Source organism: Pholcus phalangioides, unplaced genomic scaffold (genome assembly GCF_987345545.1).
Source record: "Pholcus phalangioides strain wild (caught in Gottingen) unplaced genomic scaffold, Ppha-v1.0 ptg000008l_1, whole genome shotgun sequence".
Lineage (NCBI taxonomy): Eukaryota > Metazoa > Arthropoda > Arachnida > Araneae > Pholcidae > Pholcus > Pholcus phalangioides.
In genome coordinates, this window is record NW_028301601.1 from 51,040,741 (window position 1) to 51,112,829 (window position 72,089).

Consider the following 72,089-nt stretch of genomic DNA (forward strand, 5'->3'; position numbering starts at 1 on the left):
AAGGGGGCCACACACACAGAGAGAAGTGAAGAATTAGAGCTTTCAACTGAAACATGTACAGTATATACAGTATATATATGTAATGTAATAATACCATAAACAAACATGGGATACGATAATGCATACAAATTAACTTACTCAAAATGACGAGAGAAGACTTTCTCGTGTTGGACGATTTACAGACTCACTGTTGTTTACGTTTTTTTTTTTTTTTTTGTGTGATTTTAAAAAGAACGTATAACTTGCTTTTTGCGTGCTTTTTAGGATTTCTCGGAGATGGGAAATTGCATTGTCGTTGGACAGATTTATTGCTTGCTTTACTGTGCTTCTATTTCGTTGATACATTTCTAAAGAATTTTGCACGGATTCCCACATTTTACACATCTCTCTAATCGCATTTGAAAAATAAGGGACTTGTCACTTCTCTCCTCCTCAGAAAAAGATACCTTCAATAAGCTCTTACTGTTGCATGCAATGGAGGTCCATCAGTTCGTCTATGGTCAACTATACAATACAATTATATGGTACAATACAATACAAATACAACGCCACAACAGGCAAATTGCCCAACGAGGTGGCTGACTTAAGAATTAACATCATGGATCTCCGAGCCATTTTTTGGAGGCTTTACCTACTACTCCTACACCACACATATCAGTGGAATATGGTAGCCAGGTCGATAAGATATTCTCGAACTGTGCTACAAGATACTCAGAGATGTCATGTGTTCGATATCCTTTTTTGTCTTTGCCGGTGTTTTTTCTGATACAAGAGAACTATTACAAAAACAGCGCCATGATGATTAAATAGCACATTGCTATTGAGAAAAGTCTGCACACACCAAACGTTTGCCGTACGAACCTCTCGGTGATAAACATGGAAAAGCCGTTCGGAATTGGCTGTGTGTAATATGTATATATCTGTATAAGTAACGGTGTAATTAGTCCTATTGTACAGAAAATGAAGTTGGTTGGAAAAAAAATTATTAAATGAGCATGCTTTATGTTATTATGAAGCTATGTGTATAACTAAGATGACAAAAATGGAAAATAATTTGGGGGCTCTTGTTTCCCTCTGTGCGGTGTGGGACTCACTGTACCCCCCCCCCCACCCCCACGACTGCTGTAGTAAGATTTCACAGTGTACAAGTGACAACGCATGTCACAACAGTCCCAAAAATTACTGTTCAAAAGCGGCCATTATTTAAATTCCCAAATGAATTGCAGTTTAATCACGTTATCAACTTTTCTTACTGGAAAATTATGAATATTGTTTCATAATTTTCCAGCAAGAAAAGTAGGATTCATAAAATATTATATAAACCTGTGACCACTAAGCTACAGAGTGGTCAGAGCACTCGTCCGCAATCGAGGGACCCGGGTTCGACTCCCGGTAGAGGCAGAGATGAGTTTTTTCCTTCCTTAAAAAAAATTAACATCTCAAATAATAAATATCTTCACAGCATCCAGTCTTCTGTATATCTTGTAAAGCTTATTTAGTTTTACCATTTTCAATGTTTCATAATGAGTGAATACCTAATTAATGTTGTGTAACAACGTACTCCATGGTCTGTGACAACTTGCCCCGTGAATGGGGTGGGTTGTCACACTGTCAAGAAATTTTTAAAAATTTATATTTCATAGAAAGAGTAATTTTTTTTTTTGTACCCGCAAAAATCTCTAGTACATGCCAATTGTTCAAACTTGACGTAGATATATCCAACATTTGGATTGGTTTGAATTACATACCCGAAATTAACTGAAATGTAAAAGTGTGACAACCATCCTCGGTCTCTCTCCCTACTATAATTAAAAAAATTGTTTTTCCCTGAAAAAGTACAGCACTCATCAAAATTTTTTTCAGTGGAAAATGTTAAGTTCCATTTGTAGTTGCCACTCTAAAATTTTCATGCACCAACACCCACGAGTTTCCAAGATATAGCGGTTTTTCGGTTGTCCTTAAACTTTTTTCCAGCACTTTACAGGGAAATGACTCAGTGTTATCTGGAAAAGTAATTTTGAGGAGTAATTTCACTCCTCTTAAGGAGGATTAATCGGACGGCTTTTTACATGAAAGGAACCAAGCGCCATTTTTAAAATTTTTGAGATATACCTACATCTGAACTATTGAAAGCAGTGGGATTTATCACCTAAACAGAACCAAGTGACACATATAGGCTGTGATGCCGTCTCTGTGCTCTTGAACCAACTGCCAAACTGAAGCGATAACTGAATCGAATATAACTTTAAATAGCTTTTTCTCAGTTTTGATTTAATGGTGCTTGTGGTTCCTTTTGTATAAAAGCCGTCCAATTGAGAAGTAGTTTTTACTCCTCAACGAAATTTGGAGTAAAATTGAAAAATTTTGATTGGATGGACATTTGACGAACACTGGTATGACTGAAGCAGAATATCGTATAAATGAGGGAACGTATGAAAGGGTTTCTGTGTAGAAAATTATTTTATATTTCATGTGTGTGTGTGTGTGTGTGTGTGTGTGTGTGTGTGTGTGTGTGTGTGTGTGTGTGTGTAAGGGGTCAATCAAGTATTACGTCAGCATCGATGGGGGTGGATGGTGCTTACGTCATCAACTACCCTCTATAAAAATATGAAATATTCTTAATGACATCTTTACTCAGTGTGCCGAAAACGAGGAAAAACCTTTCCCTAGTTTGTGGGTGCCTGAACTAACATTCTCCCTATTGATAAGTCTTCTACGGAGCAACATTAGTGATCTCTAAATCTTCTGCGTAAGATATACCACGGATCATTCAAGTACTCTGGGAATGTGCCGCGGGTAACTTGAGAGATATAGAACTGCACTGCGTGCCGCTTAAGTGCTCTGAAACTGTGCCACATATCACTTAACGGATCTAAATGTGCCACGGACAGCTTAAGTGTTCTGGAACTGCAACTGCGTGCCGCTTAAGTGCTCTGAAACTGTGCCACATATCACTTAACGGATCTAAATGTGCCACGGACAGCTTAAGTGTTCTGGAACTGCACCGCGGGTCACTTAAATGGTCTGTGAATGTGTCATGGCCCTACTTGAGTGATCTGAAAATGTGACGCGGGCCGCTGAAATGCTCTGGAATTGCGCCACGGATCACTCAAGTAATCTGTAAATGCGCCGCTTGGTTCATTTTCACAAAATTAGGTTTGAGACAGCGGGCCTCATCAGATAACCTCGAGGGCAGTTTGTTTAGCATACATGGCTTGGGGGGAGGGGGTCGCAATGGATTTCTTAAAGATAAATTTTGAGTTCTTAGCCTTCAAATAACATTGAAATTTACAGAAATTGATTATAACAATAAACACAGAGGTATTTTCTTCTGATATTTTGCTTATTTATTTTTTACACATTAAAAAATAAATTTTTGTTCACCGGGGGACATAAAGGGCTCGTCCCCTCCCCTCCACCTGCGTACATATCTGAATCCCGATATGCGTAAGGAGATAGGGGGGAGGGTGGCAGAGCTGACGAAATTTTGCTGACAAGGGGGAATGGGATCAGAGTTTAGCTGACTTGCTGGTGTGGTGCGGGGGGGAAGGGGGGGGGTCAAAAATGACTAAAAAATCTGTTGATGTAATACTTGAACCACAAAATCACACGAGAATTCCGTGGAGAATTATTGATTCCTTCAGGGGTCTTTCAAACAAGCAAATTCAAAATAGCCTACACAAAGTAGGTATTATATCCGATATTGTTTGCAATACACGGAGAAAACAAAAAGGAATTTGTAGTTAAAATCAAATACGTATTACATGTGATTAGAGAGCGTAAATTACATCAACAATTTTCTTAATGAGTTGAAAAGAAAACAAAAGGCCGAAACTCTGATGAAGACCACCCAAGTTTCCGTCTAGCAATGATAGAAATCGTTTAAAGACCATAAAAAAAAACAATAATGACAAACAAAAACAAAGAGCGGGAAAAAAAAAGAGAAACCCTCATACGTGAAATTCCGATCCACCTAATCCCCGCCCACTTTATCTTGATTGGCGGACGAGATTGACGCGCTGCTCATGGGTGGGCGGGGTCAGTCAGCGATTGGAGGAATTTTCCCCCGTACTTTCTTTCTCTCTCTCTAAAAAAAAAAAATGAGAAGGAAGAAAATATCCTCTTAGGAAGTAGAAAGTTGTTCAAATTGCCGGTATTGATTCACTCCAAAGTCACTTTTTGCAGTGCGCGCAATGCCGTCCCTATAGCGAAACTAAAACTGATCTAGTTCCTCTTTTTTTTTTTTTCCTTTCTTCTCTCTACTCCCTTGAAACGTGGCCCCGGCGTCCTCCATGGCCCTCGGCGAAGAAAGCGTCGTAACCAAAACGGCCGATCTCGTGCAAACATGCCGCAGGGTCCCGCGGGAAAAACTCAATTTCTCCATAGACAAGATCCTACGGCCCGATTTCGGTGTGAGGGCCGCGACTACGACGACCACCACCGCTGAGTCCGCGAAACATGTACTACCACCGCCTCTGCCCGACGACTTGACGGCCGATTATGACCACGGTTCGTTCCCGCGAGTCGAAGACGAGAAAAAACGACGAGATGTCGTTATCAACTCGTTGTATGAGCCGGTCGCTCAATCAGACTACGCGTTGGATGATAATAGCCCGAAAACGACAACGACGTGGATCAAAGATGCGACTTTCCGGTTTGATAATTATTATTACTCCGGTTATGATGCCCGCAAAGGCTTGTGGCCGTGTTGTTGTAGTACTAGTAGTAGTAGGAGCGACGATGATGTCGTCAACACCAAGGGACTCGACCTCTCAGCTAAAGTCGACAAAATCGGAAAGGACGCTAGGCATTTCGACATTAAATGCCAATTTTGCAAAGTGTCAACCGATCGAAAGGACGACACGCGCGCGAATGAACAACAACCCGTCACGGAAAAGTGCTCTCATCTACTGTCGGCCAATCGATTGTCGTACGGAAAGAACTTTCTGGATGCCAAGAACTGCTTCACGACTTTCTGGAACTCCGCCGTCAACAACGACAGCGAGGAATACAGCTCTTACGAGGGTGGTAAGATTGACCCTTACAGATATAGAATGTTGAACACTGAGATCTATGGAGCTATGTTGTCTGGAACGGACAAGGATAACGTGAAAACGAGGCAGAACCCCCACAGGACTTCGGACAACAAGTTGGAAAAGTCATCGTCGACTGGTTGTTCTCCTTCATCGTCACCACAGCCGATTTCATGCGGATTTTTTCCTAAAAACGCCAAAGTCACCTCGACGAGATCGAAGCGTGTCCACGTGGATGCTGGTGCACCTATTAGTCAGTTCGGTAGCAAGAGAACAGCAGGTCATAGGGACAAGGACATATTCCAGAAGAAGGATCGGGGTTGTTCACCCGAGATGGCGGTACGCAACTGTCTGGTGAACGACAGTGAGTTGGCGAACCAAGATGTGATTTGGAGATGCGGTACGCGTTCATTGAACGAAAAAACGAGCACTAAGTCATCGTCATCCAGAAAGAGCGTGTTGCGACTTGCTGAACAGTTTTCTCACCAGCTTTGCGGTCCCTATGCGACGACTAACATCAGTGAAAAATATCTGAGTGAGTCTCGGATTGAGGGATCGGGTTACAACAGTCCGTCTGTGGGTGCTGTTGATCCGGACGTTCCTGGAACCCCGACGGCGACGACGAAACTCGTGGATGAGGATGACGAACGTCCGACCTCGTCACCTTTCGCCCATCTCGGGGACGGCAGCAACCAAAACAACGAGTCGTCCAATTTCGAAAACGACGACGACGACGAGGAATCGTTGTCGGGCGATCCGAAGAAATCGGAGTTGGTGGTGGTATCGAGCAACGAAAGCGGACAACAGCAGATGGACAGCATCGACACCAGTGACGACTTTACCGACGCCAACAAGTTGAAGTGGCCGATTTGGGTGTACTGCACGAGGTATTCGGCGAGGCCTTCTTCCGGTGAGTGTTCCAGATTCGGTACCATTTGTATATTTCACCATTTGTATAATTCTCATGCAGTCCTCCCACCCCTGACTCTCATCACGTGAACCCGGGTTCGAACCCATTAGTCCAATCATGTCTCTCCACTCAGTCCTCATGGAAGATTATTGCAAATTACCTTGAGAGGTATGAAACATGGTGGGAGATCCTAACAGAATCCGGGCAGAGCAAACCCCCCCCCCAACAGCCCCACCCCAATAGTACCCCCCACCGGTGGCACAGCGGTGGTCGCCTGAAATTAAGATCCGATCAACACGTTAAAAAGTCTCGCCACAGTGAGGAAACAGACCAACAACGGTACAAATATCCGATCGTCACACTTCACTTTCACTCATACTTTGATAAATAGATGGCAGCACTAGAATTCATGCACGGCACTAGATACGCCCTCAGAATGTTAGGTACAGAACAGAAAAGACCGACAGGCTCTGTTGCTTACGCGATTTTAGCTATATTGTGCAGATTTCAGTAATACTTACGACCATAGGCGTACGCAGAATTTTCTCAAGAGGGGTTTTACGTTTTTTCCTGCAAAATAACACTATAATCTTGGCTCGGCCCCCCCCCCCCTTTGCGTATGCTAATGCTTATGACAAAGTTGCCGTAACACTGCTCCCCTTGTTTGATGATGGGCAAATACAGTGCTTGCGACACAATAAAGGCTAAGACCCTTGTTTTAGGTGGAGAAACATAAGCATGGGCAAGGAGGCCCCCCCCCGTGCCCTCCTCCCAAGCCGATCAAAAGTTAAACATATTAGTTGATATTTTATGTAAGAAATCAAATTACTAAATTCAATGCCAATGTCGGCATCCCAACGGAGCCTGGAAAATCTGAGGGGGGGAGGGGGGAGTTCCTGGGCAAGTGTCCCCATTTGTCCATGCGAGAAACAAGCCCTGTTTACCAGGAGTTCGCCTATCCCATGGGGTTCAAACGCCCACACCGCATAACTTTAGGATACTGTGGTTATGGTAAGGGGACTGACTTCGACATGGGGAGGGGGGCCCAGCGAAGTAAGAACCAGCCCCCCCCCCCCTACAACCACGATCAAAGATGTTTTTTCAGTGAAAATATGGTGTTTCAAATTTTGAGTTCTCAAAACACTATATGGAATTCTCCCCCTTCTTGTGCCCATGCCGAAATCAGATCCCGATTCTCAACCTGCATTTTACGCAGCACCATCTACCGTTGAATGTCTTTCGGACAGGGCTGGAACAAGGTAGCTACTTTAAATTCCCACGGCACCGCAAAAGTGAAATATTTTCTACATACTTCAAACAATAATAGTAATTTTGATAGAATGGCACAAATTTATGGAGATAATTAAAAAATTACAAACAACTGCTTTTATTTTGAGGGAAAAATTATGTTAATAAATTTGAAGAAAAATTTGCATCGGTATTCCAGCCGTTCTTCTCAGTTTGTATTTTTACAACTGCTTCCGGGCAAGCAGGGTCTGCGCAAACACGACTTTTTGGGGGCACCTTTATACTTGGCATTCTTTGAGGCAGAGAGGTAGTGTGCCCCCCAAGACGATTGAAAATATTTGTCGATATTTTAAAGGAAAAAATTGAAATACGATGCTAATTTTGTGCACCCCAATGAACTCCCAAAAACTTGGGGGTCCATGTGCAAACAGACTGCTAACCAGGGGTCCACGGACCCCTTGGGATTAAAAATCATGCACCGCATAACTTTGGGATACTGTGGACAGGTTGAGGAGGACTGATTTCGGCATGAGCCCCCCACACCCCAGCAAAGTAGGAATCACCTCTACGACCATGATTAAAGATCTTTGCTTTTCTGTGAGGATGGTGTTTCAAAACTACAGGGCTGTGGTCAAATTCCCCTTTTGCCCATGCCGAAATCAAGCCCTGATTCTCACCTGCATTAGGATGTAAACATCGTGCGTCCGTATTTCAGATTCTGGAAACCCGCGTCGTCTCCGATTGGTTAAAACCACGAATTTCAAGTTAAAAAAAGTTGAAATTCGGCTTTTTAACCAATCGGAGATGACGCGGGTTTCCAGAATCTGAAATGCGGATGCACTGTGTTCACACCCTTACGCAGCACAGCCTACCGTAATGTCTTTCGGTTGGACAGGAACAGAAAAGCACAAACACACAGAAAACATTGGGGGAAGGGGGGGGGGCTAAAAATCGCTATTCGTCCCGTATACACGGGGTTCAACCCCGTACGCAGGTGCGTACGTACCCCGTACAATGATGCATTGCATTGTATGCGTTTAAATAATTGGGGGAGGAGGGCAAACAGCCTCAAGTTCAGCACCAATAGACAAGGGTCCCACGGTGCCGTCTCATTGGCTCAAAGGGTCCATGGAAGACAAAAGTTAAAGAACCCCCTGCTTTAAAGCATCCGCAGGGTGTGTACATTGTATTTCAGATCAGCAGATTTTCTATAGGCCCACAAAGTGACACCTACAATAGGGAAATTAGCTCCCACAAATGGCAAACTTAATGGTTGTCCTCACGCTCTTTGATGCCTTCACTGAGCACCGTGGTGATCGCTGGCAATAGGTTTAAGACAACCTTTAGGAGAGTGTGGGCCACTTCAATGATTCGGGACAGCTCCACATGGTACTTAAGTGAGTGTAAATGTCACATTATTGAGTGATCTGGAACTGTGCCGCCGGTCGTGATCTGGAAACGCAAATATGCCGCGGGTCACTCAAGTGATCTGGGAATGTGCCAGAATGATCTGTGAATATGCCGCGGGTCACCTAAATGATCTGTAAATGCGAGTCAATCAAGTGATCTGTAAATGCGAGTCAATCAAGTGATCTGTAAATGCGAGTCAATCAAGTGATCTGTAAATGCGAGTCAATCAAGTGATCTGTAGCGAGTCAATCAAGTGATCTGTAGATGTCCGCGGGTAGCTTGGGTGATCCTGGAACTATGCCGGGGGTCACAAGTGATCTGTAAATGTGCGTCGAGTCAGTTAATTGATCTGGAACTATGCCGCAAGCCGCTTGAATGATGTGGAACATGTGCCACTAGCGAGCCACCTGAGTGATCTTGTGCAGCGCGCCATTTAAATGCTCTTGCAAACTCCCTCGCATGGGTCGCTCAAATGACGTGGAACTGAACCGCGGGTCACTGGAATTTTGCCGCGCAGTTCATTTTTACAAAATTAGTCCTCAGGTCGCAGGCCACATCAGATGACTCCGAGGGCCACATTCGGACCGCAGGCCATGAGTTGTTACGCGTGTACATATGGGTTGAGCGCATGTTTCTGTGTTAAAGTCTATAATTATCAAATTTTTACGTTCGCAACATCCACTCCTCGGTAATGGGGATTAGAAGTTCGGACACTCTCTAGTACAGGGGTTCTTAACTTTTTGTGTGTTCTACAATCTACAATAATAATAATTGTGCCAATAAGATGGCGCCAATAAGACCAGGGACCCACCCGTGGCTTTCACCACCGCCTGGGCGGGTGATGAAAGCCACTGACCCCTGCACCAAAAAAATTCAGCATATGATAATGCAAGATGGGACGACAATAAATTGTTTTCTCATCTAACCTGACGGACCTCCCCCTCACCAAAAAAAACCCCCTCTTTATCGATCCGGAAAAGGTCCGTGCACCCTTCTTGGTCAAGCACTGCTCGAGTAGCGTTCTTGTGTGATCTCGAGAAACTTTAGCGACACCCTTAAAAAAGGGACATGAGTTATATAGAAGTCACTGCCTTAATTTGCACTTTCAATTAAGGCGGATACCAATTTCAAAATTTTTCTTGGCATCCTTGGCCGATCTCGAGACACAAGGGTGACTCTTGGGCCGTGCAACCACACGTGCCACTCTAGGAGGGGCACCAAATCCGAATAGAAAGGGGGAAAAAAACCTTTGGTGACCAGAAAAAAACGTGGTCGGGGAACCAAAAATAGGTCCCGCACTGGTAAAGATTTTTTTTTAGCTGCCCCTATTGGGACGCCCGGATCACCACCATGGAACCGGCTGAGGGCGGTATTCACCGACATGGTTTGAACCAGTGTTTCTTAACCTTTTTTTGGCCGTGGCCCCCTTTGAACCATATTTTTTTTCTCGTGGCTCCCCTGCTTTACCCAGAGTTTTCAACTCTCATCTAAACTGCAGAGCCAAAAAAACTGGTACAGACATGCGTATGCAAATAAAGAGATATGGAACCAATCAGAGTACGGTGCTGCGGTCGGCAACGCCTATATAACATAACAAGTGTCTGGCATAGTTGTTAGATCGGTTACTGCTGCTACAATGGCAGGTTATCGAGATTTAAGTGAGTTTGAACGTGGTGTTATAGTCGGCGCACGAGAGATGGGACATAGCATCTCCGAGGTAGCGATGAAATTTGGATTTTCACGTACGACCATTTCACGAGTGTACCGTGAATAGCGGGAATCCGGTAAAAAATTAAATCTACGACATCGCTGCGGCCGGAAAAAGATCATGCAAGACCGGGACCAACGACGAGAATCATTAAACGTGTCAGACGTGCAACCCTTCCGCAAATTGCTGCAGATTTCAATCCTGGGTCATCAACAAGTGTCAGCGTGCGAACCATTCAACGAAACATCATCGATATGGGCTTTCGGAGCCGAAGGCCCACTCGTGTGACTACCCTTGATGACTGCACGACACAAAGCTTTACGCCTCGCCTGGGCCCGACAACACCGACATTGGACTATTAAGGACTGGAAACACGTTGCCCGGTCTGACGAGTCTCGGTTCCAATTGCTTCGAGCTGATGGACGTGTACGGGTATGGAGACAACCTCATGAATCCATGGACCCTACATGTCAACAGGGGACTGTTCAAGCTGGTGGAGGCTCTGTGACGTTGGCGTGATATGGGACCCCTGATACGTTTAGATACGACTCTGACAGGTGACAGGTACGTAAGCATCCTGTCTGATCACCTGCACCCATTCATGTCCATTGTGCATTCCGACGGACTTGGACAATTTCAGCAGAACAATGCGACACCCCACACGTCCAGAATAGCTACAAAGTGGCTCCAGGAACACTCTTCTGACTTTAGACACTCCCGCTGGCCACCTAAATCCCCAGACATGAACATTATTGAACATATCTGGGAGGCCTTGCAACGTGCTGTTCAGAAGACGTGCTGTTCGTCGTGTTGCGGCACTTCTGAGAGCTCGCGGGGGCCCTACACGATATTAGGCAGCTGTACCAGTTTTTTTGGCTCTTCAGTGTAGAAGCAAGACACTTTATACGTATTGAAATGATTTTTTTCAGTGAATTTATACTGAACGAAAATTTTGCAAAGAAAATTGGCCTCCAGACCACTAGCCTAGAATTCATTGCTCTCCCCGCTAGTCCGAGTGCTATCAGGACCGTCTCAACATCATGCCCCCCCCTCCGAAGTGATGCTATGGTAGTCCCATACTTTAGCTGGAAATAAACAGCCTACATATTTCCTACTTATTTTCAAAATTAATTGTGCTATACAAAATATCACAAGGTGGGGTCACTTATGGGCATGAGACCCCTGGGCATGACCCTCACAAGACTGGGACTGACAGAGCTACAGCCCGGGGCCTAATATGGTTTTCATCATTTTTTTTGTTTTTCATACAATAAATTTCATATAGAGAAGGGGGGTTTGAAAAATTTAGCCGGGGACTTGAGAAAAACCCCATTTTAGGGAACTTGGTGCAAAATGTAGGCGGTGAGGCTTGGGTGGGTCCATGCCCTAAAGAAGGTCCTGGTTTTATGGGTGGTTTTGTTGGATTCTCTCTCTCACTGTAAGTGTTAGTCACTAATATAAAATTTTTATTTCTTCACACCTTAATTTTTTCTTCTCAGCTCTCCAAACCACCTGTCATGGCCCCTTTCTCCATTTTCTTCCATGGCCCCCTTGAAGTAGCCCAGTACCGGTTGAGAACCACTGGTTTAAACTATAGTCACAATTTTTTTTATAAGAGATCGACACGGATTGGTTAAATTCAGGATTTTAACCAATCTATGTTGATCTCTTATCCAAAAATTGTGACCATGTTAGTAAATACGGCCCGAAGAATCACAAGAAGTTTGTTTCGCTCTTGAATCAAATTCCGCTTAATGAATTAATTGTTACACCCCTGTAAATCCAAAAACGGGCATCTGGGCCACATTTCCGGTCTCGAGCCAGGACTTTTATCCAGTGCTGGTTTAACGTATGGGTCCACCCGGACATGGTCCAGGGAGCTCTCAGGTACACAGGAGGGCCTCATGATTATGAGATCTAGAATGGTGAGTTTTGAGAGCGACTATGTAAACTGGAAAGGTGTAATTTCAGCCAGATATTGGCTACTTTACTTGCACGGGCGCCAGCGATGCTCTTGAGAGGGCCCTGCTTCTACACAATGGATCCCGCTTCTAACATGTTTTAAAAAACCGTCATGAAAAAACGTTTAAAACAAGAAACCGCTTCAAAAATTTCAATGAGCAATAGACGAAAATAAGTCATCCTAAGCGGAAAAACATTCTAAGTGGGAACGTTATAAGCGGGATCCATTGTACACTGGATAAAAATTGAATTTGAATCAAATACATTGAAAAAAAAAGGAATTTGAATGATGCTTTTTCTGTGTAGAGGTCATTCAAGTATTACGTCAGCATAGGTGGGGTGTTTCCGATTCGCTGACTTTTGATGACGGGGGGGGGGGGGTTTGAATGATGCTTACGTCATCAACCACCCCCTTTAGGAAAATATGAAATATTCTTAATGACATCTTACTCGGTCATCGGTCAGCCAAAAAACGAGAAAAACTTTTCGATGTTTGTAGGTACCTGAACTAACATTCTCCCTATTGATAAGTCCCCCGCAGAGCCACTTTAGTGATCTCTAAATATTTCGCGGATCCAAGTGCTCTGGAACTGTCTCGCGCGTCACTCAAGCGATCCGTAACTATGCCGCGGATCACTTATCTGGGAATGGGCCGCGGGCAACTTGAGTGATGTAGAACCGCGCTGGGTGTCGCTTAAGTGCTCTAAAACAGTTCTACATGTCACTCAAGGGATCTCTACCACAGATCACTTAAGTATTCTGGAACTGGGTCACTTAAGGGATCTGTGAATGTGCCACGGGTCACAGGTTTAAGCGATCTGTACATATGCCTCTTAGTTCCTTTTCACAAAATTAGGTTTTGGGGCAGGCCACCCCCTGGGCTACATTTGGTCCGCGGGCCAAGGATAACCCCTTAGAGTAAATCCATAGAGGGTGAGTTGAAATGAACTTCTTAAAACAAAGAAAACTATAATATCATGTAAAGGTATTTTCTTCCGAAATTTTAATTTAAAGAAAAAAAAAAGATTTTTGCATTAAAAAAATAAATTTTTGATCGTCGGGGGGGGGGGGGGAGACACGAGCCCCCTATTTCCTCCTCCTCCTCCGCGTACGGTCAGTTTTTCCATCTGCCGCTCCCTTAGCCTTGTCATCGTTTATCCGCGGCTCAAGAGAATAGTACAGAAAAGAATCACTTCAAAGCACCATTAATCGAAACACACATCTATGAACCAGCGCCTCGTGACGGCCCTGGGAGAGCATACACTGAAAAAGGACAGCTATAGGGTATAGGGAATCGATTATTGGAAAAGTACATACAATTTGGCGTAGCTTCTCTTCCGGACAACAGATGGCAACACTAATGTAACATCATGTCATATACCAAGGGTGTTCAACGTTTTGGGGAATGCGGGGAAACTTCATTGGTTTTGAAATGTGTAGCAAAGCCACTTGAGTTATCTGGAAATGTGCCTTGATAATCAAATTCATCTGAGCGGCTGGAACTTAGATTATTTGAAAATGTGCCACGGGTCTATTAAGTCGTCTGGACATGTGACACGAGACACTAAAGTGATCTGGACGTGTGATGCGATCCGCTTGAGTGATCTGAAAACGTGTCGCAGGCAATTTAAGTGACCTGGAAATGTGGCAGAAAAATGAACTTTAATTGTTCTGCGAGCTACTCAAATGAACTGGAAACAAGCTAGCCTGCCCCTGCAAATGTACCACGTGCCACTTGAGTGAACTGGAGTCGTGTAGCAGGTCACTCAAGTTATTTCGGAAAGTGCTTAGGGTCACTTAAGTGATATCAATATGCGCCGTTGGCAGTTTAATTGGTCTTGAAATGCGCCACGAGAGACTTAAGTGATTTAATAATCTTTCTTGAGGCCACTTGAGTGGTTTTGCTATTTGTCCCGATTCGCATCAGGTTTGACTCCGCGGGCCACATTCGTCCGTCAAAATGGTTGTCATGCACTGAACCTCATACTCCAGAGGTCTTCAATGCTTTTCCACCCGCGAGCACTGCCTATACCCTTCATCAAAAGAAGAGCGCTTGCAGCAAGTTTGACATGCGAACGCATACAATTAGGATGATTTTAATCCTCGAAAGCAATTTGTCCAAAACATTTAATTGGAACGTTGATGAAATGCTCGCGAGCACGAAACCGGACACGAGCATCGAGCACTCTGTGTATTTCAGGGAGCACCGTGTTGAAGATACCTGTCATACACAGTAGGAGTCATAAAGAACTCGAATATTACAAATTTTCACATGTAACAAAGTTTTTTTCATCTCCCGTGTGAATTTCGTATTGTTTATAAAGTACGGAGTTCGCGTATAACGAATATTTTCGCTATTTTTCCAACTTTGCTATTAGCGGGTCCGTCTGTATAAGAAAGGTCTTTCAATTTATTATAAAAAAAATAAATAGGATTTTTCTTTCAATTTAAAATTTAATATTTTTTCAAATTTTGGCAATAAAATTTTTTTTATAACAGTTGTTTTAATTTTGAGAAAGTTATTATTATAAAATTTTTAAATTAGCTCATAAGCACCTCGTGTGCATCATTTGATATTTAGCTAACTATCTGTTAGGTCATAGTTTCCTTAACTTTTCGTTCCATATCGCCCCCCCCCCTTCTTCAGAAATTTTTTTCCCGCAACGGAACCCATAGGATCCTACGTTAAATCCGTAACTTCTATCGCCCCTTTGGCCCATTCCATCGCCCACCAGCGGGCGATATTGCCCACTTTGGGAAACACTGAGTTAGGTTATAAAAAACAATTCCAATTCATTACAATAGCATTTACGGTGAGATGGAATCCGTCATAAATGCCATGGCGATAAATTTTCAACACTTGGTAAAGTTAATGGATGCAGTCACACGTTCGAGTGGTTGAACGTTGCCGTGGGACATTCAAGTGATCTGTATATATGCCGAGGTGTTCTATAAATGCACTGCTGATCACCAAAGAGATCTAGAACTGTGGTGCGGGTACTTAACTTATCTGTAAATATGCGCGGGACACTTAAGTGATCCGTAAATGTACCGTGGGCCACTTAATTGATCCGGGAGTATGTCATTCAAGTGATGTGGAACTGGACCGCGGGTCATTTAAGTAATCTGGAAATGTGCCACTTAGTTCATTTTTACAAATATTAGGTTTGTGAGGTCACGGACCGCATCAAATGACTCCGAGGCCAACACATTTGACCATGTATGCCCTTGGAGCGGTGTTTCACAAAGTGGGAAATATCGCTCCATTGGGGGACCTGAAATTCGGTTTTTAACCAATCCTTGTCGAGTAGCAGGCTGCATCTCACCAGGTCCGCTGATGGGAAGGGCGATGTCTCCCCCCCCCCCCTCGAATTCCACGCTCGTTGCATTTTCATCGACGGCGAAAGCAAGGTTCATTAGCATTATTCTCAATTGGAATAAGCTGTCATCGGCAATTATTGCCGTGGTCATATTAAAAAAAAACCGGGACAAATCCTGAAATTATCAATTAAAAACCGGGACAAAACACGGAATCCATTAATAAAAACCAGGACAAAAAAAACCGGGACATTTCGGTATTGAATTGCAAACTTACAATGCATTATGAAAATATTATCACACTACTTCCACACAAAAGCGCCAAAATGGGTAAAACATAAGGATAGGGCTACGAATGTCGGACGTCCCGTATATACGGGATTGAAAGTCGTACAGCATCAAGAGGGGGGGGGGAATTTTTTTTTATTGCATCCAAAAACTTTTAATTAGTTGCAGAAACAAATCGTTTCTTGCCGCTATCATTTTTCCAATTTCAAGATATTTTATGGAGCTAATAAATTTGAATTTGAGATTTTTGACTTTTTCATTGAAAACGGTAGTGCCCTCTATACTGAGCTCTACAGAGAACAAAAATAAAATTAAATGTGTACGTACTAAAGACAGCTCAAACACTTCAAGCTCCTTCAAGCAGTATTCACCGGTAATTCCAGGTTTTTTTATGAATCTTAACTGGCAATATAAGTGTTATAATTTTCAAATCTTTTACCTCTCTAATGAAAATATTATGTAGGCTTACATAGTAGTTGATATACATTTACAGTTGTCATGTGAATCATACTATTCGATTAAGCGAGTAAAAGCTGATAACCTAAACTGTGTTCAAGTTTTTGCTCTACCTGTACTAAAATTATTTTTAAAATATTTTAATACAAACAACTGCTATGGCAGGCATAACACATGCTAATGTTTTTCTCTCATTGACATGCTTTTTTCCCCTCAAAACTAACTTTTTTGTAAGATAAGGAACATTTTTTCCAACACCATTCATTCAAATGCCTTGAAACTTTGTGTGTCCCTCAACACTGTGGTGTTACATACTTTAACACGACGAGTCTTTAGAGAGAGAGAGAGAGAGAGATTTCAATTGTTGGTTAATTTTTTCTTGAATCTTAACTACATGCAACTTTTTCGAAAATCATGAAAATTTACCTATATTTTTGGGGCATAAAAATTTTAAAATAATTTTAATAAAAAATATCTTAATGTTAAAGAATGTAACACCATAGTGTTAGACACATGAGTGGTGATCGAAAAAATGTTCTTTATCTAACAAAAATGTTAAATACTATGGAATTTTGAGAAAGCTTCGAGAAAAACGCATTTTAGTGAGACATTAGCATGTGTAATGCCTGCCAGCACACAGTTTATATTAAAATATTTCAAAAAATATTTCTAGCACGGGTAGAACAAAAACTCAAGCACAGTTAGACGCAAAAAATTTTATAGTATTTAAAAATTGAAAAATTCGAAAATATGTTTTTTTTGGAAAACTTGCGTGCACCAATCCCCTTAATCGGGAAACCTTAACATTGTCTTTACGGGAGGAAATTTTGGTTAGAGAAGGACGTAATCCGTTACCTAACTGAGGATTTGGCTGTATTTGAAAATGATTATATTGCATATTCGATCTTTGATTGCGCTAAGAAGAACCAGGACCGGGGGGGGGGGGTGTTAGCCCAGGTCGGTACTCACCTTAAGTACCAAAGGATGTTTAGAGGTGTCGCGAGTTCAATACCTGGTTCGTCCTTGTCAGAAAACTTTCCTGACACAGGGGTAGAACAAAAAACGGTGACATGACCACAGAAAAAATTGCTACCGCAGGGAGTCGATGAGTATAAAAAACTAGCCTGCCGTTCGGAATCGGAAATAAATTGTAGGTCCCGGTCTAATTAGCCCTCGTGTGCAGAAAATGACCGTGGTGCGACAAAAATGATCAATGATCAGGACCGGGACAGTGAATTTAATAGCGGAAAATCGAGACATCTAGCCACTCTTGTTAAGGCCCAATCCCACGATTACTTGGTACTGACGCAGGATAAGATAATTAAAGTAAAAGATTATAAAAAGTCTTTGTTGGACATAAACCGCAAAAAACCACAGCCGGCGTGAAGGAAATCCCGTACTTGTCCGGACGCCGGCTTTGGTTTTTGCGGTTTATGTCCAACAAAAGGGACATTTTATTATCTTTCAATTACCTTTTACCCTGCGTCGCGTACCAAGTAATCGTGGGACTGGGCTTTTATATATATAGCAGTGGTGTCGTTATAACGTATAACCAAATTTGACGGTATTCAAATCATTACAATATTCAGGAGAAGTCACGTAAAATGTCATTTCTCCACATTATTTGGTGACCAAAAAATATTAAAAATTATTCATTGGTGGGTTTTGAGAAGAAAAACGATTCCGGAGATAAGAAGTGATAATTCGGTCATGTGACTGATGATAATCACGATGTGATGGTCACCGCTCGCAGTTTTTACCAGAAAAAAAAAAGAAGAAGAAATTGCGGGCTTCTCGTTATTACCTCCGGGCCCATAAATCATCCAGTTAAGAGAAGACCATTAAGATGTTTTAAAGTAGCAATTCACTTTCCAGTTAATGTATGTTGTTAGTCATTATATATATATATAATAGGGCAGAAGGGAAGAAGAAGAAGGGCCAGTCTTGTCGTAGGCAATAAGGCCGGCCTTATCTCCGTTGTGATGGCTGACCTTTAAGACAGTGGTAAGGCTTTCTTTTATCTATGTGCTGTCGAACAGAAAATACAGGTAAAAATGTACTGGGAGGAGAAGAAACATGGGACGAGGAACGATTTACTAGGCCCATTCGGTGTACGACAACAACCTTTTTACGGCCTAGGTTTCTTTCAACGATCCATGAACAAATATACTTTCATATGCTGGTTAGTCACTGTGCACAGGGCCGCAACTGGATAAAAAAATTTACTTGGTCACCCATAAGACCACACAAGGCCTTAGCTACTGAGTTTGGGGTTCAGAGGTTCAAGCTTTTTTTTTTGGTGCCTCCCCCCCCTCTAAAACCCCCGTGATTTTATACATTTGAGGGGAAGGGGGTGTAGGTAAGAGTCCGCGTCCAAAATAGCTTGCTTAAATGCTGAGAAATACCTATATGAACATGAAAATACACCACCTAAACATTGATTCATATTTTAATGAAAGAAATTTTAGAATTAAATGAAGAAATGATTTCATGATGAAAGAATGAAATGGGTTCAAAATTGATGGAAATTTAATTGGTGGATTGGATTGGACAATTGGATTGGTGTGGATAAAATAATTTCAGAAATAATTTCAAACTTATTCAAAATTAATGAAAGAAATAATTACGGAATTAAATGAAAGAAATAATTACAAAATGAAATGAAAAAATAATTACAGAATTTTCAGATTTAATGAAAGAAAAAAAAAGATTTTTAAGTGAAAGGAACAATTTTAAAATAAATTAATGTTATTGTATACCTGAAAACTAATAAAAAAATTTGAATTAATGAAAGCAAATATTTTAGAATAAAAAAAATTGAAACTAAAGGAATGTTAAACAATCCGGGAAAGAGCCCTCTTTGACTCGAGGGTGGTGGAATGGTCCAGGGGGCGTTAGCAGCCATGGGTTCAGTATAGGATCCAATGGGGGCGTTGATTTGGGAGAGATGAGAAAGAATTTTTTGAAGGAGGGATGGAACAGAAAGTTTGAAAAACCATGAGTTCAGGCATCACTGGGCAAACATGCATATTTTGGCACTTCCACCCCCCCCCCCTAATTTTAGGGAGTGATCAAAAGAAGTAAAAAGTTTATTATAAGCAACTTTCCGCCCCCACTATGCGGCACTGACTATGTGCCCCTTAGATTGGGGGGGGGGGTCAATTTATTCTGCTTCTCCTCCTCTCTGATATGCCCTCATGTTTCAATCAAAAAACATCAATTGATTCATTGAAATTTACGATGAAAAATAAATTGTTTCATTAAAATTTATTAGTAAAAAGCCGAGTTGAAAAAGCCCACCATCCAGATTCATTCATAAAGAGCGAATCGAGTGCGTTGCCCTCATTTGAACTATTATTCAATCACAGTCATTCAGACTCGTGTATGTATACATATAAAACTATACTTCCATGAAACTTTCTCATGAGAACAATCACGAATTGTTTGAAATATGGGCGTGGTACAGCCTACTTGATTGTTATTTCAAAGATACGAGTTTTAAAAAAATATGTATATATTATTTTTCAATCGATATATCGTGGGGGGTGGGGATAAGTTATTATACTAATGGTTATATAAAATTGTTCCAATATTACTATTGATAATAAATTTATTGTCTATGTATACGGGAGACTGATTCCATATGGAACTGATCCAAATCGGAACTTGGATTATCAGTATATTCAAAAAATTATTGAAAATAATCTCATGATTATTAAACACTCATGGGAGAATTTTCTACAATAATATCGTTATGATGGAAAAAATTAAATTTCTCTGAAAAAAAATTGTAAGTGTAATTTATGTTAATTACATAACACTATAAAATAAAAATTATAGAAACACAAATCCCACATTTAGAATGAAGATATCTTTCATGGCCCCACAAGAAGGGCCACTAACCGGAGGATCAATTTTTTATTAATATACTGCAGTGAGTAATATGCATAAGGGGCCAATTGAAAGTCCAGCTTTGATCTGGCTATCGAGAACATTATTCAACTTTTATAGAACCATCAAAGTATATATTTTTTACAACCATCGAATGAGTTATTCAGCTTTTAATAGAACCATTGAACGAGCTGTTCAGCTTTTAATAGAAACATCGAATGAGCTGTTCAGCTTTCATACGACCATCGAATGAGCTGTTCAGCTTTCATACGACCATCGAATGAGCTGTTCAGCTTTCATACGACCATCGAATGAGCTGTTCAGCTTTTAATAGAAACATCGAATGAGCTGTTCAGCTTTCATACGACCATCGAATGAGCTGTTCAGCTTTTAATAGAAACATCGAATGAGCTGTTCAGCTTTTAATAGAAACATCGAATGAGCTGTTCAGCTTTCATACGACCATCGAATGAGCTGTTCAGCTTTTAATAGAAACATCGAATGAGTTATTCAGCTTTTAATAGAAACATCGAATGAGCTGTTCAGCTTTTAATAGAAACATCGAATGAGCTGTTCAGCTTTCATACGACCATCGAATGAGCTGTTCAGCTTTCATACGACCATCGAATGAGCTGTTCAGCTTTCATACGACCATCGAATGAGCTGTTCAGCTTTTAATAAAAACATCGAATGAGTTATTCAGCTTTTAATAAAAACATCGAATGAGCTGTTCAGCTTTTAATAGAAACATCGAATGAGCTGTTCAGCTTTCATACGACCATCGAATGAGCTGTTCAGCTTTCATACGACCATCGAATGAGCTGTTCAGCTTTCATACGACCATCGAATGAGCTGTTCAGCTTTCATACGACCATCGAATGAGCTGTTCAGCTTTTAATAAAAACATCGAATGAGCTGTTCAGCTTTCATACGACCATCGGAGATGTTATTCAGCTTTTATAGAACCATCGAATGAGTAATTCAGCTTTGATACGATCGTCGAAGAGGTTATTCAGCATTTATTCCACCATCGAAGAAGTTATACAGCTTTCACAACAGGCCACTGTCCAGTCGTGTGGGCATCGTGCTGGACTCTCGTCCTGAGAATCCAGGTTCGAACCCTCGTTGACGATGCAGTGGTGGTTGGCTGAAGTTGGTTTTCTGCGTTTTTCCAGCTTCGAGGCGCGAATGCGAGCCGTTCCCTCATTTGAAAAAGTCCCTCCGAAGAGAGCAGGCAGACCTACAACACGATACTGACATAACATGAAAATTCAAGCATTTCCATCTTCACCTCCGAAAATGGACGGCAGATGGCTACACGAAACAAGCGCAACTCGACAACATAAATACGTTGGGGCCACACATACACTAAGAACACAAATTCCGGCATATGTCGATTCGTTAGAAATTCCATAGAGGAATATGTACGAGAGGTGCATGTACGATAAGTACAGTCGATTCCTGTTTTAGCGAAAAAATCTTGTTTTAACGAAAACTTTTCCAATTCCCCCAGATAAGTTTACAAAGGAACAATGTAAAAATCCAGAATTGCTTATAACGAAATTTCGTTATTACGAAGTGATTTCTTTGGTCTCTTGGAGTTCGTTATAACGTGATTCTTTCTCGACTGAAGTATTAGCTTTCATAAGATCATCGGAGAAGTTATTCAGCTTACATAAGACCATCGAATGAGTTATTCAGCTTTCAAACAACCTTCAAAGAAGTTATCCAGTTTCTCCTGGTGCCAGAAAAATAACCCTGGTTTAAGAAACTACCTGATTCGGAACTTTATCCCGAAACATTGGTTTTCAAGTGGATTTACATTGCATAAAAAAAATCTAAAATACATACGATCAATATTCGGGCTTCAGGCCAGATCCTTATCAGCTTCCTCCTTGCGTGGCCATGCCTATGCAAATACTGTGAACGGCCTTAAAAATTACTCTCATAACGAACTTGAAAGTTCTAAGCCCGGTCCTAAAAATTTCATGAGCTCTTTTTCGATGACGAGCACAGACGGCGCTCGCGACTCAAAAATTTTTTTAAAGACACCTGATATACAGTTAGTTATACAGTGGTAGATAATAATGTTTTGAGCCCGGACTGTATGCAATTGCATATTTTACCACTTTGTTACAGTTAGTGCATGTAAATGCATAAAATCACCTAAATTATAGAATAATTGTATATATTTTTAGCATTTTCTCTACTGATGACATTGCAGCAAATTTCTTTAATTTTTTCAAGAAAATATTTTGACATTGAGTATTGTTTATATTAGGGCATATTTTTTAGGCGCTTTTAAATGCAAATTTTTGCGCTTAATGTGTTCTTCATTTAGTGCGCATATTTTTCAGTTTTACTGCATATTTTTCTTAGGTTAGGCCTACACTTCAGTGATTTTAATATGCATATTTTTTTCATTTTTGTACATATTTTTTATTTTGTGTGCCTGTTTATAATTTTTAGGGAAACCCCCAGCATTTTTAACTGCATGTTTTCTCATATTTCACGTATATTTTTCAATGTAGTACGCATTGGTGTAAGCCGAGATTACAGTGTTATTTTTCTGGAAAAAACGTAAACCCCCCTTCTCCCCTAAGAAGGAAAAAAAATTGAAAATTCCCTTGACAAAATTCTGCGCGCGCGTACGCCTATGATAATACGTATAATGCATATGTCCCTTAGGGCGGTTTTTCTCAACGACTAGGCCCTGGCATTTGTTATACCGGGCTGTGAGTGGTTAACTGTTTCATTTTTCTTTATTTATTTTTCATTAGCCATCTGTTTGACCGGGTCTTCCACTCATAAAAAAATGAATCAACCGAGCCACGGGCTTCCCAAAGTTGAGAACCACTGCTTTAGGGCATACTGAAGAATATTAAGGCATATGTCGATATTTTTAAATTAATATTTTCACAATTTTTATGAATTTTTTTTTTTGGGGGGGGGGGCATTTTCAAACGCATTATTATTATTTTTTTTTTTTTTGCATATTTTTTTTTTTTTTTTTTTTTTTTTGTGGCATACTTCGGCATTATCAGATGGATTTGTTTTCAGTTTTCACACGTATTTTTGATTTTCATAGCATATCTCAGCATATTTAAGTAAGATTTTATATCTTTATTCTTAGTGCGTGATTCAGTTTTTTTTAGTGCATATAATCCTGGCTCTAATAATTACTAATAATTGTCTCTTACATTTTGATGATAATTTGTAATTATAACACCAATTTGAGCCCCCATTCTAAATGTAGAATGGAGAAGATGGAAAGAATCCATCTCCAATCCATCTAGTTTCAAAGTCATCGATCTAAAAATTTACATGCATGTAAATTACAATTTTTTTTTCTCTTATTTCTCATCAAACGTGAGTATGTATAAATCCATCTTATACGTGTATTGACCTCCCAGAAAAAAAAAATAAAAAATTTCCAATTTCCACCCCATGCGTCAATGCGTCCATTAATTACTTTTTCTGGACATTCTCGACAACCAATGGATTTTCTCCCCCTTTCTCACACACACACACACACACACACACAAAAAGACATTAATGTAACATGGACATGGCAACATTCGATTGAAACGTCGACGAATTTACACGGATAAATACCTATAAGTACTTTTATTTTATTTTTCTTTCTATTTTCCTTATCTTGTCTTGTATATAAAGCCGACAAGTTGGAAATGATAGATGGAAATCTGACTTCCAGTTGTCTATTTCATGGTCTCGAATGAAGGTTTCGGACAATTGATAAAAAAAATAAGAAAAAAGATAATAATAATAATAATGGAGATATATAAGAAGAAGGTATGAGAGAGAGAGAGAGAGAGAGATAAGAGAGAAATGCCCACCCACCCATTCCGATATGTTCCACAATTTGGGTGGTCTGCAATAGCTTCAGATATATTTATTTTCGAGAAATCAAGAAGAATAGGAAGAAAACTAAGAAAGAATTCTAAGAAGACATGGAAATATGTCTTCGAATAGTTCGGGTTAAAATTATCTTTTGCTACCGGTTCTTTTATATTATATATTATAAGAAGAATTTTTGAAATTTATTTTTTGTAAGAATTGAAGGATGGTTTTGTACAATTGAGGTGCACTCAATGAGATTGATTCGTTATATCTCCGGTTTGTTGTATTATACAGGATGTCCTGTAAGTCTTAACTCCGCACTTTATCTCGTCGACCGTTCGTCGTAGAGGTGTGGTTTAAATTAAAACATGATCAAAATGTGTCCTGAAATCACCCTGTAATAGTTTTGAGAGTAAAAATGGAGTCACATAATAAAAAAAAATCTGAATTTTTATATTGTCCCTCTGTCCTCTAACTTCAAATTGAAAAAGTGTTGCTGTCGTTTTTTCTTCTGGGGAAAAAAAACATATACTTCAGTGCAATATTCGCTGCGATGTTTGTATTCAAAATGGGGAAAATGTGCGAAAGAATAGCATAAATAAGGAAAAACGCGTTGTCCGTTAGTTCTTCCTCCACCTCTTCACTGACTTTTGAATTTAAATACCTCAGCGAATGTTGCTCTTAGAAACGTGCAATTTTTTTTTACTTGGACTCAGAAAAAACAGGCCAATAACTTTCTGATTGGAAATTAGAGGACTGGGATAAGGTATAAGAATTAAAAAAATTTTTAATTTGTGACACACACTGTATTTTCACTCCCAAAGCTGGTACAAAATAAATTTCTGAACTCATTTTGAGCATTTTCCAAGTTGAAACCATACCTTAACGGGGAACGGCTATTGAGATAAAGGCCGGATTAGGACTTACGGCACACCCTGTTTATATCCTAAGAATTTTTGACGTTTATTTATTTTTTTTGTAAGAATTGAAAGTTGGTTTTGTACAATTGAGGTGCATTCGGGAGATTGAATCGTTTGCTCCTGCGTTACCAGTGGAGGGTTTCTTCATTGGAAGGCAAGAAATTTGCCTTGCCTTGAAATAGGGGCTCGGTCGATTGCCCTCAAAATGTAAGGGTTTGAATTTTCAACGTATTCTTGCAACAGGTCGATTGCTCTCGGTCTGATTTTCGTCATTGTAGGTGATGGGAGTGGGAGATTCAATGTTGTTTAAGTAACCAGTAATCATACGCAATAATAATGTGTAATTTGGTTAGGAAATTGGAAGAGCGATCAAAAAATGTGTTGATGCGCATATCAGAACAAAAATTTACTAACGTCCTTTAGTGGTGGCTTAAAAACATTGATTTCTGAATTGACGTATGTTAAGGGAAAATGTTAATCTCTTATTTTGGAGAAATTTATGCTGTAAGTTATTATTCTGAGATGGACTTTATTACAAATTTATTGCAGTCGAGCTCAATCGTAGAAAAATTTGATGCAGTCAAATATCGGTTGATGTAATCTTTTCTTATTTTGTTCCGTTTCAAGATAAAATCTCACTTATTATACGTGTGCCGAAATAAATTAGTTTCGTTTTTTTTCAGCGTCAGCTATCTTTCACTTTGAACGTTACTTTCTAATTTTACACTTGGAGCCGGGTTTTCCTAGGAGTAGAATTTCTGCGCCGCGTGCAGCGTGAAAACGCTAATTGGTTAAAAACCGGAAGTTTTTATGACCAACCACACCGTCTTCACGCTGCGCACGCTGCAGAAACCTGCTCCTAGAAAAACCTGTCTTAGGGGTCATTTAAGTATTACGTCAGCATCGATGGGGGAGGGGTTTCCGATTATCTCACTTTTGACGACAAGGGGGGGGGGGGTTTGGATGATGCTTACGTCATCAACCACCCTTTATAAAAATATGAAATATTCTTAATGTCATCCTGAACAATGATTTGTGGGCACCTGAACTAAAAATCTCCCTATTGATAATTCTCCTGGAGAGTCACTTTAGTGATCTCTGAATGTTTCGTGGATCCTTCAAGTGATCTAGAAATGTGTTTGGGCCGCTTAAGCACTCTCGAACTGTGCCACGCATCATTCAAGTGATCCGTAATTATGGCGCGGATCACTTAAGTAATCTGGGAATGTGCCGGGGGTAACTTGATCTTCCCAGCGCGACCCAACCCGCAAGGGTAAAAGGCTTATATCCCTGGAGGGACAGAGCCTGGGTCGTGACTGGTTTGTCGGGGGTAACTTGAGTGATGTAGAGCAGCACTGGGGGTCGATTAAGTGCTCTGAAACTGTGCCAACTGTCACTCAAGGGGTTTCTAAATGTGCCACGGATCTCTTAAGTGTTCTGGAACTGTGTCGCGAGTCATTTAAGTGATCTTTGAATGTGACACAGGCCTACTTGTGTGACCTGAAAAATGTGCCACGGGACGCCTAAATACTCTGGAATTAGATAGGGGTCAGACTTTTGCTGACAACGGGGAGGGGGGTGAAAAATGGCTGAACATTTGCAGACTTAATACTTGAACTGCCCCCCTATAAATTTCGGTCACATTTTTTCAGTTTTTTTATTGTTTCTTTCTATCCGAGAAATAAATTTCTCATTAATTTATAGAATATTGAATTGATTATTTTTGATAAGTTGTGCTGAAAACAATCGGATACACTGAAATTTCGGTTAATACGGTGTATTTTCTGCGTTCAAGAGTTTTAATCATTAAAATGAAACGTTAAAATGGTGATGCCGATGCAATGTACATATTTCAAATTGTATAGAGCAAAGTTTATATTTTTCTGCCAAACATTCTGGCCTAATGGAGTTCCCGTTTACATTTGCGTTTTTTTAACGGACAGTTAGATACGCATTTTCTTCATATGATATGCTTATAAATAGATATAATTTCAAGTTATACGTTTTTTTTTAAAGCGGTTAAAGTCAAAATGAAGTACGCAATTAGTATGTTAACCTGTTTTGCGGACCGTCGCCTTCGTACCTGTTGGAGTCGAACCCCGAATCCAAGGTCGGTCTTTGACAGGAAATATCAGTTTATCGAGTTTTTTGTTCCCTTCGCTTACTTTTACCGAAACCAATCTACAGAATACACTTTGGTTGGGGAAAAATTGAAGAAAAACAAATTTTGTAATCTAAGGAGCAAAAATTGAAGTACTGAAAAAAAGAAAAGAATTTTTGAGTAGAGAAGCAAAAACCCTCGAAGTAATAAGTTGTACTTCATAGATGTGGGTACAGTCCTATAATTATTTGAGAATTTTATGCGTTCTTAAATTAGCTTTTAATTAAAAATGCATCTTCATTGACTCGGAAGTCATTTTTTTTTCATCAAATATGAGTTTCCTTAATTTTGAAATAGTATTTTCATTGAATATGAATTTCAACCATTCTGAAATCATATTTACATTGTTAGCTAGACATTTTTTCCCCAGTTGAGAAAACTTTCTAATGTCTTTTTTGCTGTACCCAAGGACCGTTTAAGTCAATATTTGGCCCTGTGTTCGAGAATAATTCATATTTGCACTTCCTCACTGTTAAAAAATCCAAATCACTAAAAATTACACATATCATGTACACTGGGCCGTAAGTAGCCATTCCTATGCCCTGGGCAAGAATTTGCATTTAGGCCCTTTCTGGCCCACTCTTGGACACGGAATGGCCCATTTAGGCCCATTCTGAGTCCTCTTCCAAGTGGGCTCTGTGCGAGTACACCTGCTTAATTACTGATGTACATATAAAATTAATATACATCAAATTGTGTTGTAGAGAAATGCTAACTATATTCCGTTTGCTCTGATTAGTGTAAATTAAAAAAAATACCGGTGTAAATCGTTTTTAAGTTTACCAGTGTATTCAACCATAATACAGTAAGGTGAATACCAAACGCTTAAAAAGCTCAAAAATTCGTTTTCTTTTATTATCTATAAATTTTATTAATATCGTAGTTTTAATCCCTATTTTTATAAAAATGGTGTATTATTTCATTTTTTAAATTTATATACATTGGAAACCGACGGCATTTCGTTTATGTCGTCACTCTGCTTAAGCCGTCATAATTTCTCAATAACTTGAGTAACGACTTATAGAGGTTTTAATGTATTTTCAGACCCGAGTGTTTATTGATTTCTTTAACGGGAAAAGAGATGTCATGGCCTCCCTAAATAGCCCAAAACATTTTCTAACCACCCTCTTCCTCCTTCATGAATAGTTAACCTTAACCACAATAGCCATCAGCCACCCAGTGAAAAATACTTGAAAGGAAAGACTTTCTTCGCGCTCATCTGAGCGAAACTAATGTCCAACATTTTAATAAGACTTACGTGGGATATTCATGAAGGAAGAGAGAGAGAGAGGCTAAGTTGAAAAAAATATATAAAAAATTACACGAAGAAGCCCCGAGGGTGGGCCAACCTTGGGACCACCTATAGAATAACATTTTTTTACTAGTTTTTCTTTTTTCTTTTGTAAAGTTGTTTTCTTAGGTTTCCTCTTATCATTCTTAGGGCGTCATGATGTGTCGCTCGTTGCCGTGGCAACAAATAAAGCAATCAGTGACGTCATCAGGTATGAGCTGCATGCCATGTGCAAAAAAAAAAACCACTAATTTTTTTTTTTACATGCGGGACTTGAAATTCGGCTTGTTCGCCATGTTTAAATCATGACCTCCTACGCGGGAGATTGACATGGCTCTAGTCCGAGAGAGCCCGGTCTCAATCTCTTCTTTTTTTTTATTTTCATTCTTTTAGGCTGGGATTACACTATAAAAGTTTCATGAAAGTTCTTTTACAAAACTTGAAAAAATAACCAATAAACCTATTGGTCACATTCGCTCGAATATAATCGATACGCTAATTGATTGCATTCTTCAAGTTTCATCAAAAAGCTTTTGCAAAGCTTTTATAGTGCAATGCCGGTTTTAGGTCAGCATTACACTATAAAAGTTTGATAAAAGTTCGTTTATAAAACTGAATGCAACCAATAGGCGGATTAGTTAAGTTGGCTCGAATGTAACAGATGTGCTTGCTGATTACATTCTGAAAGTTTTATAAAAGAATTTTTATCAAACTTTTAAAGTGTAATACTGGATTAAGGCCGGAATTACACTATAAAAGTTAGTTTATAAAAATTAAAAAATGCAGCCAATAAGACTATCGGTTGCATTTGCGCGAATGTAACCGGTACGATTATTGGTTGCATTTTTCAGGTTCTATAAAAGAACTTTTATCAAACTTTTATAGTGTAACCCCGGCTTTACACTTTTATAAAAAATTATTTTATAAAACGGGAAAAATGATACCAATAACCTCATCGAGCAAATACAACCGATAATCTGGTTGGTTGCATATGTCAAAGTTTCATAAAATAATTTTTCGTAAAACTTTTATAGTGTACATCGTTTTTAACTCTGATAATTTCCTGAAGAAACGGAAAATGTCATTCATGAAGGAAAATTTAAATGTGCATTAACATTGTCTTAAAACATCGTTTGAATCCAAGGACCAGTAAAATGTCGGAAACAACTCGATAGACCACTTACATCGTGTGTATTTTTGGTTTTTTACCGCTTTTCTTTATACATTTATCCCGTGTTTTCAACGAAGTTATTCGAATTTTAAATGTTTACTAAAATCGTGAATAAAGAGAGTTTTCATTTTCTCCCATCCTTTAGCGAAATTTAAGCACTATTTAACAAATTCTCTGTAAATTGCACATTTTATATATCCCGTATTTAAGATCGATCGCAATTTCCGGAATTCGTCTCGACGAAGGATGTTTAAACTTAGCACGAAGGTGTATAATTTTTATTTGAAACTCAAGATGAAGATTACTAATCAGTCTCACAATTGAATAATTTTTTTCAATCAATTGGAATTTAATTATCAAGTCTGCCTCGGACCACCTGCGTTATTGTCATGGACCACCTCTGTTCCGCGGACCATAGGTTGGGTCAATTCAAGAAATCAATAGAATATATCATTATTGTAATCTCACAATTTTTGCATGCCTTGCACGAGATTTGTTCAATCAACTCTTAAAAATGGTGCAAATTTGTCCGGGTGTTGATGTAAATTTTTATACATTCTGTGTATGTTCCCCAAGAAATCGTATATCCTTCAAAATACAACAACATATATACACATTACGCGTGAAAAAGTATAGTTTGGTCGATTCTTTTGTATTTCCTACGTGGACGTGCCCAGAAATCCAATGGTTGACCGACCGATCGGTCGAGCAGTCAGTCAATGGTGACTCAGAGCTTTGAGGAGGACCGGGGGACTTCCCTTCCCCCTCAGCTTAAACCATTCATTTTAAAGTCATTAATATCTGTTTCCCTTCCGCTCGCCACGAATCAGGAAAGTGTTTCAGAAAAGAAAATGGAGAAAAAATTACTATAATTTTTCAAGAACGGGGGGTTGTTGTAAGTATGTTTTGTGAGGAGAACCAGATATTAAGATGGAAAAGATGGGCGGGTCGCATCAACAAAAAATGAAGGCTATTATTTTTTTTTAGACATATCCCCCCTGAAATCGGACATTTTGTATTGTATATTTATCTGTCAAAGTCACGTACCATGATTTATGTTTCTTCCGGTCGTTTTTAATTAACAGCTATTGGAATGAAATACTTTTTCCTAATTGTATAGTTTGTGACTTCACTATAGTTATTATGTAATTCGGAAAGAAAGTCATCTGTCCGTTGCGGTTATTAAGATTTAAAGGTTCCACACAGGGATTGGTGGAGATTGGGTCATAATGTAGTCTTTACGGTAGTGTAATCCTGAGATCAGAGCTAAAGTTGGAATAGTGAGAATGAGAGACGCAAACGAACCGGGCCGTAAGACGGGATAACTTTCACTTTTGGGATTCACATGGAGGGCCGTAAAGTTTATTTTTTGCTCCTGAACTCGGAATACAATTATACTGGGCTCTATTTGAAGCCATAGATATCACATCTGACAGCAGTCATCTCAATACTATTACAGTATTAGCTTTTTTTTTCCCCGAATACATTCTTGATCCTATTGACAGAATCTAGATCAGTAAATAAGTTTCCTACATGATTAGTACGCAAGTATAATAGGCAAAATTCTCTTGCGCATTTCTAGAACTATGCAATTTACACATTTCCGCACACGCGTTTATATGCGCATTTGTTTTTTCAGATGCTCAGACCTACGAATTTCGATTACTACGCGTGTTTATAGATAGGTAAAATTCTCCTGCGCATTTCTATATATATATAGAGAGAGGAACGTAAATCACCTACATATTTCAATGAGTATATACTGTATATTCACACTTATATAATCATTTCTGCGAGTGAACAAGCTTCCTACACTTTTCTAGAAATACGGAAATTTCCTATGCATTTCTAGAAACACTGAAGATTCCTACACATTCCAAGATATGCACGTCTCCTACGAATTTTGATTAGTACGCACGTTTAGTAAAAAGCAAAATTCTCTTGCGCTTTTTTAAAGATATACAAGCCTATGCATTTCAAAAGCAACAAATTTCTAGAGGTACGCAACAATCCTGGGCACATTTCTAGGAATACGGAAGTTCCCTACACATTTCTTTGAAAACGGATGCTTTGAAAGGATGTTCAACATCCTACACATTTCTGGTGATACGGAAGCTTTCTGCACATTCCGAGGCGTACGCATAACGCCTACGAATTTTGAGTGGTACGCATGTTTATTTAGGAAGGGAAAGTAAAATTCTCCTGCTCACATTTGTACAGAAACTCAAATCTCCTACACATTTCAATTTGGCATTCAAACCTACGCATTTCTGGCAGTAAGCAAGCCTCCTACATATTTCAAGTGGTGCTTACGCCTTGAACAAAATCTAGGGATACGCTTGTCATTTCTCTTATGCAAATGTAGTAGGTACCCACGACTCCTGCGTATTTCTATAGGGTACTTGAAGCTCGAAAAGTTGGGAACTACTGGTATACAGTAAAAACAAGCGCATATTCTTAGACACAGCATCAGAGTTTTCCACAATGTCGCAATCTATTTTTTTCTCATGACCACCCGTGTTTTTATGACACACAGACAGGATTGAGTGATGTCAGACAAGTATTTCAAGGTGGTCCAGTCAAAAAAACCAAAAAAAAACCATAACCCATAATATCCTCAGTATTTGTGTTTCGTCACGAAAAAAAATAACTCTCTCCACCCAATCCTCTCAACCAAAAAGAGAACCAATCACAAAACGACATACACTGACGTCCAAAAAAATAACAAATATTAAAAAAAGCATGATAATGATAATCTTGTATTATTTGGGTGGGACAAGATATTTAATCTAGTAATACTATGATCGATGACTTCAATCTGACATGTCTTGAGCCGTTTCTTTTCTTCTTTTTTTTTAAAAAAGCGACCGTAATTAAATAAAGACGAAAATGAAGGGGGGGGGGTATAGAGTTTTGCTCTTCCGTTCAAGAAAATTAAGACTTCAAGATTTCGGATCGTCTATTAGCGATTTCTGTCACGCGCCGGTAATTTTCACCAAATAGAGTCATCAGAAAAGTTTCGTTTTCTCTTATTATTACTGTACGTGCCCCATCTCCCCCCCCCCCCATAAGAAAACTAGAAATGGAGTTAATTGCGGCCCGTCACGGAATCAAGCTTACATGTTTGTTTTTTTCCCCTCATTTCGTGTGTGGCTTTATACAGCTGTATATAAATAGATAAGAAAGCAGCAGCCATGTTGGAAAAATTGTCATTAGTAAATTAACGTAATGTTGTATGAATTGTTTTTTTTTTCCCCATTTTTCAGTTTAATGCAGTCACGTTATGATGGCTATACGTGATCCCCCCTTAATCCCAGACAAATATACGTTAGGCCCTCCTCGGTTGAAATTTCTCTTGGTATCGATAAGATAATGGAAATGATGAGCTGATGGTTTTGTGTAAGAATTAATGAAGATATATCTGGTTTTTTTAAGGGTAGGGATTACTTAAGGATTGGATTTTTAGATTTGACTTCCGGTTGATATGTACTATTGTATTTTTAGGAATATATGGAAGCTTCCTACACATTCATTGGAAGCCAAGATTTCTTATTTACGTATTTCAAAAGGTTCTCTCTCACACTCTTTTCACAAATTTCTACAGACTGGATATTTCTAGGAATATGTAAGCTCCATCCACACATACATACATTCCGAGGGATACGAACGCCTTCCACGAATTCTAATTGGTACGCATGTTTGGGGGGAAAAAAAATTTCATTTTCAAAGATAAATCTCCTACACATCTCAATGGGTCACCTTGTCATTTCTAGGAGTAAGTAAGCTTCCTGCACATTTCTGGGAATGCAGAAGCTTCCTGCACTTTTTTAGGAATACTCAAACTTCCTACACATTTTCTGGGAATGCAGAAGCTTCCTGCACATTTCTGGGAATGCAGAAGCTGCCCACATATTTCTGAAAATACGGAAGCCTCCTACACATTCGGATTCGTACGCATGTTTGGGGGAAAGAAAAATTCTTCTACTCATTTTTAAAGATAAATATCCTGCACATAATCTATGGTTATTCACACCTAGTCATTTCTACGAGTAAGCAAGCATGTTTCACATTTCTGCAAATACGGAAAATTCCTGCACATTTCTGGGAATACGGAAGCTTCCTACACATTCGAGGTGTACGAATGGCTCCTACGAATTTCGATTTTTAAGCATATTTAAGAGAAAGTATAAAATTCTTCTAATAACCTATGTAGTCCAATAAACAATAGTCTTAAGAACTTCCGGTTGTTATGGACTAATGCATATCTAGGAATACGGAAGCTTTCTACACATTCGTTGGGTTACTCAACTTTTCTGTACACAAGGACCAGTGAAATGTCTGAAACATTTCGACGAACTACTCATTCACGCGAAGAATAGTATGACCATATGTTTTATATATTTTTTCATTTTTCTTTCGTTCCCCGATTTTCTTTATAGAATTGCCCCTTATTTGACTTCGTGAATATCTTCAGATATCGTGAAAGGAGACAATTTTCATAACTTATGAATTATATAATGATAATTATGGCTATCGTTTATGAATACTCATCTCATGTACATTGTCATGTTCATAATAATTTTTCCGTGAACCACACTTCAGTTCACTGCGATTTCCAGTAGTTCCTTTCATCCCTTCTCATTTGTAACTTTTCTGTAATTTAGTAAAAGTTAGTGATTTTTTGTTGACTCTGTTGGCAAAGCTTTTGATGACCAATCGGTGATGTCTCATATTTTGCCATAATTAACCTCGCAAATTTCATTATTTTTTCAATGAAATTTAGTCACCTAGATGAGTCACCACGATGAACGCGGTGACATCATGGCCACCTTTAGTCACCATGTGATGAAAATGTTTTTCGTGGAATACATATTTTTCTTTACCGTGATTCGAAGCAGCCTCTTATCTTACCTCCCTGCTCTTCATCACTTTTAGCAATAATGAGAGAATTTGTCGGAAATGGCATTTTTTGGCTACAATTATCTATATCGTGTGTTTAGAATCCGAATTTCGGTATTTTTCTCGATGAGATATGGTCACTCTAGGTATGAAGGTCTTATTTTTTATTTAAACCCGTCAAGATATATTACAAACATCGATTAAAACAATTGAATATTATTTTATTTAATCGGAATCAAATTATCAAGTGTGCCCTTGGACCCTACCTATGCCATCTTTGTGGCCTGAAATCACCCGCGAACCATACGTCGAGATAGATTTTCTGAGAAATTCGGTTTCGTCCAACAAAGGACTTCAACGCATGGCCCATGGGATACATGTTGCCCTCGGAGCTTTTTGCCATTGCCCGTCAACCATTTATAGACAATGACTACAAAGAGAGCGAAAGACGATTAAATAAATCAAAAATTAAACTTGTATAAAGCCCGAAGGCAACATGGAGAGTTATAAACTGCAGTATTTGGAATTGTGAGATGCTTCCAGATTCGCCAGTAACGCTGTGCATTTCATACATTATCAGGGCTGTATTAACAAGTTGGGACACTCAGGGTCCGAAAACAGCTCTTGGGACTCTCTGATTTCATCACATTTCGGAAAGGAAAAGTTGGCATCCCAAAAAAACATGCATAATTATGGAATTTAAAGAAATTCTGGAAAATACCTTATTAAAGGGGATTATTATATCATTTCTTTGAAATCATTTTAAGAATTAGAGAAAGAAATAATTTCATAATCATTATAAAAGAAATAATTTCATAATCATTATAAAAGAAATAATTTCATAATCATTATAAAAGAAATAATTTCATAATCATTATAAAAGAAATAATTTCATAATCATTATAAAAGAAATAATTTCATAATCATTATAAAAGAAATAATTTCATAATCATTATAAAAGAAATAATTTCATAATCATTATAAAAGAAATAATTTCATAATCATTATAAAAGAAATAATTTCATAATCATTATAAAAGAAATAATTTCATAATCATTATACAAGAAATAATTTCATAATCATTATACAAGAAATAATTTCTTTATTAAGAAAGAAATATTTGGTGGCACTCCTGGTTGATCCCACGGCATACCGTCTAGAAATACAGTGAAACCTCGATATAACGATATTCTGCATACCAAGAAAAAATATCGTTGTAGAGGGATTATCGTTGTATCGAGAGGTTCTCACGTTGCTCATATTTATGATGTTGTTGGCATCTTTTTTAAATTTGTATTGTTAGTGCCATCAGAAAATACGCTTTAAAGCATTTATTCGTCGCGGAAAACTGTAATTCATTAGTTCTGCGGTGACAACATTTTGCCATCTGAGTACAGAGTTGATTAATGAAATTCATTCAGACGGCATTGCCCCTGTAAAGAAGTTTACCGTATTGCACTTTTGCGTGTTACAAAAAGAAGTGTCAACACCAAACAGCTTTATCAATCAACATTTTCGGTGATCATGCGACGATCCATCTTTTGGGAAAGCTTCGATATCTCGTTGAGATGGGAAGCGGGGGTGTGTCCGGTCCTTCAATGTTCAATGATCATGCGATGCAAAACATACCGATGTTGTCAGACGCTGGTGGAAGGATGGAAACATGTGACGAAATTGAAATTATATTCAAGACGATTTTGAACGAAATATGAAGCTACATCGTTTTAGTCGTTTCAAAATCTTTTAAGAAATGTCGTTATAGAAGGTATCGTTGCGCCGAGAGGTGTTCAACTATAGACAATTCCAAACAAGATTTTAAAAAATATATCGTTGTAGAGAGAGTTATCGTTATATCGAGTATCGTTGTAGTGAGGTTTCACTGTATCATCCTTAACCACGATAAATACGGCTTGCCGAACCGAATCGCCGAATCCGTTATCTATCAGATTGACATGTAGGCATTGATTGTCTGGGAACTCTACCTTCATGATCTCACTCTACTTTGACAGGATCGGACATTCATCTTGAGATGACCACCGAGAAATCTCTGGACTTCCCACGATTTTGCTTCCCATGAGACTTCGTGTCAATGCACTTTCTTCCCTACGTTTGATATCCATCTACGCAATGACGACGATTTTCTTTGAAATCATTCCATGATTGGCATGACCTTTTCTACTGTTATGACATGTAGCATGTATGAAATTCGGAGGTCTTCGAAAATCATTTTCCACCGATCGAGCACACAATATTTTCTGACTGGGAAAAATCTTTTTCGTCTAGTTTCTAAAAATTCGCACAAGTGTGTGTGTGTGTACCATGTAATGGTTTTTTTTTTTCTCTGAGTATTTGTGCAGCCCCTAGCTATTTACATCACATAATAGAAAAAGCTCCAACATTCAATATCATTATGAGATAAAATTGAGATAAACAAGTATTTGAATATTATAACAGCTGCATTTTGAGGATAAGCAGATAAACATAATCTTGAGTATATATAGTCACTTTATATTATGAGTGAATTTTCTATTCAACGAATAAATAAATTGTAGCTATACAGGGTGTTTCAGCAAAAATTTCCGAAACAAAATTTCTTGAGTTCATTTTAAAATTTGTATAAAATATTTTATCGGCGGATTTTACTAGGGTGGTTGAACCTCCCAAAAATGTTCTTGCAATTTAAATATTTTGATTTTTATGTTTTTGTTTCCCCTCAATCAAAAAATTGCAAAATTCGTTAAAATTTTAATGTCTAATTTATACTGAAAAAAAAAAATTTTAACCCATAAACAATTGAATGAAAACACGCTGCAGATATCTGTGATTGAATTTCTTGATATTTGCAATTTTGTCACTTTGATTTTTTTTTTGAACACATGGAAAGTTGAAAAAAAAATCAAGAATTTCAATCACCGGTAACTCCACGAATTTTCATTCAATTGCTGTAAAGTGATTTTTCGGCATAACAGAAATATAAAGATTTCTCACTGATCATTTTTAGATATACCGATCTATATTTTGCTGATAATTTTTTAGATTGAAAGATTTCGTGTTGAAAATGTTTTGATAGATAGAGATCTATTTTTTGATAATTATTTTTAGATAGATAGATCGTTTTCTTGATGACTACTTTTTAAATTGATAGATTTAAGCTGATAATTTTTAGATTGATTTAAGCCGGTGATTTTTAGGTAGATATATTTATTTTTTGCTGATCATCTTTAGATAGATAGATTTACTTTTTCCGCTGATCATTTTTAGATAGATAGAATTATTTTCTGCTGATCATTTTTAGATAGATAGAATTATTTTCTGCTGATCATTTTCAGGTAGATTTATTTTTTGCTGATCATTTTTAGATAAATTAATATTTTGCTGATAAGTTTAGATAGTTTTTTTTTTTGCTAATAATTTTTACACAGATTTATTTTTTGCTGATCATTTTTAGAGAAAAAATGTTAGCAAAAAAAAAAAATCGTTCTAGCAAAAATTTTGCGGCTTGTTTATTTATTGTCACGTTTTCACAACTAAGCTGATGATTTTCTGCTTTCGTGCACACACGTACTGTGGAATTTTAGGTAAAATTATCCCTACAGTGTCCGGTCAGCATGCCTTACTGGAAAAAATGAGAGTGACTATTATATTTACGAAACTAGATGTTGCATTGTAATCGCGAGTATGTGCGCTTGTTTATTATATAATTCTGCTTGGCCAGGAGTTGGCCATAGATGAACTGATGGACCTCCATTGCATACAACAGCTTATATTGAAGGTATATTTTTCTGAGGAAGAGAGAGAGAAATTTCACTTTTTAAAAGTGAGAAGTCCCTCACTTTTTAAATGTGATTAGAGAGATGTGTAAAATGTGGGATCCGTGCAAAATTCTGTAGAAAATTACCAATGGAATAGAAGCAGATTAAAGCGAGTAATAAATCTGTCCAACAACAATGCAATTTCCCATGTCCGAGAAATCCTAAAAGGGAGGCAAAAAGCAAGTGTCATTGGATACGTTCTTTTTAAAATCACGCAAAAAGAATAAGAATGCAAACAACAGTGAGTCCGCAATTCGTCCAATACGAGATAGTCCTCTTCTCTCTCGTTGTTTAGAGTATGTTAATTTATATACATTATATATATCGTATCGCATGTTTGTTTATGTCGTTATTACATTATATATATATATACTGTATATATTTCACTTGAAAGCTCTAATTCTTCACCTCTCTTTCTGTGTGTGTGTGTGGCCCCTTCAACACTTATCGTGGCTTCCCCTTTCCATTTGTGGCCCCCTTTTAGAGTATCCCAGGGCCACAAACGGGCTACATGGTATCAGGTTGCGAACTACTGCAGTATTATATAACATGCAAAGAAAAATCATTTCACCAGAACTTTTGCTGTCATCTATCGAATAAAACTGTTATAATTGTTCGATTGAAGTTACTAACCAGCTCCTGAATAGCGTAATAAAGTGTTAAAAAAATATTGTATCATATTGACATTATTCTAAAAACTAATAATATACATAAAATTACTAATTTTACGAAAAAATTGTATCAGTCGATGTTTATAAACATAACATATTATCAGTAAATTTCGTCAAGCGCGGTCGTCTAGCACTTTGATAAATAATTGAGGGCATAAACTGAAATTTAAACTGCCCTCATATAACCATGAACGACTTAATTTCGCAAATTTACTCTTATTATTTTACTTTACAAAGACATCAACCATTAAAATTTTAGAGCAAATTTAATGATTTACTAAATATTATTGCTTATAAAAATATTTTATTGTACCATATTACATTATTTTTTTAATATAATTCATCAATCGGAAATCTTTTACCTATATCATTTGAAAAAATTATAGTAGTTTTATTCGGTAGGTGGCAGCAGATATTTCAGATTTATGTCATTAAAATGTTAAATTGGAGTGGTTCATGGTGTCATATGGCCTTCTAGCGTCTCTGGGATATTCTGGGGGTGGGAGCACAGGTGAAAATCAGATGAAGGGGGACCATGACAAGTGCTGAAAAGGGGGCCTCAGAGAGAGAGGTGACAGATTTCAAGTGAATTATGGTGGGAAAAAATGTTAATACTAAGAATTTGGCGTCCAAAATAGCATGAAGTTATTGAAGAATACGCAAGAATGTTGAAAATAATGTATATAAAAATATGAACACGTTTTTAAACAAGCATCAATAAAATTCAGGCTTGATGAGAATTTGAAATGAATGTAAGAACAACATTATTCCGGACTTGATGAAAATTAAATTCATTCATGAAAGAAATAATTGGAGAATTTTAATGAAAATTCAGAATTTATCAACGAAGTAATTCTAGTATTTATGAAAGAAATAATTTTAGAATCAGGGAAAGCTTTCATTAGATTAGAGCAGCGTTTCTCAAAGTGTGCCCGCGGCTCCTAGGGGTGTCCCCCCTCCAAACTTCAAAAGGGACGTCGCGGTGAGCTGCCGAATACTGATGTCCGCCAGTTCGGTGCTTTGAAGCGGTTCTTTCTCAGACTAATCTGGGAAGCCGCGGATAGAAGTCGAATTGGCGGATAGAAGTCGTCATCCCAAGGGAGCCGTGGTTCACAAAAGTTTGAGAACCACTTGTTTATACAGCCTCCCTGTTTGATTCGGGACCATGGGTTCAGCCGCGGCTGGAGTCGTCCCACCCGTTATGACACCAAAACCTGGTTTCATTAATTTCAAAAAATAAACATTTCGTTAATCGGAAACATTCAGATTTATATATTAAAAATAGATCGATAGGTCATGAAATTGATCACGCGGTTTGATTTAAGGCCGGGGCTTGAAAAGGTTAAGAACTCTTGTTCTATATATTTCGCATAGATATTCAAGAAAATATTTCAATCACAAAAATCGGATTGAATCCGGAAAGTCTTTGAACTCATACAACTACGACTTTATTCCTAGATTTCTTAGAATTATAAGGTCACTACGCATCGCTTACAGCTTCAACTGAGTTATAACGTACATCTCATTATGGGAAAAAAAGAAATACCCACACAGAACGGACATCTTAGTTAATTTAAGGAAGATGTCTTAAGTAAGTGTTTGCCATAGGAAAGCTGAAAAATCCAAAAACAAGAAAAACATTTGGGTGTTCAGTTTCCCTTGCAACAGGAAGCAGCTGGATATTCCGAAAAACAACAGAAAAATGTTGAGTCACTACAAGAAGATCTCTGATTGGTGGACAGGGCGCAGTACTCATGTCAAATATCGCTTACATAAATCTCCATAGAGAACTTCTTCTATTCTGTTTCTTCTTGTATACTCACCGACATTAGCCTCCAAAAACGTCGGCGGGTTGTTGAGCACGCTATTTATCAACGTTATCCACGGTGTGCCAATTATGCCTGAAATGACGATGAAAATCCGGGATAGATACAGTTGGGAATCCCTGATCCACAGAGAGGAGTCTACATCCTAGAGTACTGTATTTGTAGGAAATGATCTCGAGATGGAGCAGGAATGCCGAGAAATATTTGAAATCTTATCTAATTGACCAAGCGGCCGTGAACTTAAAAGAACTGGGAATCCCCGGTCTACGGAGAGAGTATTTCTGGAAAGCAGATAACTAATTTATTTCCAAGGGTGCCGCGAATCTAAAAATCATTGTAATGTCTGATCCATAGAGAGTATTTCTAGAAATTAGATAATTTAGACAATGGGAATCAATTTCCAAGGGTTCCGTGAATTGCGAATCCCCCGATTTATAAAGTATTTCTAGGAAATAGATAATTTAGACAAGTATCTCCTATAAAGTGGAGATACTGATATTAAGGCGGTAGAAACTATGAGTAATAGGATCGTATGGGTCAGCTTAAGAAGGGGGGCGATGGGAAAGAACTTTCCTGAGTTAGGTAACTTTGATTTAGGTGTGGGTGAGAATCAATTCCCAAGTTCGAAGTGAACGTGAAAGAATTGGGAATCCCTGATCCGTAGACCGGACATCTTAGTTTAGGAAAACGTCTCAAGTGTTTCCCATAGGACAGCTGCGAAAATCTAAAACAAGAAAAACATTTAGACGTCCAGTTTTCCCTTGTAACAGGAAGCAGCTGAACATTCCAAAAAAAATAACAAAAGAATAAGATAATAGAAGATCTCTGATTGGTCGACGGGGCAGTACTCATGTCACAAATATCGTTTGCATAAATCTCCCATGGAAGCTCCCATTCTCTTTCTTCTTGTATATCCACGACATTAGTCTCCCAAAAAACGTCGACGGTTTGTTGAGCACGTTATTTATCGACGTTATTCACTGTGAATAAATTATGCCTGAAATTACGACAGAAATCCGGGACGGGTAATTAAGGACGAGTCCTTTTTTTTGGGTGGGAGGGTCGCATGTGAGCTGTATTCGTACGTACTTTGCGTGAGGTCTTCTATATGTATAGAGAGAGATCACCCAAAATGTTAAAAACTAATCCGAAGTCGAACCAACACGCAATACACGCGAACTTACCCGGGTTACATTGGCCAAACAATGGCGATGATAAACAGATGCTGTGCATTCTGTAATGGCAATGAGGCTGCGCTTGTAAATAAGCATTCTACCCACGTAACAATGGAAGATTTTTTTTTTTTTTTTTTTTTACCTCTTCTACCGTAAAAGCTTTGACAGTTTTGATACATGCGTCCATGTCCGTGGTGACTAGGTTTGAGTATTAGTATCCTCTAGGGCATGGGGTCTTCAACGTATGGCCCGCGGGCCTCGTGTGGCCCTCGTAGCTTTTTTTTCCCCTTTCCAGTGACTCGCCGACGGAAAAAAAAACCACGTAATATAGCTACAGGTTTTGTAGAAATACTGAAAAGAAACGCCAATTCTCTTCAGAATTGATGAGAAATACTTCAGAATTGATGAGAAATAATTTCATAATTATTGTGAAAGGAATTATTTTCAAAAATTAATGAAAAATATTTGCAGAATTGATAAGAAATAATTTTGTGGATAAATGAGAAATATTTACAGGTTTAACGAAAAATATTTTTAGAATTAACGTATTAAAATTAATGAAAGGTATTTGCAGAATTAATGGAAGGAGTTCTTTTGTCACTCCAATGCTCACACACACTCTCTATGTCACTCTTTTGGTCACTCACTGATCTGGTCCCTCGCTCTATGGGCCACTCTTTTGGTCAGTCTCATACTCCCACACTCAATAGGTAACTATTGGCCTGATCCTTTGCTCTCTAGGTGGGGAAAACGTGGTTTCAAAAAATTGACGCAAATTCCACCATAATAAAGGAGTTGGAACCAGAGGATATTGACTTATTCCAGCTCATGCTCACTGTTGTCTTGGTGATTCCACGGTAAACAATTCATGTTAAACTCATGTTCAAAAAGGATTAGTTTGACAGCGATGAATGCGATAAAGAGGTCTAGGATTTTTATTTTAATCCCGTCTGTGGGGATTAGAAAGCGATGTATGTTATACTTCCATGCTTAATCCGTTTTGACAGTTCAATATTTATGTATAACAATCGCTCTTTATGGTGGTAGTCATTGAACTGTCCATCTGGAATAAATAGAGTACAATGAAATTTCAATGGAACGATACTCCGAGGACCGAGAAAAGAATACCGTAGTGGAGGGATTATCGTTATATCGAGAGGCGGTAATTTAACATATAACTATACGCCTTACCAAACAAGACCAGATGCGCGTCTATGATTTTGCCACTGCGGGCAAGCAACACGAATTTCACCGACCCTCTCTCATGTTGGTCTAATTTTCTTGACGACTCATTCCTCAGATTTGCCGCCATGGGCAATAGCCCGCTTAGCCCACTCCCACCGTAAATACGCGCGCTTCTGTCTCTGAGTCACTCACATGCTTGAGTGCTGTTTTGGTCACTCATATGCTTGCGTACTCTTTAGGTCACTCGTTTGGTCATTCACATATTTGTACTCTGTTTTGGACACTCACGTTCTTGTACACTCTTTTGGTCACTCCACTCCAATGCTCGCGCACGCTCTAGATCACTCGTTTGGTCATTCTCATACTTGTTCGCTCTTTTGATCACTCCCATGATCACACACTCTTTAGGTTGCTTGTTTTTTGTCACTCCAATGCTCACACAAGCTCTAAATCACTTTTTGGTCACTCCAGTGCTCACACACTCTCTGTGTCACTCTTTTGGTCACTCATTGACCTGGTCTCTCATTCTATGGGCCACTCTTTATATCACTCTCATGCTCCCACAATCACTGACCTGATTCCTTGCTCTCTAGGTCACTTTTTTTTCGTCATTCACCTGCTAGCACTCTTGCACACACACACACTCTAGGTCATTCTTTTGGTCACTTACGTGCCTGCACACTCTTTTGTTCACTCACATGCTTACAAACTCTATAGGCCACTCTCGTTTGGTCATTCACTCACATAGTTCTCCGCTGTCTAGGCAGAGGCTGATCTATGGTTTTCCACCTGTGGGGGGGGGGGGGGGGGTGAAGGATTATACGAACTTTGCGACCACTCATTTCTCAAATTTGCCGCCACCTCCTAACTTGCCGCCCTGTGCTATATACCATTGAGCTCTCCTGTAAATACGCCACTGAACAAGACTTGAAAATACATAAATAAAAAATATCGCTGTAGAGGGATGTTTATCGTTCTAGTGAGGTTTCACTGTATTTACAGGAAATTATCTTGAGATATGTCGGAGAGTGTGCTCTCTGCTGTGAATGAAGTTTGAAATCTTAATCTAATTTAACAAGGGTGTCGTGAAAGTAGGAAGTATATGCATCCACAGAGAGAGAGAGAGAGAGAGAGAGTATTTCTAGAAAATAGACAACTTAGACAATGAGGAATTAATTTTTAAGGGTGCCGCGCGAACCTAAAAGAAATTGGATTCCCTGATCCTCTCAGAGGGATTTTAATTCTGGAAAAAAGTTAATTTAGATGGCAATTTTCAGGAAATGAAAATCATTACCAAGGGTGCAGCAAACTCAAAAGGAATCCGGAATCCCTTATCCACGGAGAATATTTCTAGATCACAGATGAATTACAGAATAAGAATTGATTCCTAAAGGCACCGTGAATTTACACGAATCGGGAATCATTGCATGATCCTCGGAGAGAGTAATTTTAGAAAATAGATATTTTTTTTTAGGCAATGAGAATTAATTTCCAAGGGTGCCGTGAATTTGAAAGAATCGGAAATCCCTTATCCACGGAGAGTATTTTTGTTAGGCCGGTATTACACTATAAAAGTTTGATAAAAGTCCTACTATAAAACTTGAAAAATGCAGCCAATAAGGTCAACGATTGCATTTTCTAGATTGTAACCAATAACCTTATTGGTTAGATTTTTCAAGTTTTAAAAAAAGGGATTTTATCAAACTTTTATAGTGTAATACCGGCCTTTAACACTTTTACAATTATTACTGCAACAAGACATGTTCCACATGATGGCCATCATTTTCCGATACCATGTGAAATCGCAAGATGGCGTGTTCCACAATTGACCGAAGTGTGCCCGCGGAAATGTTCAGCACGTGGCGTGAAATGCTGCCTTTAAGGTCAGGTGAGGTTCTTGGATTGTCACGACTTCCCATACGTTTCAAATGCCCCAAGGCCAAAAATCACATGGATTAAGATCGGGGAGGCCACAGATTAGGGAAGTGCCTTCTGATGACACGTTCTTCTGTAAAATGTGTTTTAAGAATATTTTCTTAACACACTGCAATGTGTGGAGGAGCTCCGTCTTGCATAAAGATTGTGTCTACAAGGCAGTGACGTGCTTCCAGAGTCGGAACAATTTCGTTCTGTAACAGCAATGCATATCGCTTCCCGGTGATCGAACATGTATGTCACAGGACCTGTAGAACGTAACTCCTCGTAGAAGTAGGGACCGAGACCATACCGTCACTTTTGGTGAACGCAACGTAACCTCTAAGATAGCGTGCGGATTTTCCAGTTGTGAGTATTGACTGCACCAGCTAAGTGAGAATACGCTTCGTCTGTCCAGAGGATATTCCATTCTAAATCGACCTCAACGCGAGCTAGAAACTGCAGTGAGAGCCGGAGTCGAGCGTCATAATCATGTGGAAGCAACTGCTGCGCAAGTGAAAGTTTGTACGGATAATATCAGAGGATATTCCGTATGATCTTTTGGACAGTTGAACGTTTTAATATCCAACGCCTGTGCTACACGACTGACACTAGTGCTGCTACCACGAGAATTTGAAGCTCTGTCCTCTTCCACCTGAAGCGAAACCTCCTGTATGCGTCTATAGAAACGAGTTTTCTTCCTCTTCCAGGACGGACAGAAAACGATCCTGTAGTTTCAAATTTCGTTATCATACTCCGAAGGTTTTTAAAATTTTCGAATCCTCTTCCTTCGAAACAATTTGAAAAAAAATAAAGCGCGATCTCGTAAACTTATCGTTATTGTGAGCAGTAGGGGGGGGCAAAGTGCTTGCGTTGCTTCTTGCGACAGAGCCTGGGCGTCTCGCGGTTTCTCCAGTTTCTCCAGTAGGTATGCGTAGTTCATGAACGAACTGGTTCAAATGAACTAGTTCGAAGTTGGGGAAAAAGTTTATTTCAAAATATACACCTACATCTAGAGCAGTCTTCCGTTTCATTGGCCTCTATTTCTTGGTTCCAGCAGCTGAAGACTTTGTTTGAAGATGGAAAACGCAGATCAGATCAAGGGTTCGGCAATGTCCATCAAACATCATCTCTAAAAAGAAAAAAAAAAACCGACGAACTGTAAACCAGTTACTATCGCCTCTACAATAGCGACAATGGCTACTTCTTCGTCTTAACCGTACATGCACCTCGTACACATTCCTCTGCGGAATTTCTAACGAATCGGCACATGCCGGAATGTGTGTTATGAGTAGAGCCCGGAAGTTCAATGCCGTAAAAATGGGGTTTTTTTTGCCTATTTTCAAACTTTTTTTGGTAAAAATGTCTTTTTTGAAGTTTTCCTGCCAAAAATGCCTATTTAAACATATTTTCAAGTTCATTAGTAAATTTCAGTGTTCATAATCTATTGATTTTGAGCATTAAGAACAAAATAATTTTTCAAATTTCATAACTGTCTCGGTACGAATTATCATCTGAAAGCCGCACCCCCACCCGTTCCAGCACCATTTAAACGCGAATAAGTGATCTGAGAGAAAGAGAAGTTGGTGTTGCCGTGCAATTAACTTCGCTTTGACCGTGAATGGTTTTGTTTCAGATGAACACAACCCATGTTAGAAAAGCAGAGGAAAGTTATAAATTTTTGTTTCTCCACATGCTTCACATAAAAATGTCTCGCTCAGGCATTGGACTGCATTGTATATGTACTGTCCCAAGAGATCATCTACTGACGTAGTCATGGCTTACACGGGGTAGGAAAAGACAGGGCTCTGGGTCCCATGTTGTGTTCTTGCTGATTTGGTTTTTTTATACCCTAATGCACTGCAAAAAACGCGGAAGCGATTTATTTTACGTACACATATTTAGTGTTTGATTGAATTACCAGTCGCCCTCAGGAGTGTGTGCAGATACGGCCGCACGTGCCCGAGTGGCATGGTGGTAAGTTGTTCGTCTACCATCGTGAAGATTGTTGTCAGCGTCCCGGGTTCGAACCCAAGGGAGGATATCGATAAGATATTTTCCCTAACGAACTCGAGGCGACCACCGATAGACAGCGCCTTTACTTCCAACCCATCTCACTAATGGCAGTAAATTGCAATATAGCGATATGGCCAGAGTTGGTGAGTGGTGAAGTAGCCACAAGTGCCCGAGTGGTACAGTGGTAAAGATGCTCGTCTTCCACTATGAAGGTTACCATCAAGGTCCATGGGCTCGAATCCCGGCATAGAACATTAGAAGCAAGTTCTTTACCTGCCGAGCCTCGGGCGACCACCGATGGACGGAGCCTTCATTTCCCACCCAACTCCACTGGTTGGAAATTGCCGTATGGCGGTATATGACCGGAGTTGGTGTGCGGTGCGGTAGTAGATACGGCCACACAGGAGACCCGCATACGTGGTAATATTTAAAAAAAAATTACTTTTTTATTACATTAAAACAAGGTAGCTGTATTTCAACTATAGAAATGATAATGATCATTCCAAATAATACAACAAATAAATAAAAATTATTCACAACTTGTAGTCTTACAGGTAATTTTCTCTACGGCTCCGCGTCTAGTAATTGTGGTCCTGGAATTGCCTAATAATGAGGGTCTACTAACATTTCAGTTTGGGCTTGAAACTAGTTTAACCAGCGTTATAACGCAGTTATTATAAATCTTAATTAAAGCAGTAAATGGGATTGAATGCAATTAATTTTTCAGTTAGTTTTTAGACCCTTAATACCTTTTAGTTTTAGTTATTTTTTTTTATTTTTTGCATAAATTATAAATGTCTTTTTTTAGTGCCTATTTTAGGCATTTTTAGTGTCTTTTTGCCTACCTATTTTGACCATTTTTAGTGCCTTAAATTCTCTCTTGCTCTAGTTATGAGCGTATGTGTGGCCCCTAACGTATTTATGTTGTCGAGTTGCGCTTGTTTCGTGTTGCTATCTGTCGTCCATTTTCGGAAGTGAAGATGGAAATGCTTGAATTATCGTGTTATGTCAGTATCTTGTTGTAGGTCTGCCTGCTCTCTGCGGAGAGACTTTTTCAAATGGGGGAACGGCTCGCATTCACGCCTCGAAGATGGAAAAACGCAGAAAACCAACTTCAGCCAACCACCACTGCACCATCAACGGGGGTTCGAACCTGGATCCTCAGGACGAGAGTCCAGCACGATGCCCATTCGACAGCGGCTATAATTCATGGTTGAGTTCCAACCCAGATCTGTGCCTGAGACTTATAAATTCAATGTCTTGATGCATAAAGTCCATGATTAAAGCCAAATATGACGGCAGTACAATGTATCCGTACGGTATCAGCACGCGTTTTCTCATATTATGCTCTCGTAATTTTGTGCTTGCAGAAATGTCCCGTTTTTTCTGCCTCTTCGTAATGCGAAGATTGAACTATTCTAGGTTTCATAAATACATAATCAGGGAAAACATCCAACACTTATTCGATGAATTTGATGTAAATTTTAATCCGTTTTAAGTCAGATATTCTAATTTTTTGGAAAAAACTTTTGGGGTGTTCTAATTTTTTTCAAACAAAGAAAAAAAAGCAATTTGGCATTTTAAGATGCACTCAATCCACTTTATGCAAATTTATTGCCACTGATATGCTAAAGAGGAACCAACCACTAAAAAGATGAAAATGCAAATTACGATGGCATTGTTGATCTGAGCTTTCCAAATTGAGCGTTTTCATGAAATTTCTGAGGTGTTCTTATTTTCCGAAACAAACGTGTACGCATTTTATTTGCGTATAATATCGGTGGACGTGGAACCTTAAGAGCACTGGTTGGGAATTACTCTGATCTATATATCATTTTATATATCCTTTCCTCAGAGCTTTAAATTGTGAGCGATTCACATAAGAGCTAATTAATTAGATCCAGAGATGAACATTGCTGATTATACACAGCCACATCTATACCAAAAGATTATTTTTAAGCAATGCCGTAACTAGGCAGGTGCAACAGGTGCACCCGCACAGGGCCCACTTGGAATGAAGGGGGGGGGCCCATTTAGGCCCATTCTGGACCCAAGAATGGGCCTAAATGTAAAATTCTTGCACAGGGCACAGGAATGGCTAGTTACGGCACTGTTTTTATATATAAGGATACCAAAATATAATTTTTTTCTCACAAAAATCTCTTATACTTTTAAAAACACATTTTCTTCACCTACTCATATAGTTTTCGTCTCTAACATATTCTAATGAGTTTTTTTGTCCTCTTTTAGAATTGAATTTCTGTAGCCGAGCCCCTTGGGTCTATTTCTTATTGATACTTACTGATATATTTTATTTTCCTGCAAAGTGCACGCGAAACCTTAAGAGCATCGATTGGGAACAAGAACTGTAAATTATTTTGGAGATCCTTTTAATTCCATTTTAAATCTTTGAATTCTGATGCTAATTATGGATTTGTTATGGTTTTCTCAGACAGGTGATATGTACCCATTATTAACTTGAAATTACTGAATTTAAAGTTTCAAAGTTTCATTAAGTACGCATTTGATTAAGACGCGAAACCCTACATAAGAAGGTAAAGCTCATAAATTAATACTTTTTACGTAGGTCAAAAGATAATTTTTCTCCCAAAATCTTATTCTTTTAAACATATGTTTTTCTATCTATTAGTTATTTCAAACTTAAAAACGTATTAAGTAAGAATGTTATAAGAGTTTCTTAGGGCGTAAATGCACTTTGGCTCTCTGGAGCAAATTCTGTCGGTTTTTAAGTCATAAAAATCCTTGCTCTACTCATTATGAACTTGTTAATCCGATATCCTGAAATAACTGAACGTAGCTTCACACACACACGCGCACACACGCACACACACACACAAGCCGTGATAAAGCATAATATATGTTATGCGTAGAGTCCGGATTATATGCACTAAACAGTGACGAAATGTGCCCTAAAAATATGCAAGTATACACTTAGAAATGCCAAAATATACACTTAAAATACCAAAATATACACTTAAAATACCAAAATATACACTTAAAATACCAAAATATACACTTAAAATACCAAAATATGCGATTAAAAATGTTAAAACATGCATTAAAAACCCAAAGTATACACTAAAAAAATCCTGGAAAAGTTAAAAATTACCAAGAATGAGAAAATAAGCATTTAAAAAATCGCCATGCAAATAAAAACAGATATGGTAAGCAATAAAATCACCAAAATAAAAGCAGATATGTTTTTTTAAAATGAATATATTCTATATCTTAGTGCATATGTATTTACCAAAAATATTCTCACATATGTATACACTGCATACGCAAAAAAAACTTCTACATATTTTTTATTTAGGCATTTTTTAATTTCTAGTTTGTTGTAACTGCTCAATACCAGTAGCAAAAGATTTTCGACTCTATTTCTAAAAAAATTTAAACGCTTTTGACATATCTCTAGAAATAGTTTTAAAAATAGAACACTTTTTACTATTTGGGGAAAAAATACGAACATCTCTATATTAATTCACTAAATTCCCACCTACGGCAGAAAAACCGATGTTATAAAAATACAGGAAAATCCTCTTAACGGACACCTCCCCCCTCCCTTCAGATGCGGTCACCCTTCTTTTACGGTCAAATAATATTTTCCCCTTGCATAACAGGAGTATGCATTTCGAACCCCTGATCAACGGCCAGCCCTCTTTTACGAACGAACTTTTTTGTCCCGTCGGTGGCCGCAGAAGAGAGGTTTTACTGTATTATTAGCAATATTTATTAAAAGTGATTACGCTTAAATAAACCTTCAAAAAATATGCACTTATTCTGAAAATTATTTGATTTTATGCATTAATGCTGGAAAAGGCCAAAACATGCATGAATGAATATGTGCGAATTAGGGCCGTCTTAAGAGTATCGTGGGCCCCCGGGCCAAGTGGTTTTTCGGAGGCCCTACTTGGTAAATCCTAGAAAATTTCAATCGGATTCTCATTTTTGTGACGCCCCCGGGCCGTGCCCGGGTGGGCTCATGCGTTAAGACGGCACTGGTGCAAATGCATTTGCTTACAATTCGGGCTCCGGTTACGAGCCTAAAAGTAATGTCCATATAATTACATATAAATTAATACTTTTAAATACATCGAAAGATAACTTTTTGCTTCCAAAAAAAATCTCATTTTTTTAACATATTTTTTTTTTTCATCTCTACTCATTATTCTCATTTCTAACACATTCTATAAGATATATATTTTTTTTTTTGGTCTTTTTCCGAATATATATTATTTTTTTCCCTTAAGTGGCAACACTATCTACTGTATAAACGTTAAGCGTGTCGAGTCATTTTTTTTTTGCCTCAAAGTTTTTTTATTTCCTAGACCACCCAGTCGGTGTCCCTACCGCCGACTCGCTCGTGCCCCATCACTCAAAGGAAATGCCCCTGCGAGGTTGCAGGGGGGACGGGGGCCTCTTCCAACCTCTTTCCACCTTTTCTTACCTCCAGAGAGAGAGAGAGAGAGAGAGATCGGGCCCCCCTCCCTCCCCATTAGTCTGACGCTTTGCTTACTGTGTACTGGGTGGAGTTGCGTATATTATATTTATGGTTACTTGTTTTTTAATATGTATTTTAAATACGCAATATTATTAAACTGGTCGGAAACATAAGTAAAACTGCTTATTAATTGCAGCGAGGGGGGGGCGGGGGATGAAAATTAAATTAGCGAGAAAATAGAAAATAATTGAATATGAACCAAATTAAGCGATAGTGCGAGACTGAATACACGTTTGTTTCGAAAAAATTAGAACATCCTAGAAATTTACGAGTGCAGTTTAAGACGGAAAGCCAAAATTTACAGAATGGCTGTAATTTTCATTTCCATCTTCTAAGACAGGGGTTGGTTCTTCGACCCATGGCCCGGTGGTCAAATGTGGCCCTCCGAGTTTTTTTGCTGTGGACCATTTTTAGAAAATAGCTAAGTTTGCATAAAAAGTGGTTAAATTCCAAAAAAAAAAAAAAATTATTTCAAGAGCTCTGGCCACTGGAAAATAGCCAGAACTCATGAAAACTTCTTGCTCCCTCCCTGTGGTTTGGTGGACCAGTAAGTTCTCGTGCTCACTGGTTCGTGGGACTAGTGACTTTAATTTTCCAATTCTAACGCTAACAAGGGTACATATAATTACAGCCGTTATTATAAGAATACACTATTGTAATAAGAGTACTGCTGCATTTAGAACTGTCGGGTACCTTCCAGATTCATTAGCGATGCTGTGTGCGCATTTTGATGCATTAAAAGGGTCGTCGTAACGAATTCAAGGGATCCGGAACCAAAACAAATTTTGAGGCATATATATGATTTCATATATATAGGCTATATATTTCGCGAGGTCGAATTCGGAGTCCAAAACAGCGTTGGAAATCATTGGTGGTCCGCTGGTCCGAGATCGCTGATTAAACCTGCTGACCGTCGAGAAAAAAAAACTGTGGTGGTCCGCGGGAGCAGTAATAAAAACCTCACCCTCCCTCCCTGTGGTTTGGCGGACCAGTAGGTTCTCGTGCTCACTGGTCCGTGGGACTAGTGACTTTAATTTTTCAATTCTAACGCGGCAAAAGGTACGTATAATTACAGAATTTACAGAAATGCCTAAATACACCTTAAAAATGGAAAAAAAATAGTTTTAGAGTTATTTAAAAAAATAATTTTAGAATTATGGAAAAAAATTTTCATTATTCATGAAAGTCTATTATTGATGAGAAAATATTTACAGAATATTGAAAGAAATATTTGCAGAATTATTTTGAGAGTAATTTTCAGAATTTTCGAGTTCTAATTCATGAAAAAATTGAGAGTTTTTGAAAGAAATAATTTCATTATTTATGAACATTCAAAGTCAATCAAAAAATAATTTCAGAATTGTCGGTAAAATTTCAGATTTGGTAAAAGAAAGAACTAAAAATAATAAATCAATTGTGATGAAAGGAAGTTATTTTTGAAAGTAAATGAAAATTTCGAGTTTAATGAAAGAAATTAATTCAGAGTAAATGAAAGAATGATATAGATGGCTTCGTGATGGCTAGAGTGATATAGAAAGAGTGATAAGAGAGGCTACTAATGCCTCTACTTCAGCGCCTCACGACACAGTGCGTGAAATTAGGAACGCAGATTCATGTGTCTCCAGTGGTGTAGATGGTAGCATGCTTGCCCGGTATGCAAGAGGGCCTTGGTTCGAGTCCCGGCGGAGACGTGATGACTTTTCTTTCCGAGCTCACCTCAGCATAATATCCGGAAAATAACTGTTTCCTTAAATGAAAGAGTGTTCAATAAATTTGGAGAACCCTGTTGAATAGCTGAGAATACCGCGGTATATATGACTTGGTGGCCCGCGGGCTAGCGGAAAGTTTCATTTGGCCCGCAATTCCTGAAAGGTTGGAAGGCTCCCCTGTTCTAAGAAGTTGAGCATATCTGTGCCCAAAAAGTTATATCGATGCTGCATGCAAAATTTTGATGGCAAATGAAATGTCATCTATATAGAAGTTTTCACCTTCTGGAATCAAAAAGTAGAGAGTCTGATGTAAACCTCCATCCAGAGACGACCTCGATAAGACTCCTGATTCGTTGGTCTATTTTTTTGGTTCCAGCAGCTGAAGACTTTATTTGAAGACGGAAAACGCAGATCATATCAAGGATTCGGCAATGTCCGTCAAACATTATGAAAGACACGGTGGTTTCGTGAAAGACACGGTGGTTTCGTGAAAGACACGATATTGGCATGACAACTTTATAATAAAAATTTCATGTGAGCCACAGATCGCTCCGTATATGATCATTCTTCGAATTGTAAGCCGTGAATGTCTCAGTTATGTGATCATAACTTGTGTTGTTCTCCCACGAATGACTATATCATTTTCCGAATTGCATGCTACAGATAGCTCAGTACGTGATCGTTCTTCTTTTTGTAAACTATAATAACCTCAGTTTGCGATTATTGTTTAGATTGTAAGCTACGCACGCACGCGCATACACACGAATAGCTCAGTATGTGATCGTTCTTCGAATTTTTGTAAACCTTAACAGCTTCGGTTTGTGATTATTGTCCATATTGTAAGCCATGAATAGCTCATTAATATGATGTTGTCCGGGTTGTTTCACCATAAAATACTAAGCATTCGACCACTGTAGCTCAATTTGTGATAATTCTCCTAGCTTGTAAGCCACGAGTAGCTCAGTATGTAATCATTCGCCGGATTGTAAGCTATTAATGGTTCAGTTTGTGACCATTCTTCTGATTGTATGGCACGAATATCTCAGAATGTGATAATTGTCCATGTTTTTTATTATTATTTTTATACCATAAATAACTAATCATTCGGTCACTGTACCTCAGTTTTTGATCATTCTCCGCATTTAAAAAAGGTCCATGAATGGTTCCCTGTACAGAAAGTTTTTAGGTTGCAAGCCTTCGGATCTAGCAGTACTACAACGGGCCTTCTTAGCTTACGTATTGGACACTGACCATACATTGATAGTTCATACGTAGGAACAGAAATGCCACTCAAATATGAACACATTTCTATGGTTGATAACTTTCATCTTCACCAAAATTGGCTCAAAAAATTCTCCTATTCCTTTTCAGGTCCACGTTCTCGCCGCCAGAAGAAACAGAACCAACCGGCAACGCAAGACGAAAAAAGAGCGAGGACGGCTTTCACAAGCTCGCAGCTATCGAGACTCCGACAAGAGTTCCAAGACAACCGGTACCTAACGGAAAAGAGGCGGATAAGTCTAGCGACGGAACTGAAACTCAGCGAGGCCCAGGTGAAAATTTGGTTCCAGAACAAGAGGGCCAAAATGAAAAAAGCCGCTGGGCGGAAAAACCCTCTCGCTCTGCAGCTTCAGGCTCAAGGACTTTATAACCACACAGCACAGAAATGAAATGTATTCTACACTATATATGCTACGGTAAATGTGATAAATGCAGCTAATATACATAATAACCTGCTATTATATATATATATATTTACCAAGCGTTTTGGTAATTTTGACTAACTTCCCTAAATTTATCACTTTTACCGGCGATTATGTACAGCGATTATGCCCATGGGTCGTTGGTAAGTTTGATAAAATTCTCTAAATTAATCACTTTTAACGGCGATTGTTCATAGTACCCAAGCGTCGCTCGTAAATTTGATAAATGTTCCTAAATTTATAAATTTTTACCGGCTATTATTATGCCCAAGCGTCGTCTGTAAATTTAATAAATTTCCCTAATCATTTTTCACTCTTACTGGTGATTATGCATAGTACCCAAGCATGGTTGGCAAATACTAAAGAAATTATAACTTTTACCGGCGATTGTGCATAATTCCCAAGCGTTGCGTCGTTAGTGAACATGGTAAATCTTACTGTATGATACACTATACATGATCATCCATACATGTGTTGTACCATTATATCGGGGCCTGATCGTAAAATTTGTTATCATTATATCGGGGTCCGACTGTATTCATTACTAGAGCCCGGATTATATGCACTAAAAATGACAAAATATGCTCTAAAAAGATGCACTTAAAAATGCAAAAATGTGCACCTAAAATATGTGCACTTAAAATACAAAATGTGCACTTAAAACACCGAAATGTGCATTTAAAAGGCCCAAAATATGCATTTAAAAGGCCCAAAATATGCATTAAACACCCCATAATATGCATTATAAATCTTGAAAAAGTCAAAAATTCTGAAATGAGAAAATATGCATTAAAAAAATCACCATGCAAAAAAAGCAGATGTGTTTTTAAAATGTATCTTTTTCATTTCTCAGTGCATATGAATTCATTTACAAAAAATATCCCCTCATATATTATATATACACCGCATATGCAAATATCTTCTCTAGGGCATAGCGTGGGGGAGAGACTTGGGGGTCTGGTCCCCCCGAAATGCGAGAAAATAACCGAAAAAAGGGAAAAAGATGGCCAAATCTATTGTTCTATCACTTTGGTCCCCCCCACCCCCCCCTGAACGAAATTTCTGACTACGCCCTTGTACCTTCTACATATTTTTATTGAGGCATTTTTTAATTTTGTTTGTTGTACCTGCTCAATAACGAAAATAGCAGTTACAAAAGAATTTCGACCCTATTTCTAAAAAAAATAACACTTTGACATATCTCTAGAAATAGCCTTAGAATAAAACGGTTAATATTCGTAAAATACTTTATAAATATGTAATTAATTCACTAAATTTCACCTGCGGGAAAAAAACCGATGTTATGAAAATATTATGAACAATATTTTTTTGAAAAATTATAAAAAAAGACTGAGCGAGCTGAAATAAACCTTCAAAAATATGCACTTATACTAAAAATTCTTTGATTTTATGCATTTATACGCGTCAGTGCTAAAAAAAGGTCAGAATATGCAAATGCATATGTGCATCTGCATATTATCCGGGCTCTATTCATCACACATAGTCCTACTAGAGTCATTTGGAATTTTTTCCACATTGATCAAATTAACCAATTACGCTATGATATTATGTATAATCACAGATAAAGGCGATAAATTTATCAAACTTACCGAGACGGTATGTAAGTATGCATAGTAATCGATTTATCACATTTACCGTAATGTGTAGTCATAAGTGATGGGACACTTGAATTTGTCCTGAAATTTTGGAACCCCGTGTATGTACTCACAATATATTGCGAAAATTTAGTCACCACTGCATTCGTGGGGAACCGACAAAAAATAAACAAGGAAAAAAACTTTTTTGATTCAACCCTGTGGCAGAAAAAGCTGCAAGTAATTTGCAACTTTGACAAAATACTTTAGTTGCTATTTTCAAAGTTCGTGTGCCTTTTCGTCACATGGAGGTAATCCATGTGACGAGTGTGTTACTGCTATGCATATAGACAAGTATCACACGTTGGCGATGAAAAAAACATTGATTTGGCTCCTACCGGGCACATCGAGCTTTGGCCAGGGATCTCCGGCCAATTCACAAAGTGGTCTGCCCCGTCAGAATTGGCCGCGCTTTGGGCTTTGGCAGTAACATGTATATATATAGTTAATAACCAAATTGCGAAAAATAAAAGCTACATTTTTGTCCCACGCAAGCGTACTTAAAAATTATTTCTTTTTAATACTCATATCTCACGAAATGTCAAATAGTTTCAATCTAAATCACACTATATGTAATTTTTATGTTGTCAATTTTTTTGAGTTTCGAAGAATGGGGATGGACAATTCGCATGTTATGAGCCAAAAAATGTGCGATGAAAATAAGAATTTTTAGAAGAAACATCCGTATCTTCGGTTGGGATTACACTATAAAAGTTTCATAAAAGTTCATTGATAAAACTTGAAAAATGCAACCAATAAGGGCATCAATTGTATTTGCTCGAATGTAACCTATGGGCTTTATTGGTTGGATTTTTTGAGTTTTATAAAAGGGATTTTATCAAACTTTTATAGTGTAATACCGGCCTTAGGGAAAATATGTACGATTTTCACAAAAATGCACAAAAGCATTGAAAATAGCAAGTGAAATATTTTGTGAAAGTTTCACAAATTATTTGCAGCTTTTCTGCCACAACGTTTTGATCTAAAATATTTTTTTTTTTCTTCTTTTCTTTTCTATCAGTCCCTCCCATGCATAAGCTCTGGTGACTAAGCTTTCACTAGAAATTGTCAGTGCAAGCGTTACGTGAACAAAATTTCGATACAATCGATAACTTTTCTAGAATTTCGAAAAGAAAGTGTCCCGTGACTTATTGATATGTAATGTATCTGTTACGGTAAACGCGATAAGTCTGGTTATTATACATAATGACCGGTTATTTATGCATAATACCGGTTATTATGCATAATACCGGTTATTATGCATAATCGCCGAGCGTTTTGGCAAGTTTGATAAATTTCTCCAAATCAATCACTTTTACCGGCTATTATGCGTTGTAACCAAGCGTCGTTGATTAATTTGATAAATTTTCCTAAATTAATCACTTCTACTAGTGATTATGCATAGTACAAAATATCGTCGTTGGTAAGTTTAATAAGTACTAGAATAATTATCACTTTTACCAGTGATTATGCATAATACCTAAGCGTCGCATCGTTGGTAAACATTGTAAATCGTACTTATGGATATTCTATAATTCATACATCTTTGTATCATTATATCGGGGTACGATCGTAAAATTTGTTATCATTATATCGGGGTCTGACTATATTCATCAAACATTTGAAATTTTTTTTCATAGTTATCAAATCACCAGTTACACTAGGGTATTGTGCATAATCGCAGATAAAATCAATAAACTACTACTTATCAAATTTACAAACGACGCTTGGTTATTATGCGGTAAAAGTGATAATTTTTCTTAATATATATATCAAATTTACAAACGACGCTTGGTTATTATGCGGTAAAAGTGATAATTTTTCTTAATATATATATATATCAAATTTACCAACGATGCTTGGGTATTATGCGTATTAGCCGGTAAAAGTGATAAATTTATAAACTTACCAAGACGGTTGATTGGTTAATGATGCCTAATAACAAGTTATTATGTATAACAACCAATTTATCACATTTACCGTAACATATCTATGCAACAGGATAGTGCACGGAATGTTTTATAAGCATTATTATAATAATTATTATTATATTTATTTGGTATTTCTAGTTTTTTTTTCCTCTTGACCGGTTATGCGTGAGATTTTTGGCGCGTTTTAGTCATTTACGGTCAGAGTTATGTCATATTAGTCAGAAAAAAAGTGTCAGTATCGATCAGATCGTACATACCGAGGTGGCTTTTGTAGACGCCTGAACGGAGAATAATACATATCATTATCTCTTATTTAATGTATGATGGCCAATGTCCGAAGTTTTCAGACAGCTCGTGAATTAGGCGGTCAAAGCCAGGCGCGGATCCAGAGGGGGTCGACTAATTCTGTAGTGATCGTGACTGCGTCCCGTAAAATACGCGATAGACCCATTATCCACCCTGTTATTCAGCTTTTAGTGACTATTTCATCTCCCCATCCTGCTTCAGCTCTCCACCTGGCCAAAGCCCGAAGCATTCCTAGCTTTTCATTCACATTGGAGTTGAGCGATTTCATGACTACGGTCGGAAAATGGGTCAGTCGCACCCACCACTTTTCTCAAGTGTGGCGCTCACACGGCTTCAGCCCTGGAGTCCAGGACTATTCTCGTCACTTTTTTTCACGCTATAAAAGCAGTATAGAGGGGCCCTGTGAAAAGTCTTACCTGGGTCTGGTAAAGATCCCTGCCTATGAGCAATGCGGCAAGGTGTGTGGGCCACGGCCCCCCCCCGTATCCTGGAGCAGGGCCCCCCCCCCCAGGCTGGAACCCAGACCAGACTTTTCATGGGCCCCTTTGTGGTGAATTTATGGCCTAAAAAAACAAAAAAATGATGAGAATCATTCCGGGCCCCAGGGCTGGCCTCAGACACCATTAAGGGGGCCATAGTGTGGTCCATGATGTCAGTATCATTCAGATTGTACCTACCAATGGGACTTTTGCAGCCACTGAACAGAGAATAATACATATCATTATTCATTACATGTCTCTTCTTCAATGAAAGATGGCCAGTGTCCGAAGTCCAGACAGTTCGTGAATTAGGTGGCCATGCCCTGGCACGGATCCAGAATGATACATCAGTGGAGAGTCGACTTATTATGTAGTAATCTTGACTGTGTCCCGTGAAATACGCGACAGACCTATTTTCCACCCTATTATCCGGATCTTAGTGATGATCTCATATTCTCCCCCCCCCCCATCTTTGATCTATGGCTGGCCAAAGACCGAAGTAGTTCAGCTTTTCCTATTACGAACTGACTTGACTTCGTACATTGACCGAAACATAATATATTTTTTAAAAAAGTGCAATTAAATTTGGAAATTGTGTGCCTTTTGAATGATAAATGCCTTTCCTCCAAGCCCCCCCCCCTCCCCCTGTGATCTGTATATATATGAAGAAAAATTAATAAATTCATTTTTGAGTGTTTGAACTTGTTGTTTTGTGTTTAGATGGATCATTGAATCCCGATGACCCCTGATTCCTAATAAAAAAGGAGTCAGGGCCGTTTTGAAGGAATGGGAACACCTGTACATGACCTAAAGCAAAGGTTTTCATACCACAGGCTACATTTGACGGTTCAGTCAGGCCCACTGGCCACTAAGCTATACCACACACAGTGTTAGATGTGTCATGCGGTGAAAATCTAGAGGCTCTTGGTCAGTATTTACCTAAATGGTCAATATCGTCCCCGGTGGGAAATGGAATGGTCTGGGGGAGGACTATAGAGAAGCTACAGCATAGGATCCTACGGGTTTCGCTTGAGTTGGGGGGAGGGGGCCGATGAGAGAAAAATTTCTGAAGAAGGGAAACGATGGGACAAAAGGTTTGGGAAATTATACTCTAGATCAGTGTTTCCGAAAGTGGGCAATTTCTCCTTCTGGTGGGCGATGGAATGGTACAAGGGGATACGGTACAAGGAAGCGATAGAACCTACGGATTTAATATAGGATCCTATGGGTTTACCTGAGTTGGGGGCGATGAGAAAAAATTTTCTGAAGAAAAGGGGACAATGGAACAAAAAACTTGAGGAAAAACTATGCTCTAGATCAGTTTTCCAACCTTTTTTGTCCCATCGTCCCCCAACGCAATCTAACCCATAGGATCCTATGTTATACCCGTAGCTTCTACCGCTCCCCTGGAACTTTCCATCGCCCACGTTGGGAATCACTGCTCTAGATCATACATGCTCGACCTGTAGCCAAATGCAGCCCTAGGATTGATCTGATCTGGCCCCCAAACCTCATTTTCTAAAGAGGAACTAGCGGCGCATTTACAGATGATTCGAGTGGCAGCTCTGCAGTTACACAGCACATTTCCAGATCAATTGAAGCACCCGCGGTATAATTCTAGAGCACTTAAGTAGCCCGCGGCAAATTAACAGATCACTTGAGTGACCCATGGAGCAATTTCACATCACTTCAGTGGCTCGTGGCACGTTCTCAAGTCATTCAAGTGACTGGCGGTACGTTCCCGGGTCACTTAAGTGACTCGAATCATATTTACAGATCATGTAAGATCACAATTTACGGTGCTGTTTCAGATCACTTAGGTGGTCTGTGCGACGCATTTCCAAACTAAACGATGAACACGCACTCCTGCATGCTGAAATTGAGCACCCTTGCCCTGATGGATCGAGAGCCTCATTTTAATCACACAAAAATGCAAAACAATAAAATATTATATATTTTTTAGTATTCCTTCCCATAAGCCAGGAAACATTGAGAGAGACCAGCATGCAGGGAGCACCCCCTTTTTTTCGGCATGCCGGGGAATTCGAGTCACAGATTCTATGGAAAATTCTTGAATATCTTCATTATAAAAACACATTTGATTGGCTGAACGCATATTGTGATCCTTACAAAACCTCGTTTTTCCCAGCATGCTGGGAACTTACCAAACTCCAACATTCAAAAAACTGGTGTCCCTCGAGTGTTATGGCATGCCGGCTAATCCGGGGGAATAAGGTAAGTAATAATAATTTTCCACATAATACAAGATCCTAAATTAGGGTGGCTCGTGTTTTAGATATGGTAATCAAGCCTCTAGAGCATCCCTCTGCCTGGGTTCCAAAAAATAGATGAAAAAATGGTTATACAGGGTTTCCTGTAAGTCCTACTGCAGCCATTATCTCACCAGCCACTCATCGCAGAGATATGGTTCCAGTTATAAAAAAGAAATTCCAAATGTGCTCAGAAATTGCCCTGTACCAGTTTTCAGAGTAGAAATACAGTGTGTCACAAAATAAAAATTATAAATTTTTATACGGACACACACATCCTGTCCTAAAAAAGCACTAACTACTTCTTGCTCGGTCTCTTCCGAGGCCAACAAAAAGAAATTGATGTTTCTAAGTACAATATTCGCTGAGATATTTGAATTCAAAAACCGGAGCAAAGTTGGGAAAGAACAGCTAAAACTAACGGACAACGCTCCTCTCCCTTATTTGTGCTGTTCTTTCCAAACTTTTCTCTGGCAGTACCTCTACGACGAACGGTTGATGGGATGAAGTTCGAGTTAGGACTTACAGGACATCCTACATATATCCGAAAATATCGAATAATGTACTTTATTGCGATTTTGAAATGCAATATATATATATATATATATATATATATATATATATATATATATATATATTTGACTGTACTTATATATATGTACAGGTGTAACTTATAAAGAAAAGCTCCATCTACCGCAATACTTTGAAATATCGCGCTTCATATCGTTGTTCGGAATATTATTGTTATAATTATGAAACAGAAATTAAAAATATTTATTTAATTAATCAATATATGAATCCAATTGAATTACACTTGATTGATAAAGTAATACAAGGTGGGCAAAAAGTCCGTAGAAACTTTATTTAAAAATGAATGAAAACCGTAAAAATAACCGAAATAAAAAAAACGGTTTGCAGGGTTAGCATTAGCATCGCTAGGTCACCGGAATTTTTTTTTAAGACGGAAACCCCCCCCCCCCTTCTCAAAAAACGCTGACGTACACGATTCAAAAGAAAGATACGCAAATAGTGAACAGAATGCCTTCATATCGTTTATTACAGCAGTATATGTATTCCACTTGACCACCACCACAGGGGATAACACATTGCAGGCAAGTCACAAATCCAGCAACGCCAGAGTGCAGCAGGTCCACATACACGGTTTACTACGGTGAACTGGTTGTGGATTACGAGCGCAAGTTCTTACGACCGTCTCATTCGCATATTTTCACAGAAGTCGCTTGTTCCAGCGCAACCTATCGGCTGTTTTTTTTTTTCCTGTCTGAAAAAAAATTTCCCTGACCTAGTGACGCTAACCCTGCAAACCGTTTTTTATTTCGATTTTTTTCCGGTTTTCATTCATTTTCAATGTTTTTACGGACGTTTCGTCCACCCTATAAATATTGAATAATAAATAACACATGCTCTTAGGTTTCTACGGGTACAAAATTGACCAAACAGTCAGTCAGCATAGAAACGATTTCCCAAATTACGGGAAGGAAATAGTCACTAGTCATATAATTCTATGTATTTCTCCGAGTAAACTAGCTCTGTCTCCTACACCTCTCAAGCGGGTGCGCACTCCTCCTACGTGTCTCAAGGGGGAAGCTGAAGAATCACGAATCTTTAGAAATACGTAGAAGGTTTAGGCACCCCTTCTACTGAGCGTGGAGCTTGTACGCCTGCGAATTCCTTGAGATACGCAATCCTCCTACGTATTTCAAGGAATACGCAGATGTAGAAGTCCAAAGGCCGCTTAAATCTAAAAGGCGTCAACGTCAGAGTAGTGTGCAGCGGCCTTTACGCCTTACGTCAAAAGGATGCGCTATTCTCCTGCAAATTTCAAAGAGTTGGCCTACGGCTACGCATACCTTTTACGCATTTCCAGAGGCAACATATACATAATTTCTTGCAACTTTCAAAGGCATACATACATACATTACATACCTTCTATGCATTTCAAAAAGTAGGCCTACTCATTAGTACCACTCTTGTAGAAATACGCTTTCTTGCACATTTGAAAGGGGGCCTACTTAAAACATGAAAGTTTGGGAACCACATTGTGAGTACAAGGAAAATGCCCAATGCCTCTTCGATTAGAAGAGGTGGGGGGTGCCATTACGCAAATTTAATCCTAGTTAATGCGCAAGATGGAGACTCCACAGTACTTCGAAGCTACGGTTTGTAATTAGGATCCAAGGTTAAGAAATTATTTGTTAATATAAAGTGATAAGCAAACTCACCCTCGTAGCAATTATCGGTTACCCAGGCGCTTCGGAATATCACGAACTTCATAATGTTCTGTTAACGGCCATATACATCACGATTTCGTGTATCTTTGGCACAGGGTAAGAAGAAAAAAACATCCACGACCCGGAAATCGAGTACCATTCGACTAGTGGCTATGCTCGTTACAGCACGGCGCCCTTTGAACAATCTTAGCACCATAGGACAGATGGGATTCAATTGAGAAATCAGTTTCACAAAATGCAGTAGTAGTTATCCACCTCTGTAGTTATAGCAATCTCTGACGTTATAGCCACACCTCGACTATAACATCAACAATTTTACGGTCCAGGTTAATTCCCCATAGAGACTAATGTTAACTAATCTTGCTTATAACGTCCATGGAAACTTCACGTCGTTTATCGTCACTTTTGCTTCCGTTTTCATGGCGTTTTCCCGAAAAATTCCCGAGAGTTAGAGCTCATCACATTGAGAGAGAGAATATTTGTCTGTTGCTCTATTGATTCCTAATGTGTTGAAAAAAGGGTTTATTGGAAGTGTGACGCGTCTGACGGTCACACCAAATAATTTTCCCTTGTATAATGATGATATGCATCTCAAATCCCCAGATTAACGGTCACCCTCTTTTACGGACGAATTTGTTTGTCCCACCAATGTCCGCAAAAGAAAGGATTTACTGTAATAGAATTTATCATTTAATAACAGAATTTAGAATTTAGCAATAAAATATAGCATTTAGCAACATTCTATTGTTAATTTAACAATTAGCAATAGAATTTACCATTTAACAATAGAATTTAGCATTTAGCAATGAATTTTAGCGGTTTAATGTTTTAGCGGATTCATTTGTCTGCTTGCAAAATGTGAATGACACGAAAAAAAAGCGATAGGCATTCAAAAATCACTGCATTTTTTGACAGAAAACAATGTTGTCCGCACTTTATTTATAATTCGTTTCATTCACATGCGAGTATCGCTTACACGTCCTTTCCATAATTTTCGAATTTCTTTACCTCCAGTAGCATGATATGTTTTACTAATAGGCAGAGCCGTCTTAACGCATGGGCCCATCCGGGCAAGGTCCGGGGGCCTCGAGAGTAAAGGAGCCTCACGAAAATGAGATCTAGTTAAACTTTTCTAGAATTTATGTGGTAAGGCTTCAGAAAAACCACTTGGCCGGGGGGGGGGGGGGGTCCCATGATTCAAGCATCATGGGCAGCCGACTAATAGGATATCAATTTACGGCCCTGCTATAATAGGATATATTCATATAAATATATATAACACTGTTTATTTTTCTTTCCTCTCCCCTCAGAAATCGGAATTTCCGATAAGTCTAATTAACGCTAACTCGAAGTTTTTGTCGGCTGCTGCTGCTGCACATTCGACTTATCGAGATTTGATTGTACTTAAATTTTTCTCTCAGCTCAAAAACTCACTTTTAACATTCAAAACCCCACAAGAAAACCAGAACTTCCGTCCGTAATTGCATCGTAAAAAAACGCTCAAAAGGGGGTATTAAAATGAACTCTTTTTTTAATGGGTTTTAAACCAAGATTCCAATTACCTTAAAACATAACGAGGAAAATGCTTCAATTTCTCATCCATCAGTTCCCATATCATTCGAGTTAATCGGGAAATCGAAGCCGGTTCCCATCGTGTACAATCTCAACATACATACATACGCATCTCTTGTTATTGAATTTGGTAATTTGAAACCTCCGACCATCACAGCCTTCGGAGAGGTTCTAACGCGGGTTTAAACCTATCATTATCCATTAACTAAGGACATATATCTTCTTATACAGGAAAAAAAAAAATTATGATAATAATATAACAAATATATATATATATATGAGTGTGTTGCGGAATTGATTCTTTTATATTGTTATTATATTTTTGCTTGTTTTTTTTTCAACCGTGTGTCCAGCAGGTGGGTACATTAAGCGAATTCTGATGTACCGTGACGTCAGATTTTTCTTTCCTCATCGTCTTCTTTCTCTCTTTTCTTACCTATTTTTCTTTCTTTCAAGATGGTTCGGATAGAATATACAAGTAGAATATACATTCAAGACCAAACTCTCAGGTGGTCTCGCCCCAGGCACCGGCGGAACGGGCCGACCGAGTCCCCCTTCACTTTACTTTACTTACATGATGAGATGAGCCTCAAGTTAGAGGCCTACTTTCACTTGGAAGGAAAATACCGGTCACAATACGGCTATCTTTACCGTGCCTATATTGGCTTACTTATTAGGCTGGGGTTTAATGTTACCGGTATTGTACGGCGAGCGGGGTTTTATTTCTATTTGCGCGGGAGAGGTGATGTGTGTGTTCGAGTTATGAAATCTTTGCTTGTTCCGCATTATTTACGGGAAATACATTCTGCTGAAATTAATACAATTGCTTGAATAGAAACGATATTGTTGAAGCGGAAGATGTGTGAAGGGTTATCGAAATTAACCCTCTAAAGGGTTTTTTTAACAGCTGGCTGATGCGAAGATATAATTTGGAAAGAGGCAAAATTCAACTGCCCCTGTGGGGGAATTGAACCCAGTTCCCTTCACTTTCCGGGTGAACGCCCTAGACTACAGAGGCAACGGGTATCTCAATATTTCGTTGGAGCTCGTGTGCACTGAACGGGACCGTACATGGACGGTCAGACCATAGACTTAAGATATAAATAGACCGCGCACGCTATTCATAAAACTTGTCGAACGTGAAGAAAAGATGAGCAGTATTCTCGGGGAAAGAACAGGTTCTGCGCTATTACATTTGGCGCGTTTTCGCAGAAGCTAGGATGTTGCTGTAACGAAATTTGACTCAATTCGATTAAGTTGATGAAAACTTTCCTTCATTTTTTCAATGAATTTCACTCATTTTTATGTGAAATATTTAGGGAGTATCAGATTTGAAAAAATAAATTCTATAAAATAAACAAATATTGGAAAACGGAATTTTTTTATTTTCCATTAAGGGATAATTCTTAATAATTTCTTAACACATGGGTTTTTAAATTTTAATTGAATATATAATATTTGAAGGAAGTGAATATAAACAGTATAAATTTCATAATGTTTATGTTACTGTAAATTTGATAAATCCGTAGTGCGCGTTATCTTCAGAAATTATGCATAATAGTTGGTAAATATATGCATAATTACCAATATTTTTAGTAAGTTTGATGAATTTCGTAGCATTTATCACTTTTTACGAATGAATCGAATAATTCTCAAAATGAAGTTAGTAAGTTTAATGAATATGGAAAAAATCCATGCTGAAATATCACTTTATTTCAACAACTTAGTTCTGTCCGTATGAGATGCGTGCACTACACATATTTCGCCATAAAAATTAAATTAATAATAAATGCGAAGATAGAGAGAGATTTTTTTTCATCGGCTTAGTTCATGTTGGCTTTTGCTGTATTTATCAGCATATGCAAACATAACCGTTACGAAGAGGGGTAAAAATACTATTATTTTTAGAGGTTGTTATGCATTTTTATGCAAAACTGCAATTGTCTAGAGGGGGGGGGGGAGTTTTCCTCACATTCTATTTAAATAGAATATTTGCCATAAATTTCTCCTTCTGAAAAGCATAGTTTCTTCCAAGTTGAGCAAAACTCGAATGAACTCACTAGCTCGCCAAATCTCGCCAAAACTTGCGGAGACGTATATTTCAGTTAAAACTTTATAAAACTCACAATTTCAATCATTTATTGCCAAAAATTCTATTAAAACATTTAATAATGATTCATGACATTTGAATTTTACCAAAACTTGGAACTTTAATTGAATTAAATCCAAAATGGAGTCGTTAAAAACTGAGATTACGTCAGAAATCCATTGCATCGTCAATTTAATATTCCAATTTTTAATTTATAAGAAGGGGAATAAGCAAAAAAGTATTCCCTTGTGAAAGGATAATGTTCCTCCTTTCCTAAACCGTTCAGAACATCCGAAAGCTGCACACGTGGTGACCATTCTAATGAAAAATAAGACAGCACTTGGAGATCGTCATACGAACAGCCATAAGGAAAGCATTGCCAGCGAGATTCCCTGACCAGCCTTTCGACCGGAGTCACGTGACTCCGGATCTTTGCTTCACATTGTAACCCCTCGCGCGCACTCTATAGTATTATTACTCTGTGGGTCAGACCTAACTCAGGCCAAAGCTCACAATTGCTGACAACGCCACCAGATGGTGATTTATCCGAGGATGATGTCGCTCTCTGCTATCCATGCAAAGTGAAAGGACGTGGGTTCGATTCCCCGCACACACAGGGACAGCTGAATTTTCTCTATTTCCAAAAGATACCCTCGCACCAGCCAGCTGTTAAAAAAACCCTTTGTATGGATAGCGGAGAGTGTCATCATCCTCGGATAACCCTCTATGGTACCCCCCCCCCTCCCATAAACGTATTGTTTTTTTTAAATTAGAAAATGCGGATGTAAATTGGTGGTGTTAGCATAATTTTCAATTAAAACATTTCATCAGCACAGCGATTCAATTAATTAAAATGTATTTCTTAATTAGCTGATATGGTTAATTATGGGTAAAAAAAACAGTTTGTAGAATTACAGATTTTAATGTTATTTATAAAAGGGTGAAATGTTGCTCAGCAAAGTTGAATGGATTTTACCTCGTGAATATTGTTTCTAATTCATTTAATTTGGTGCGATTTTATAGATTTCTGAAAACGCGTAAAATTTCAACAGCTCTCAAAAAATGATACCAATAAGGAATCAAGTATTTCTAGATGAGAAAAAGTATTGTATTTGCATAGCCGTATTTTGTAATGGAATTAAAATTACACTAAGAGATGTATTTTGTGTGTGTGTGTGTGTGTGTGTGTGTGTGTAATATATATATATATATATATATATATATATATATATACACACATTAGATATGACGAAAAGACGAAAAAATTAGAAGGAATTGAAAAATTGGAAGAAATTGGAAAAATATGGATCCATGAGGAGGAGGAGTTATGTGCATAGAGCAGCCTTTTTTTGGCGCTATACTCTGACTTTTGAAGTTTTTCATTGAAATCTGGTTTTTGTCAGTTGCTCTTTTAATGCATACTATATACAGGGTGATTATAAAAAAACTATCCCAACATATGGGCCCCTAACTATCATACCATTCACAGAAACTGAATGAAATTTTGGCATAAGGTATTTTGAGGTATGCGCTCAATAATGATATGGAAAACAACAGTGTCACTCTAACAGTTACGGTTACGGTGAGAAAATTTCGAAAATATCAAATGGCAACACCAAGTTTTTTGTATTGGAATGTGATCTCCATTGTGAAAAACCATAGATAGCGTTCGAACGGCAACTGTAGCATGAAAATTACCGGTGGTAGATAGGCTAAAGGTGAGGACAACCAATAAGGACAGAGAAGCAACATAAAATAAAGCATTTTATTTTGTTTCAAAAATTTTCCACATGACCTTGTGGAGGACTAATCAGGCTGGGATCTCAGCCGAAGAAACGGTGTGACGAATGAAACGAACATTAATGCTCTGGTGCACGGCAAAGTCCTTTTTACTTTTTCCTTGCCTAGCTCCGGGGATTTTCGTGCTACAGGTGCCATTCAACGCTATTTAGTGTTTTTCACAATGAAGATCACATTCCAATACAAAAAACTTGGTGTTGCCATTTGATATTTTCGAAATTTTCTCACTGTAACCGTAACTGTTAGAGTGACACTGTTGTTTTCCATATCATTCTTGAGCGCACACATCAAAATACCTTGTGCCAAAATTTCATTCAGTTTCTGTGAATGGTATGATAGTTAGGGGCCCATATGTCGGGATAGTTTTTTTATAATCACCCCGTATATACTTTATATATATGATATACACATAAAATGCCAAAAAAATTGAGAAAAGAAAAGGGTATTATGGGTTTTTGACCTCGTATTTAGAACATCGTGAATGAGATAGAGAACAAGAGTAAAACTGGATCGGCACATTGCCTTTTACAGATCCGGTAGCACGACGATATGAGTTGAGTTTTATTTGCCTGATCACGATGTTGACACAGTAAAATTTCGTCCAACTCAGAGGAGTGTTCTATCGGGTTCAAATGACAGCTACTACTGTCGTCCATATTCTTCTGCGGAACTTCTAATGAATTGGTACATGTTGGAATATGTGTAGCGAATCTGACGTTGAAGTGTGTTTCTGTGTAATGCTTGTTGTGTGTAGTGCTTCCATATGTCATCAATTCATTTTTCTAACTATGAGGGAAGTGTAATGATTAAATAATTGTATTGTTGCTCCAAATAATAGCTAAATTTCGACAACAAACACTTATGAGCTGCGCACACAGATTATGAGCTCACCGTGTATTCAATTAAAGAAATACGCATAGTCCAACCGATTGTAGCAACATAGAAGATTCTGTGAAATTTTTCCTTTTATAACCGAGGTGTCGTTACAACCAAGGTTGTTGTTTTCGCGTACTACGGTATCATTATATCGAGCTGTGGTATAGGAACTCCTTGAAGTATAGATACTGTGTTTTCCCGGATTTTTACCTGATATGTCGAAAAAGTTTGTTATAAAAGTTGAAATTGTCATATATAAAATGTTTCGTTTCGATAATAACTGTAGCAGAGGATAATGGTATTCACAGAAAATAGTTTTGAAGATTCTTTTGAAATTGAATTTATATTATTTATTGTTCACATAAAATATTGTACGATAGCATAATAATACCATCAGAAAAACAAGGAGCAGTAAAATGTCTGAAACAAATTGGTTTGCCACTTGTGCCCCTTATTATGGGACGTACATGAAATATTCATTGTGACTGAGAAATTGAATTTTCTGGATGTTATGGCCGAAACTGATATTTGGGAAGAAAAGTGATTCGTCTCCTCCGGGAATCGAACCCGGGATCCCTTGCATACCGGGCAAGTGCGCTAACCAATACACCAGAGACACGCTTTTACATTCCTTATAACACGCATTAGTAGTGTGAAGCGCTGAGTGGAGTCGGCACACAGCCTCCCTTAACTAGGTTCCGCTGAGGAATATGGACGAGGGGTACATGTGTGGTTTAGTAGTAGCCTCCCTTAACTACAGCAATTTTCGCCCCAGTTGGTGTTTTGTATAATAATACTATTTTGTATCTCTTAATACTATCAAATATTACATAATGTGTGTGTGTGAAGTACATAGTGTGAGAGGAGAGAATTCTTTCTGTACAGATAACATGCATTCATTAACAAAAGAGAAAAATAACGACAAATTTTCATATTTGTTTGAAAATTTATAAATCTTATAATTTCACAATTTCTTAGAACATGTGATAGTTAGTTTATTGAAATTTTATTGAATTTCAAATTTGTTCAAATGAGACTAATTTCATGAAGAAAAACATTTCCTTTTTAAACGGGAATTGTTCGAATAATATAAAATACTGTATTTTACTGTAATACAGTACATCGAGACATTCTCTAAAACAGTGGTTTCTCAAACTTTCTGAAAAATAAGCAGTAAAATGTCTGAAACAAATTGGTGGGCCACTTGTGTCCCTTATTATGGGACATACATGCAATATTCATTGTTCAGATTTATTTTATACTGTACATTTGTCCAGTATTTTCAACGTATTTTTATCTGAATTTGTAATAATCACTAAAGTCGTAACACACACCAGTGCCGTCTTAACGCATGGGTCCACCCGGGCACGGACCGGGAGCCTCAAGAGAAGAGGGGCCTCACAAAAATGAGATTTGGTTGAAATTTTCTAGAATTTACCCGGTAGGGCCTCAAAAAAACCATTTGACCCGGGGGCCTGTGATGCTCTTAAGACGGCCCTGACACACACACACCGTGTTTTCATAATATAAATTACATCATGATTAATTATGACAAAATATAAACACTCATCTCACTCTCTAATACTGTACATTTTTGTTAACTACATCCTTTGGCAATTTTAAGAGTGAGTAGCAAATTGCATTTAAAGCAATAAATTGCAACGAACAACTAATTTTGACAAGATTTCTGCGTCCGAAACAAAAATAGTCATTCCAATAGAATTCAGCGTGCTGAGCACGAATTTAACCACGAAAAAGCTGGAGTGACTCTACGATTTTCGCTGAACCTACCCATTTCA

General features: G+C 38.4%; 1 protein-coding gene across 1 annotated transcript; it reads left to right on the forward strand.

The window, feature by feature from the left end:
- The first annotated feature begins 4,181 nt into the window (after positions 1 to 4,181).
- On the forward strand, positions 4,182 to 56,064 carry LOC149084465 (uncharacterized). Its single transcript, XM_089234875.1, has 2 exons — positions 4,182 to 5,943; positions 54,729 to 56,064. Exons 1-2 carry the CDS (start codon positions 4,293 to 4,295, stop codon positions 55,025 to 55,027), a joined length of 1,950 nt encoding a protein of 649 aa, XP_089091001.1. The 5' UTR covers positions 4,182 to 4,292; the 3' UTR covers positions 55,028 to 56,064.
- The last annotated feature ends 16,025 nt before the right edge of the window (positions 56,065 to 72,089 follow it).

Coding starts and splice junctions, on each gene's coding strand:
- LOC149084465 (XM_089234875.1), top strand. CDS start 4,293: ATGGCCCTCGGCGAAGAAAGCGTCGTAACCAAAACGGCCGATCTCGTG. Junction 5,944..54,728: donor TTCGGCGAGGCCTTCTTCCG/GTGAGTGTTCCA, acceptor ATTCCTTTTCAG/GTCCACGTTCTCGCCGCCAG.